The following is a 72089-nucleotide window of genomic DNA, read 5'->3' as shown; positions in this document are numbered from 1 at the left end:
ACTAAAGTGAATCAGTCTGAAGTGGGGCTTCACCCATTGAACTGCTGTAGGACAGGACCATGAGTCTAAGGTTGAAGTGAAAAATGGACCCTCCTCACTAGGTGTCTGGTGAGATCAGTCTTGCTGAGCAATCTCAGAGGGACAAAGTCACCAGCAGCATCAACCCCAGACATGCTAGCTCTGGCCTGGGCGTGGAGGGTTCCATTTTCACTTCCCAAAATGCCAGTTTCTATGTTGGGCAGAGGTGTAGGCTGCAAGCATGGTTAGTGCCCCACAGGAGATTAGGGGTGGGCACAAGCATGTGGCATGCTGACATAGAAAAGGGCCCTTACACAGTCCAGGTGGGGAAAGTGACCTGGATGGAGGGAGCCCTGACTTAGCTCCTTGATCCCCCTGCCCAGCCTCCTAGGGGTGCGCAGAGGAGCAGTGTTCCAGGGAGGGACCAAGCAGCAATGCCAGCTGCTCCAGGCAACCAGGTCAGTTTCCCCATTTGGGCATGGGGGGGTACTGGGGTTAGGGGTGAAGGGAGCACAGTGCAGGGGTTGGGGTTGCAGGAGGGAGGTGCATGGGTTAGGGGTGCAGGAGGGAGGTTTAGGGGTTAGGAGGGGGTGCAGTGGGCACAGTGCAGGGGTTAGGAGTGAAGGAGAGGGGCAGGGGGTGCAGGGGCAAAGGTCCAGGGGAAAAGGGGGAGTGGGGAGCCCATGGGGTGCAGAGGCAATGGGGGATGCCATGCCCACAGGGGGCAGGGGCGCCAAAATACAAGTTCATCCAGGGCACCATTTTCCCTAAAACCGGCACTGGTTTTATAGCCATTTCAGCAGCTTCCTCACTTGTACGTCTGAACACAACATCCAGATACCAGAGTGCTCCAATTAAACCCAGTAGTAATCCGGTGTATCCTGAACTACATCTGGGGCACAAGTTACTCCGTAGGGAAGCCTGTCACAGTGCACCAGTCCATGATGGACATATGAGGAGAAGCTTTTGAGATATTTGCACATATTCCACCTGTTCCCCCGCACCTCCCACCAACTTGGCAGGCAGATTCTAGGCTGTTGGGATTTGATATCATTCCACACCCAAGCCAGGTAACCCATAGTCTCCATGGGGCTGGCCTTGTTTGGCATCTGAGCATCCCTGCTAGATCATAGCCTCCATTTAGTTCGCACATTCAGTCAGACGTTGCCTCTGTCAGATGTCCTTGTCGGCTGGTGCTACAATTCACAGTTATGTGACCTTCTCTGCAGCTAATAAGATTTAGTCTGAGCTTTCGATTTATCAGGACTGAGTCACTGTAACAGTTCCCTCACCAGACTCACTGCATCCTCCCATTCACAATCCTGCAAACCACGTGACGTTCCAGGCCCATGAAATTCCTCTCTCTGGTCTGTCTTCAGAGGATGGAGCAGAGCAATAGGTCAAAGCAACTGACATGGTTCGTACAGACACTAAACGTATTGCCTCACCCACCTAGGGGCAGTTCTGTCACTTCCTGTTGGAGCTTTGCGGGCTCTCACTCCTGACACAGAGATTAGTAGATTCATAGATTCCAAGGCCAGAAGGGACCATAGTGATCAACTAGGCTGACCTCCTGTGTAACACCGGCCAGAGACCTGCCCCGAAATAATTCACACCTGAACTGGGGCTTTGAAACGCCAGCTTCACCGAATCAGGGGAATCAGGGATGGCAAAGGCCTAGCCAGTTCCATCTATCATATTCCCTTGGGGTCTGGAAAAACCAGAGACTTTATTGTTACTAATTCTTCCTGTCTTTATCAATGTCTCTGACTCTCCGTCCTGCAGGCTCCCATGCAAGTATCGCTCCAAGTCACTGCATGCACTACCAGCCTCCTCACATCCCAGTGCTCTCTGGGGTGGAGAGGGACGAGACCAGAGTGACCTGCTGCCTACCCTTGCTGTGGCACTTCAGTTTAGACACTACCTTCTCCCATGAAAGGGAATATCCCCCATCGGTGTAGGGGATCCCCTACTCGCCAGGCAGGAGCTAGCTCTGTGTACACAGGGACTTAGGTTGGCTGAACTATGCCGCTCAGGGGTGTCAATTTTTAAACTAATTCATTTTCTAGTGTAGACCAGGCCACAGTGATTTTCTAGGCACCTAAGATTTAGGTGTGGCAACGCTGAGTGACACTGCAGTGAAGTCTCTTTGTGAACCTAGCCCCTATGAGGGCCTGGTCTACAATACAAAGTTAGGCAGATGCAAGGCAGCGTATGTCGACCTAGTTGTGCATGTGTCTACACTTAGATTTGTCTCCCACTGACATAAGCACCCTGTTACGCTTACTTAATAACACCACCTCCTCACGTGGTGCAGTCATAGTTGATGTAATTAGGCGGAGGCAGTATGAATGTAGACATTGCATTACTTATGTTGACCCTAACTGTCCTCCAGCAGTTGTCCCACAATGCTCCACACTGACTGCTCTGGTCATCACTGTGAACTCCGCCATCCAGGGGTCGCAGAGGCTGGCAGCCCCTCCTCCCATTTAAAGCCTCCTGAATTTTTGAAATTCCTTTTCCGCATTGCCACACCTGGCAACTCTCCATTGTTGTGTGCAGCTGCCCAGTTGTCCACGCTGGCTACACACCCTCTGGAGTACAGAGGAGACGTTGGATCTCTTGGGCCTATGGGGAGAAGAGACTGCAGGCAGAGCTCTGAACCACCTGTAGAAACGTGGGCACCTACAGGCTACGACAGGGACCAGCAGCAGGGTAGGGCGAAAGCCATGGAGCTGCAGCAGGCGTACCAGAAGGCCAGGGAGGCCGAAAATCAGTCTGGTGCTGAGCTGCAGACCTGCCACTTTTTCAAAAAGCTGCATGCTCTTCTCAGGGGAGATACCACCACCCACAGCACCGCGCAGACCTCTTAGGAGCCAGAGTCACAGGACCCTGCCGTGAACAGTGAGGAGGTGGTGGACAAGGAAGAGAGGAGGAGAATGGGGGACAGGAGACCAGGGGATCCAGCTGTGCAGTGAGTTAGGACCTGTTTTGGATGCCACTGCAGCCCAGTAAGTCCCGGCAGCTGAGCCTGGGCAAACCCGATACCGGGGAAGGAACCTCCAATGAATATGCCGTTTAATTTTAAATGACAGGGATGGCAAAGTAGCAGGACACATCATTGATCATTAATTGACTCGTGCTAGGAGAGGCAGTGGCACAACCAAGAGAGATGGAGTTGCTATCTGCTTTTCAGTCACTTGTAGAGTGAGGCGGGGGGGGGGGCATCCAGAGCAGTTTGTTTATGCACATGGGGGTGTCCCTTGAATCCTCCTGAGAGATCTCCATGAAACTTCCCTGGAGGTTCTCTGCAGTCCTCTTCTGAAGGTTTCTAGGGGTGGCAGCCTTATTTCTTCTTCCGTGGCAGGACACTTTGCCGCACCACTCCATGATATCTTCAGCAGTGCCTGCAGTTACTGCAGTACAGGCTAGCAGCATATGGGCCCAGGAGGCTTTGGGACACTAGCAGCAGCTGTGCTCTCTCTGGCTGTTACACGCAGGAGTGAGATATCAGCTAAAATCACCACCGCCTGTGGAAAACGGTGCTGGTATTCAGTGCCATTGCCCTATGCTACTGGACTCATGCAACCAAGCAATTCCCTCCTCATTTCCCCAACCTGGCAGTCCACATTCACCATGACTGGTGCTGTGACTGGTGCTGTACACAAGCAATCCCAAGCAGAAGCCAGAATGTATTGCTTAAAACTTTAGGGGAGTGAGTTCAGAGTCTTAAGTTTCACTTTCCATAGTGAATACACTGACAATGGTACCTCTGTGTGTTTTATGTGCAGCTGCTGCCATTGCGGCCTTCAGGGTCTCCCCTTCCACACCCGTGGAACGCCTGAGCCAGATAAGGAGGAAAAAGAAGAGGACTCAAGAGGATACGTTCAATGAGATCCTGCAAGCCAGTGTTGCACTGGGCAATGAGCACAGGGCCTGGAGGACGAACAGCCTAGAGAAGGATAGAGTGGAGAGGAGAAAGGCACAGGAAAAGGAGAGGGAGATGCACCAGCACATACTGGGGCTTCTCAGACAGCAACACAGATGCTACAGACTCTGGTGGACTTGCAGATTCAACAATCCCATGTTCACCTCCCTCTGCAGCCCACTGAAATCTCCCTATACCCGTCGTGCTGTCTGGAGTGGTTTACGACGATGAGTGCCAACCGCAGGGAAGATTGTCAAAAGAAGGGAAGGTATGCCAAAACTGGGGGCATGTTCTAAAATTAGATTTCACCAACCCAGTAACAAATATGAACTCCTGGACCACTGTAGCAGCCTTGCCATGGAGTCACAGCCGGTCCACTTGGGCTCTCCAGTCTATCCTGTCATCCAGGCAAGTTGGACTTGGTGATAAATGGTTACTTACACCAAAAAAATCACAAAATATTCATAGATTCATAGATACTAAGGTCAGAAGGGACCATTCTGATCATCTAGTCCGACCTCCTGCACAGCTCAGGCCACAGAACGTCACCCACCCACTCCTATGAAAAACCTCACCCATGTCTGAGCTATTGAAGTCCTTAAATCATGGTTCAAAACTTCAAGGAGCAGAGAAGCCTCCCTCCAGTCAACCATGCCCCATGCTACAGAGGAAGGCAAAAAAACCTCCAGGGCCTCTCCAATCTGCCCTGGAGGAAAATTCCTTCCCGACCCCAAATATGGCAATTAGCTAAACCCTGAGCACATGGGCAAGATTCACCAGCCAGATACCCAGGAAAGAATTTTCTATAGTAAATCAGATCCCATCCATCTACTATCCCATCTCAGGGGATTTGGCCTATTTACCCTGAATATTTAAAGATCAATTACTTACCAAAATCCCATTATCCCATCATACCATCTCCTCCATAAACTTATCGAGTAGAATCTTAAAACCAGATAGATCTTTTGCCCCCACTGCTTCCCTTGGAAGGTTATTCCAAAACTTCACTCCTCTGATGGTTAAAAACCTTCGTCTGATTTCAAGTCTAAACTTCCTGGTGGCCAGTTTATACCGATTTGTTCTTGTGTCCACATTGGTGCTGAGCTTAAATAATTCCTCTCCCTCTCCTATATTTATCCCTCTGATATATTTATAGAGAGCAATCATATCTCCCCTCAACCTTCTTTTAGTTAGGCTAAACAAGCCAAGCTCCTTAAGTCTCCTTTCATAAGGCAAGTTTTCCATTCCTCGGATCATCCTAGTAGCCCTTCTCTGTACCTGCTCCAGTTTGAATTCATCCTTTTTAAACATGGGAGACCAGAACTGCACACAGTATTCTAGATGAGGTCTCACCAGTGCCTTGTATAACGGTACTAAAACCTCCTTATCCCTACTGGAAATGCCTCTCCTGATGCATCCCAAAACCGCATTAGCTTTTTTCACAGCCACATCACATTGGCAGCTCATAGTCATCCTATGATCAACCAATACTCCAAGGTCCTTCTCCTCTTCCGTTACTTCTAATTGATGCGTCCCCAACTTATAACTAAAATTCTTGTTATTAATCCCTAAATGCATAACCTTACACTTCTCACTATTAAATTTCATCTTATTACTATTACTCCAGTTTACAAGGTCATCCAGATCCTCCTGTATAATATCCCGATCCTTCTCCGAATTGGCAATACCTCCCAGCTTTGTATCATCTGCAAACTTTATTAGCACACTCCCACTTCTTGTGCCAAGGTCAGTAATAAAAAGATTAAATAAGATTGGTCCCAAAACCGATCCCTGAGGAACTCCACTGGTAACCTCCCTCCAACCTGACAGTTCGCCTTTCAGTAGGACCCCTTGCAGTCTCCCCTTTAACCAATTCCTTATCCACCTTTTGATGTTCATATTGATCCCCATCTTCTCCAATTTAACTAATAATTCCCCATGTGGCACGGTATCAAACGCCTTACTGAAATCTAGGTAAATTAGATCCACTGCATTTCCTTTATCTAAAAAATCTGTTACTTTTTCAAAAAAGGAGATTAGGTTGGTTTGGCACGATCTACCTTTATAAAATCATGTTGTATTTTGTCCCATTTACCATTGACTTCAATGTCCTTAACTAATTTCTCCTTCAAAATTTTTTCCAGGACCTTGCGTACTACAGATGTCAAACTAACTGGCCTGTAGTTACCCGGATCACTTTTTTTTCCTTTCTTAAAAATAGGAACTATATTAGCAATTCTCCAATCATTCGGTACTATTCCTGAGTTTACAGATGCATTAAAAATTCTTGCTAATGGGCTTGCAATTTCAGGTGCCAATTCCTTTAATATTCTTGGATGAAGATTATCTGGGCCCCCGATTTAGTCCCATTAAGCTGTTTCAGTTTCGCTTCTACCTCTGATATGGTAATATCTACCTCTTTATCCTCCTTCCCATTTGTCATGCTACCATTATCCCCAAGATCCTCTTTAGCCTTATTAAAGACTGAGGCAAAGTATTTGTTTAGATATTGGGCCATGCCTAGATTATCTTTAACCTCCACTCCATCCTCAGTGTTAAGCGGCCCCACTTCTTCCTTCTTAGTTTTCTTCTTATTTATATGGCTATAGAACCTTTTACTATTGGTTTTAATTCCCTTTGCAAGGTCCAACTCTACTCGACTTTTAGCCTCTCTCACTTTATCCCTACATCTTCTGACCTCAATTAGGTAGCTTTCCTTGCTGATCCCTCCCATCTTCCACTCCCTGTTTGCTTTCTGCTTCTTCATAATCACCTCTCTAAGATGCTTGCTCATCCAGCTTGGTCTACAACTCCTTCCTATGAATTTTTTCCCCTTTCTTGGGATACAGGCTTCCGATAGCTTCTGCAGTTTTGATTTAAAGTAATCCCAGGCCTCCTCTACCTTTAGATCCATAAGTTCTTCAGTCCAATCCACTTCCCTAACTAATTTCCTTAATTTTTGAAAGTCAGCCCTTTTGAAATCAAAAACCCTAGTTGCAGATTTATTTTTGTTAATCCTTCCATTTAGTTTGAACTGAATTAGCTCATGATCACTTGAGCCAAGATTGTCCCCTACAACCATTTCTTCTATGAGGTCCTCGCTACTCACCAAAATTAAATCTAAAATGGCATCCCCTCTAGTCGGTTCAGCAACTACTTGATGAAGGAATCTATCAGCTATCGCATCTAGGAAAATCTGAGCCCTATTATTATTACTAGCACTGGTCCTCCAGTCTATATCTGGGAAGTTAAAGTCTCCCATGATCACGCAGTTTCCATTAGTATTTACTTGATTAAAGACATTAAAAAGGGCTCTATCCATATCCAAATTAGATCCCGGAGGTCTATAGCACACCCCAAGCACTATCGTAGGAGAGGCTTTACTAGTTTTCTTCCCCAATGTAATTTTTGCCCAGACGGACTCTGTCTTATCCATTGCATCGCATTGGTCCCAGTCCCAAGAGACCAGTCACTTACCCCAGGCCAGTTTGAACCTTAGATCTCACACCAAAGATGATGCTGGTAGCCAATGAATTAAGGATTTATTAACTAGGAAAAAGAAATGAGAGAGTTATTTACAGGTTAAAGCAGGCTACCTATGTACACAGTCTATGGTTCCAAAAGGTGACAGAGATGTAGTTGTCTGTCAGCACTGAATGTCTTTTCAGGGCTAACCCAGGGTGACCCTGGAGATCTCTGCTTTTTGTTTCTTAGCTCCAGCCCTTCTAAGAGTCCAAACAAAAAAGAGAAGAAAAATCTTCATGTTAGCTATTTTTATTTTCCTCGTCCAGCATTCAAACTGATGGAAGAAGGCCTTCTGCATATACTTCTCCATGGACGGGGCAATTAACAAGATTGTGTTCTACAATGGCCCACTTACATTTGATAGTCCTCCTGGATAGATGAGTGGGGCCACTCTTCACATCTGAGTTCTCAAGTTCAGAGCAGGCATTTTAACAATTATGAAACAAACATTTTACCTTATGGCATGGAATACAGCCATTACAAGTAACATTCATGCATGTGGCAGCTTGCAATTATTTTATAGAGACTAAACACACCGTTACAAGTGTAACACCTATCTTGATCAATATTAACAGATAGGCGAGCTGGTCTGGTTTCTAGCTCTGAATTTGTCAGTGCTCAGCTCATGCCTATAGACTTGGCAAGAGCAGGCATGTGGTTTACCTGCATTACAACCCCCTCTCAGTATTCAACTTAAAATCAAGGGTCGCTGCACTACCCCTACCACTCTACCCGAAGGACAATCACAGCTTCACATACGCTGACCTGTGAAAGCTATAGTTGGCATATGTGTAGCGGAAAGGGACATGAATGTTCTTTCCCCTTTATAAGTTCTGTTCTCTTAATTTCTTAAGGTTTGTTACATTTTACATGCATTTGTTTCTGAATTTCCCAGGTTTTTCTTCTGTGATTTTGTAACAGAATAAAATTCTATTACCTGGAACATAATTCATCTTTATTCGTACACAACATATGCTGGCTGGTGCTCAGCAGTTCTGAACACAGCCGATGACCTGTTCCTGCCCAGTGTCACACAACTCATTCACAAACAAAATTAATAGGTTCATTGACATCCCTACATTTTCAGCAATCACCACATGATTCACACCGGGTCACAAAAGAGCAGGGCCAGATAGAGCACATTACAGCAACACACACGACACAGGGTCACTATTAAAATGGTCTTTTAAAGCATCTCTGAGCTGTATAGCTCCACACCGAGTCCTTCTAATAGCTCTTGTATCTGGCTGTTCAAATTCAGCAGAGAGCCACGCACCTCGACCTTCCACCCCTGTGAAAAATTTTCCTGCTTCACAGATATTATGCAGGACACAGCAGGCAACTATAACCATTGGGATATTTTTCTCACTGAGGTCCAGTCTTGTGAGTAAACAACACCAGAGACACATCCAACTGTCATTCTGCACCTGATGAGCCAGTAGCTGGAGCTCTCCTTGGTGCTGTTGCAGTGGACGGTGAATGGCTTCATAAGCCAGGGGGTAAAAGGGTAGGCTGGGTCACCCAAGATCACTACTGGCATTTCAACGTTGCCAGTGGTAATCTGTTGGTCTGGAAGGAAGATCCCTGCTTGAAACTTTCTGAACAATCCTGCGTTCTTAAAGATACGAGTGGGTGGGTGACCAGCCCACACTGATGTCAGTGAGGTGTCCCCAGTTATCCATCAGTGCTTGCATATCCATAGAAAAGTAGACCTTTCTGTTGATGTACTCTGTGGCAAAGTGGTCTGGTGCCAAAATAGGGATATACGTGCCGTCTATCACTCCGCCATGCTTCAGGAACCCCATTCAACTAAATCCATCTACTATGTCCTGCACACTGCTGAGAGGCTGTAGCAGGAAGCAATTAATGGCCCTGCACACTTGCATTACACTTGCATCTTAAACACAAAAAAGAAGCTTACAAGAAGTGGAAGCTTGGACAAATGATTAGGGAGGAGTATAAAAATATTGCTCAGGCATGATGGAGTAAAATCAGGAAGGCGAAATCACACATGGAGTTGCAGCTAGCAAGAGATGTTAAGAGTAACAAGAAGGATTTCTTCAGGTATGTTAGCAACAAGAAGGTGTTCAGGGAAAGTGTGGGCCTCTTAATGAATGTGGGAGGCAACCTAGTGACAGAGGATGTGGAAAAAGCTAATGTACTCAATGCTTTTTTTGCCTCTGTCTTCATGAACAAGGTCAGCTCCCAGACTACTGCACTGGGTAGCACAGTAGGGGAGGAGGTGACCAGCCCTCTGTGGAGAAAGAAGCGGTTCAGGACTATTTAGAAAAGTTGGACGAGCACAAGACCATGGGGCTGGATATGATTGCAGAGCCATTGGCCATTATCTTTGAAAACTCATGGTGATCGGGGGAGGTCCCGGACGACTGGAAAAAGGCTAATGTAGTGCCCATCTTTAAAAAAGAGAAGAAGGAGGATCCTGGGAACTACAGGCCAGTCAGCCTCACCTCAGTCCCTGGAAAAATCATGGAGCAGGTCCTCAAGGAATCAATTCTGAAGCACTTAGAGGAGAGGAAAGTGATCAGGAACAATCAGCATGGATTCACCAAGGGCAAGTCATGCCTGACTAACCTGATAATTGGCTCTGTGGATGAGGGGAAAGCAGTGGACGTGTTATTCCTTGACTTTAGCAAAGCTTTTGATACGGTCTCCCACAGTATTCTTCCCAGCAAGTTAAAAAAGTATGGGCTGGATGAATGGACTATAAAGTGGATAGAAAGCTGGCTAGATCGTCCAGCTGAACAAGTAGTGATCAATGGCTCCATTTCTAGTTGGCAGCCGGTATCAAGTGGAGTGCCTCCGGGGTCGTTCCTGGGGCCAGTTTTGTTCAATATCTTCATTAATGATCTGGAGGATGGCGTGGATTGCACCCTCAGCAAGTTTGCAGAAGACGCTAAACTGAGAGGAGTGGTAGATACGCTGGAGGGTAGGGATAGGATACAGAGGGCCCTAGAAAAATTAGAGGATTGGGCCAAAAGAAATCTGATGAGGTTCAACAAGGACAAGTGCAGAGTCCTGCACTTAGGATGGAAGAATCCCATGCACTGCTACAGACTAGGGACCGAATGGCTAGGCAGCAGTTCTGCAGAAAAGGACCTAGGGGTTACAGTGGATGAGTAGCTGGATATGCGTGAACAGTGTGCCCTTGTTGCCAAGAAAGCTAACAGCATTTTGGGCTGTATAAGTAGGAACATTGCCAGCAGATCAAGATACATGATCATTCCCCTCTATTCAGCACTGGTGAGACCTCATCTGGAGCACTGTGTCCAGTTTTGGGCCCCACACTACAAGAAGGATGTGGAAAAATTGGAAAGAGTCCAGCGGAGGGCAACTAAAATGATTAGGGGGCTGGAGCACATGACTTATGAGGAGAGGCTGAGGGAACTGGGATTGTTTAGTCTGCAGAAGAGAAGAATGAGAGGGGATTTGATAGCCGCTTTCCATCATGCTTACCTGAAAGGAGGTTCCAGAGAGGATGGATCTAGACTGTTCTCAGTGGTAGCAGATGACAGAACCAGGAGCAATGGTCTCAAGTTGCAGTGGGGGAGGTTTAGGTTGGATATTAGGAAAAACTTTTTCATGAGGAGGGTGGTGAAGCACTGGAATGGGTTACCTAGGGAGGTGGTGGAATCTCTTTCCTTAGAGGTTTTTAAGGTCAGGCTGGGACGATTTAGTTGGGGATTGGTCCTGCTTTGAGCAGGGGGTTGGACTAGATGACCTCCTGAGATCCCTTCCAACCCTGATATTCTATGATCACAGTGGTCCCAGTGGTGGATTTCCTGACTCCAAATTGATTCCCAACTGACTGGTAGCAATCTGGCATTTCAAGTTTCCACTGTGTGATTGCCACTTGCTTCTCCACTGTCAGTGCAGTTTTAATTTTGGTGGCCCTGCACTGGAGGGCTGGGGCAAGCTCGGCACACAGATCCAGGAATGTTGTCTTGTGCATCCAAAAGTTCTCCAGCCACTGCTTGTCACCCCAAACCTGCATGACAATGCAATCCCAGCAGTTAGTGCTTGTTTCTTGGGCTCAGAACTGGTGCTCCACCATCTGCAGCTGCCCTGTGAACACCAACAATTGTGAATTGGTTCTGGCTACGTCCCACAGAAATCTGTCCTCCAAGGAATCATCATGTTCCCTGTGGCTCTGCAAATACTGCAGGATCCTATGCCCTGTGCTTGCAATGCTTCGGACACTAGTGCAGAGCTGTGCATGGTCCATGGTTCTATTGGAGATGATAGACAGCAAGGAGGGCCACGCTGGTTTGTGGAATTTTGAAAAAAAAGGTGTGAAAATTACGGGATATGGATAACATCATGGGATGGAGACAGTTGCAAACTGGGAAGTTGACCCCATGCTCCCAGTCACTTCAGTACAACTCATTTTGGCCCCATCATGCATTGCTGAAACTTCCCAAAAGATAGCAATCTGGATCGTGGTGAGTTGCACAGTGGGATACCTACCTGTGGTGCACCCTACTGTGCATCAATACAAGCACTCCTGGTGAGAACACGCTCTGCTGATACCAGAAGCCAAGCTTGCACATGCACACATGCTGTACTAACTGCAGCGGCCATATCCTGATGTAACTTGAGTCAACATAAGTTTGCAGTATAGATATGGCCTAGGTAACTGCTTTGCAATGGCATCTCTATGGCAGGTCCAGATTCTGCAGAAGGTAAGGGACGCTGGCCCCAGGGTAGTCCCTGCACACTGATGGTGTGAGGCTTGGAACCTGCAGCATGTGAGACACTTGAATTCTGGCCAGTGTCTAAGTTAAACTGACTTCCAATCAGGGACACTGGGGATTGTGCAGGTGCCAGGTTCAGTAGATAGGATTTCTTACATTAGTACTATATACCAGGCAAGCCTAGTGTCGAGCAAGGGCAGAATGCTGAAGGAAACATTCGCGTTCGCTGCAGATGGTGTGACCACTGCCGAGCTCCTGGCACATGGACAGAAGCTCTTACAGGTGGCTGGACTGTTTCCCCCCAAGGCTGGGAGATGCATGTTTAGAGATGCAATGCTGAAATACTTTTCTGTTTGTTGCAGACCAAACTAAACCAAAGCCCAGTATAGATCAGCTTCTGTAAGGGGGACACAGACTTGGGGCGCAATCCTGTGCTGTTTCAGTCCCGTCACGCATCAAAAGGCCATGCTGGCATTGGTCTCTTAAACATTTGATGTGCTCGCTAAGTAGCAGAAGACTAGCTCCTTAAGTCTGGGCTTGAAACCTGGGCTGGGAATATTGGCATTGGCCTCTCTTTCTGGGGCACAACGCGGCTTCCCAATGAGCTGTATTTATGACAGTGAAAAAATTGAAGTCTGACTCATTTGCTTGGAGCAGCTGCATAAACTTGCTTGGTGCCTGTCCCCCAGCCACTCCTCACCCATATCTCCATCCTCCTGGGGGGGTTGAGAACCTGAGCAGAAGAGGCAAGACGCGCTCATGTCTGGAGAGCTGCTGCAGCTCTGCACTTACCCCCAGCAATGTATGCCTGACACAGGGTTGGAAAGCTGCCCGCCCCACCCAGCTGTCAACAGAGGGTTGGGTTTCACAGCAGACTTGTTTTCCAAGCAACTGATTTTGTTATGTCTAGTTGTCACCATAGCACCTTGGAATACAAAGTCCTCACATAAGGGAGCAGGGGAAGCTGGGAATCTATACCCAGAGTTCAGGGAAGGGCTTGGGGTGGGGAGAAGCTCCTCTCGATGTTAGAAGGGAGCCCAGGGGAGAGTGAGGACACGGAGAGAGACGCTCTTGGAATGAAATATCTAGGTTGGCGGGAAGTGGCTACAAAGCAGCTGTACATGACCCTCCCCTGCAGGCTATCCCAGAGGAGGGGGCCAGTGCCAGGGCTGCAGAGCTGGCTACACTTCCCACAAGCAGCCATGTTCAAGGGCACAGAGTTTGCAAGCCAGGGGATACTGTGCACCCTCTATTCCTCAGCTGTCACAAGGCCAGTAGGTATCCTTGCAGAGTGTGCAAATTAGAACAGCCCTCAACAGCCCCAGGATCGGGGGCCACAAATCACCTCCCCTTACTCCTGCTCCAATGTCTGTTACAGCACAGGGATAGCTCCCCTCCAACAGAAATTCCTGCTGGCCGTTCTCATGAAGCAGGGGCAGGGTGGGTGCGCAGAACTGACAATCGGAGATGTTGGGCAAGGGGATAGTCTGGTCTCTGAGTGACCATGCAGGGCATGCTCCAACTCATGCTCCAACTCCAAAGGAGCCTCCCAGGAGGCAGCCCGCACAGAGAAAAGCTCAGGCGACGAACTGAACAGGAGCGCGTCATGTGAAAAACAAGCCTGCATTGGGTCTTGGGGAATGGACCGCCATCTCTACTGTGCCCCTGCAACATCAGAGAAAACACCGACGAGAAACAAGGAATGGAGAATGGACAGATGGGCCAGCGTTCCGAGCATGGAAGCATTGCCCTGTGGCACAGCCTCCCAGGACCATTTGCCTTGAGTAAGTTGCAGGAAGGTCCATCTGTCCTCCCACTGCACCCCATGACAGTCTAAATTAACAGGCTCATGGCTCCTGTGTCTCTTTGGGACTTACTGAGGTTCTGGCAAAACGTCTCTGTGTCTGAGGGCTCCCTAGGCTAGGGTCATCCATCGATTATTTCGCACTCTACTGGTCTGAGCAGGGGCCATGCCGCACTGGTTTAGGGACATCTGCAGTTTTGTCCTGAATGAGGTGCAATGCGCCCTTGGAGTGTACTGTCATATCGGCTTACAGAACTCAAGGAGTTTATTAGGACACTGCAAGTAACATTCCTAACATTCGGTTTGCTTTTCTGACTGCCGCTGCACATTGAGCAGATGTTTTATGAGAACTATCCACGACTCCAATCTCTGTCTTGAGTGGGAACAGATAAATTAGACCCATCACTTTGCAGGTATAGTTGGGATTACGTTTTCCAATGTGCATTGGAATTATAGTTGGGTTTAGGTTTTTCAATGTGCATTTGTATTTATCAGCATCTCCACTGAGTAAGTAACAACTCCAGCACACACAAGCAGAATTAACTTCTTCTTAGTCCCCTTGAAACAAGGCAACAAAGGTATGTCTACACTGCAGCTGGGAGTGAGCCTTCCAGCCCAGACAGACAGACTTGTGGTAGATGGGCCTCAGCTAGCACACTAAAAATAGCAGCGTGGAGACTGCAGCCTTGGCAGAGGAGCTAGCGACTCAAGCTCCCTCTACATCCTTGGGTCAAAGCGCAGGTAGCTGGCCTGAGCCTCCACTGGTGCCACAGCATCCACGCCCCTATTTTTAGCACACTAGCACGAGCCCCACTTGGTCTCAGATGCAATGTAGTCACATCCCAACATAATATCAAAACAACACAACTTAACACTAAAATAAGATAACAGCATCATCTATTGGTGGAGGTGCTGTTCACACTGGCCGTTACAACTCCCCCTTCAGTTTCATAAGAATTTGAAAATAGTAACACAAGTGCTACTGATGTAACTCCTAGGAATGCGGGCAGTCTGACAGATACTCGAGTTTCCATGTTGGTCTGCCCCTTGAGTGCTGTATCCAGTCACGGAGACACCTCTTGTAGTTGGCTCTAGTTTATCATTGAGTAAAGGGTTCGTGTCCTCCACATTAGGCCTATCTATTGGGGGTAGTTTCGCTGTTGAGGACTGTAATATGGTGAGTTTCTGAGGACATACCAGCAATTCTTTGTCCACAACTGGTCTCCAATTACAAGCTATAGGAACCTGCTGGGGTATTTCCAAACCCATTTCTGCTACACCCTGTGATGGCTGCTGAGCATCCCCAGTGTCTGCCTGCCCCAATGGCTCTGTGAACCAGTTCTTGACATATGTTTTGTATTGACAAGGATAAACTGTTTAGTTTCTTAGTTAATGTGTCCCCTCCAAAAAGGAGTAAGTTTGGACTTTTTTCCTGGATGCCTTTTCTAGCTGCATTGACATACCTTCTCACCTACCTCGATGGACACACAATTCTTTTTCCTTGCATGTTATGCCTGGCATGCTTGCTTCCAGCTCATCTGTTCCTCCACCTCCTGGCATGCTGATCTCAGCTCTCTGATATAAGACACTGCCAATGGCACCCACCTGTGTAGGTGGAGGAGGCCTTGCTGGTTCTTGCTGTCGGAACATCATGTCACAGGGAAACATGAGTTTGGAGTCCAAAAATAGTGTCCTAAGCAGAGGAATGGATAGTTGAATAATGGTGAATAACTGTAGAATAACGGTAAATGTGTGGTAGTGCCAATGTAAAAATGAAGGGGCAAAAAAATGGCAAGCTAAAGTTTAACATTTGGAGATTATGTGAATGGTGACGTAAGTTCCTAAATGTTATATGCTTTCAGTTTTACAAACTTACACAAAATTTTACAAAATGTAAAATGTTAAAAAATGTAAATTTTAAAAAATCTACAGATGAATCTTTAAATGAACAAAAAAGTACTGTATTTTTTTACATTGAATACAGATATCTGGCCAGTGTTGTATGCAAAGATGACAAAAGGTGACTTTGTATCCCTGTGTCACAGGTTTTAATGTAAGAACCTAAGAAAACCCACACTGGGTCACACCAATGGTTTATTTAGTTCAGTATCCTGTCTTCCGACAGTGGCCAATGCCAGGTTCTTCAGAGGGAATGAACAGAACAGGGCAATTATCAAGTGATAATCAACTGTCATTCAGTCCCAATACTTGGCAGTTTGAGGTTTAGGGACACCCAGAGCATGGGGTTGCATCCTTGACCATCTTGGTCAATGGCCATTGATGGAGCAAATTATACTTTTGGCCTTCACAACATCCTATGGCAACAAGTTCCACAGGTTCACAGTGTTGTGTGAAGAAATACTTCCTTTTGTTTGTTTCGAACCTGCTGCCTGTTAATTTCATCAGGTCAGCTCTGGTTCTTGTGTTATGTGAAGGGATAAATAACACTTCCCTAGTCACTTTCTCCAGTCATGATTTTTTAGACCTCTCTCATCTCCCCCCTCAGTCATCTCTTTTCCAAACTGAACAGTCCCTGTCTTTTTAATCTCTCCTCATACGGAAGCTTTTCCATCCCCCTCATCATTTTTGTTGCCCTTCTCTGTATTTTTTCCATTTCTAATACATCTTTTTTGAGATGGGGCATCCAGAACAGCACCAAGCAGTCAAGAGTGGGCATACTATGGATGTATATAGTGACAATATGATATTTACTGTCTTATTATCTATCCCTTTCCTAATGGTTCCTAACATTCGGTTCGCTTTTCTGACTGTCGCTGCACATTGAGCAGATGTTTTCTGAGAACTATCCACGACTCCAAATCTGTCTTGAATGGGATTAGACTCCAATTTGTAGGTATAGTTGGGATTACATTTTCCAATGAGCATTACTTTGCATTTATCAACATCTCCACTGAGTAAGATGTTAAGCATGAAACCAATGGTCCAGTGTATTCTCTCCACTCCCCCATTACTTGCAAGTGGATAACACAGGTCCTCACCTTGGTTATCTGGAGTTGCTGGCAAACCTAGTGTAACAACCATGATTCAAATTCCTTCCCAACCACTGCAGGATCCAACAGTGTCATTACCAGAGCACTACAAAGGGACCAGTAGCAAGTATTTGGGTTTTATAACCCAGTGTAGGCTCTATTTCCCGAGCCAAAGGCAGGACTGGTCATCGGCCTTCTAACAAGTGAGGCCCTGCACTGAGTGTCCCCTCTGCTCGATCAGGATCACCCCAGGCAATTTTCATTGACCCCACACTGAGCTTGCACTACAGAGGTAGCTCTACAGAGACTCCGGCAGACCTCTGGATTAGCTGCAACATATGCAGCCCGGTTCTGACAACTGGTGCCGGATGTGGCTTGGAATGAGCCAACCCAGCTACACCAGTTCCATCTTGGTCTCACCAAGGAAATAAAAGATGATCTTGACGAATGATGGCAATTACACAATCTCCCTAGGCAATTTATTCCAGTGCTTAACCACCCTGAGAGTTAGGAAGTTTCTCCTAACGTCTAACCTAAACTGCCCTTTTTGTACTCTCATTGGGTGCCTGGACAATATGAAAGCCCTAATAGGAACATGAAGCTGTCTGAACAACAGACCGTTGCCTGCTAGGTGCTGCCTAGATTGTCTTGCCCTGCTGCCTGGCTGTCTCACTCGACCTCACCTCCCCAACCCATTGACCCGGGATTGGATCTTCCTGCTACTGACCCCTGTGATGCCTTCAGATCCACTCCCAATACAACAGCACCAGAAATATTGGTCACCACTATGAATGTCCATTTACTATGCAGAGAGCCCAGATTCAGTGAGAGCTGGATTTCTCCGGTTTGTCTGCAGTGGCTGATGAATAATAGTCATCAATTTAACTCCTGCTGTACAAATTTTTCGTTCTTTCAACACTGGGTGTTCTCCATGGATCAGACTTATTGCAGATCCTGAGTCCAACAGCACTGTTGATATTGCCAGATACATCGTAACTGGTATTTGCGCATCTCTTCACATGCGCCGTCCCTACAGCTGCTGCTGATGGTCCTACTACATCAGCAACTTCTAATTTCTCTGGTGTGGCTTCCCTCTGTTTGGGCAATTCTGTATCCAATGGTCTTAGCCCCCATATTGCCTGCAAATGTCATCAGGACTAAGACCCATTCAGGAAACTCTCTCTTCTGACCCCTGGGATGCCTGTGTATAGCTTGGGCCTCTTCCAGTTCTTTAGCCCTTTAGCAATTATTTCTTGAAGTGCTGCATCTCGTATAAAGGAGTCACTTTGGGCCAGGGAATTAACATCTTATCCGGAAACCCCTGTTATTGCTTCCATGTATGTACCTCTGCATATAATCAGGTCCATAGGTTTATCTAATATGCTATCCTCCTGCACGAGCAGGTTATGAAGTTCCCGTTAAACCATTTATAAGATGACTTTTCATGCGAGATTTTCTCTTGGATTACCACTGGGCATAGTCCCCCCTCTGGATTGCCTGTTCCAGATTTGGCACAGCAGGTTCCACTTCCCTTGAGTCCGCTTCCAACAGCTGACAGCCACCTCGAGCCATGTCCTGGCCAGGATGGCACAGCCCTATCGAACTGTCTCCTCAATGCACACAAATAACTGTGCAGGGATTCCCTTTTATGCCGCCTCCGGGCTTCTATTCCTTCCAGTGTTTCAGAAAGGCCAATCCCCTCTCATAGCAGTTGTATAAGTGTTTGCATGGCTGTCTGTAAGATCCATGATCTGCACTGAGAAGCTGCAGGTAAAAGGCTTTCGCATCACCATCCAGAGGCATGGCTAGGTACTGTGCTTCTTTCCCATTGGTCCACTCATTCAGAGAGCAACGGGTCAAAGTCTGTCCACTGCTCACATTCACAGATTTATAGATTCCAAGGCCAGAAGGGACCACTGTGGTCATCTAGTCTGACCTGCTGTATAATATAGGCCAGAAACCTGCCCCAAAAATATTTCCTACAGCAGATATTTCAGAAAAACATCCAATCTTGATTTCAAGCGTCCATGATGGAGAAGCCCCCATGGTCCTTGGTAAATTGTTCCAAAGGTTAATTATTCTCACCGTTAGAAAGTTACGCCTTATTTCCAGTCTGTATTTGTCTATCTTCAACTTCCAGGCATTATTAACTATTTGTTCCCCATATAGGCATTTATAGATATAGTCAAGTCACTCCTTAACCTTCTCTTTGTTAAACTAAATATCAACATCCTTCTTGAATTGTGGATACAAGAACTGGATGCATTATTCCAGCAGTGGCCACACCAGTGCCAAACACAGAGGTAAAAACACCTCTCTACTCCCACTCGATTCGTCTTTTTATGCATACCAGGATTGCATTAGCCCTTTTGGCCTCAGTGTCACACTGGAAGCTCATGTTCAGCTAACTATCCACCATGACCCCCAAATCTTTTTCAGAGTCACTGCTTCCCAAGGTAGAGTCCCCCAATCTTGAAAGTATGACCTACATTCTTTGTTCCTAGTTGTATGCATTTAGCTATATTAAAATATGTATTGTTCGCATCAGTCCAGTTTACCAAGTGATCCAGATTGCCCTGAATCAGTGACCTGTCCTCTTCATTATTTACCACTCCCCCAATTTTTGTATCATCTGCAAGCAATCATCAGTGATGATTTTATGTTTCTTCCAGGTCATTCATAAAAATGTTACATAGAATAGGGCCAAGAACCAATCCCAGAGAGTCCCCAGTAGAAACACACCCATTCAATGATGGTTCACCATTCACAATTACATTTTGAGACCTATGTGTTAGCCAGCTTTGCATCCATTTAATGTGTGCTGTGTTAATTTCATATCTTTCTAGTAGAGCTGTCGATTAATTTTTTGAGTTAATCGCGTGAATTAACTGTGATTAATCACAATTAAAAAAATTAATCGCACTTTTAATCACACTGTTAGACAATAGAATACCAATAGAAATACCAATAGAAATTTATTAAATATTTTGGATGTTTTTCTACATTTTCAAATATATTGATTTCAATTACAACACAGAATACAAAGTGTATAGAGCTCACTTTATATTATTATTTTTATTACAAATATTTGCACTGTAAAAATGATAAACAAAGAAATAGTATTTTTCAATTCACCTCACACAAGTACTGAGGTGCAATCTCTTTACTGTGAAAGTGCAACTTACAAAAGTAGATTTTTTTTGTTATATAACTGCACTCAAAAAACAAAACAATGTAAAACTTTAGAGCCTACAGTTTTAGAATTATGTACAAAAAAACCTGTACTCAAAAATAAAAATAAAACTTTAGAGCCTACAAGTCCACTCAGTCCTACTTCTTGTTCAGCCAATCGCTAAGACAAACAAGTTTGTTTACTTTTACGGGACATAATGCTGCCCGCTTTTTATTTACAATGTCATCTGAAAGTGAGAACAGGCATTTGCATGGCACTTTTGTAGCCATCATTGCAAGGTATTTACGTGCCAGATATGCTAAACATTCGTATGCCCCTTCATGCTTTGGTTACCATTCCAGAGGACATGTTTCCATGCTGATGACACTTGTTAAAAAAAAAATGCATGACTTAAATTTGTGACTGAAGTCCTTGGAGGAGAATTGTATGCCTCCTGCTCTGTTTTACCCACATTCTGCCCTATACTTCATGTTATAGCTGTCTCGGATGATGACCCAGCACATGTTCATTTTAAGAACACTTTAACTGCAGATTTGACAAAAAGCAAACAAGGTACCAATGTGAGATTTCTAAAGATAGCTACAGCACTTGACCCAAGGTTTAAGAATTTGAAGTGCCTTCCAAAGTCTGAGAGGGACGAGGTGTGCAGCATGCTTTCAGAAGTCTTAAAAGAGAAATGCTCCAATGCAGAAACGACACAACTGAACCACCAAAAAATAAAATCAACCTTCTGCCGGTGACATCTGACTTAGATGATGAAAATGAACATGCATCCATCTGCACTGCTTTGGGTCGTTATCGAGCAGAACCTGTCATTGGCATGAATGCATGTCCTCTGGAAGGGTGGTTGAAGTATGAAGGGACATAAGAACAGAAGAACGGCCATACTGGGTCAGATCAAAGGTCCTTCTAGCCCAGTATCCTGTCTTCTGACAGTGGTCAATGCCAGGTGCCCCAGAGGGAATGAACAGAACAGGTAATCATCAAGTGATCCTTTCCCTGTCGCTTATTCCCAGCATCTGGCAAACAGAGGCTAGGGACACCATCCCTGCCCATCCTGGCTAATAGCCAATGAATCTTTAGCGCATCTGGCACGTAAATATCTTGCAATGCTGGCTACAACAGTGTCATGCAAACACCTGTTCTCATTTTCAGGTGACATTGTAAACAAGAAGCGGGCAGCATTATCTCCTGCAAATGTAAACAAATTTGTTTGTCTGAGCGATTGGCTGAACAAGAAGTAGGACTGAGTGGACTTGTAGGCTCTAAAGTTTTATTTTTATTTTTGAGTACAGGTTTTTTTGTACATAATTCTACATTTATAAGTTCAACTTTCCAGGTAAAGAGATTGCACTACAGTACTTGTATTAGGAGAATTGAAAAATACTATTTCTTTTGTTTTTTTACTGTGCAAATATTTGTAATCAAAAATAATAATATAGAGTGAGCACCGTACATTTTGTATTGTGTGGTAATTGAAATCAATATATTTGAAAATGAGAAAACATCCAAAAATATTTAAATAAATGGTATTCTATTATTCTTTAACAGTGCAATTAATAACAAATAATTTTTTAAATCATGAGATTAATTGTTTTATTCGTGTGATAGGCCTACTTTCTAATTTTTCAATCCAAATGCCATGCAGTACCAAGTCAAATACCTTACAGAAGTCTAAGTATCTTACATCAACACTATCTACCTTTTTCAACCAAACTTGTAATCTCATAAAAAAAAAACATATTCAGTTAGTGTGACAGGATCTATATTCACAAATTAGTCTCCTCTGCATGACCAGTAAATATCTTAGGTAAAGGTTTCAGAGTAGCAGCCGTGTTAGTCTGTATTCGCAAAAAGAAAAGGAGTACTTGTGGCACCTTAGAGACTAACAAATTTATTAGAGCATAAGCTTTCGTGAGCTACAGCTCACTTCAAATCGGAAAATGCATCCGATGAAGTGAGCTGTAGCTCACGAAAGCTTATGCTCTAATAAATTTGTTAGTCTCTAAGGTGCCACAAGTACTCCTTTTCTTTTTATCTTAGGTAAAAGTACTTTTGCCATCTTGAAGCTGCTGCAACCATTTGTAATTAGAGCTAGGTGGAATTTTTCAGTCAAATAGTAAATTTGACAAAAAACGCAGTTTCACCAATTTGGGTCAAATTGAGCTAACAGTTGGAGCCAAATATAAAATGAAGAAAAATGTTTTTGAAAAAAGTCAAAATGGGTCATTTTGCCATTTTCAAAATGAACTGTTCATATATTTTGTTTCAGAATGAATCATGTTGTTTGGAATCAACATTTTCTAAATGTCATTTCAAAATGTTTCAGAGTAGCAACCGTGTTAGTCTGTATCTATAAGAGGAAAAGGAGTACTTGTGGCACCTTAGAGACTAACAAATTTATTAGAGCATAAGCTTTCGTGAGCTACAGCTACAGCTCATGAAAGCTTATGCTCTAATAAATTTGTTAGTCTCTAGGGTGCCACAAGTACTCCTTTTCTTTTTTCAAAAATGTTTGAAACCTTTAGTTCCATCCAAATAATTTTTTTTTTGAATTTTCATTTTGGCAAGCAAAGCAAAAAAATATCAGTTTTGTTTTGTCACTGATTTTTTTTCTTTTCAGCCACCAAAACAGAAAGTCAATAATTTGCTCAGCTCTAACTTGAATACTCGTTTATAGAAATCAAAGGATTTATTGCAATATTGCATGTAACAACTCAAGCAAACAGAGGCAGGACTTATCGGCCCCTCCCAAACCTCTCTGCCAAAAAAACCCAACATACTATGAAAACAAGACAACTTTAAGATAAAGATACAGCACCACCTATTAGCAGAGGTGCTATCTACACTGCCATTATAATCTCCCTCAGTCCCAGCTCAGTGCATTCTGGGCAATATTTGATTAGCTTTATGGGATAGTTTTGGGGTCCTGGGGAATTGCAAGGAGAGGCCAAACCCCATATGGCCTCCCTTATATCCTTCATCTTCTGCTCTGCCCTACCCTACCCTGCCCCCCCTTGGAGTGTGCTCTGCAGGTTTGGCAGTCCTATTCTGCTGTGCTAAGGGAGGACAGGAATCAGTCACTGGCTGGCTCTACAGTCTGGGGTAGGAGGTTGTCACCATAGGGACAGGGCTTCTGTAATGTGACTTGCTACAAAACACACTGAAGTATTTGGGGGGCTTGTGCAATATGTGTACATTACCGTCTCCTGGTGATGGTGTTGCAGGGTTAATGTAGCTCCATGGTGTATGACCAACATCCAGAGCTTGGTCCTGGAGCTTCGCTCTCCCTGTCCTAGAGCAGGGGGGAGGAGGAAAGAGGGTACTGTAAAACAAAAGACCCCCTGTGCCCACAGCTTGATAAGTTGCCCTTGAACTGATAACAGAGAATGAGGCCTCTTGTCTTTGGCCCAAGCCAGGAACGAGAGGGGACAGCTGGCTATGCCCTCCAGAGAATTTCACAATCCTGTGCGGCCAGCAATGCTGGGGCTCCTCTCCCTCCTCTGTTTTACCCGGAGGGTGAAGGGGAGCCTCCATGCACACTGACCCCCTAATGCTGCTCTGTCAGGACCCAGCTCACACAAAGACAGGGCAGAGGCAGCTCCCAGGAGCAGAGGGCACCAAGGGTTTAACTGAGAAAAGTTCTCAAATGAACAGGAAACTGACTGATATCCTCCAAAGGCAGGATTTTTCTGCCAAAGCCAAATAGCCATGCCATGCCCTGAGATGCTGCCAGGAAGGGGGTCATGCCCCCATCTGGTGCAGAGTAGAGAGACTGCACAGAAGAGACCAAGCTGGAAGGTTTGGACTGACAGAGCAGATGGCAGGTGACCAAGTACCATGATATTTAAACCAGCACTAAGGTGGATTCCAGTTATCTGTCAGTACTCTGCAAACAAATTGGTCTTTCCTGGTAATAGGCTGAATTTCCCTAGGCGGAAATGGCCAATTAAGGGCATTGTTTCTCACAAGTCAGGAGTTTGTTCAAGGGACAGGTTCACTTTCTGATCTCAGAATAAAGTCCCTCGAATTGCTGAATGCTACTCTGCTTTATTCAGTGCTGGAGAAAGATGCCCTGGAAACTGTAATCTTAATTCTCACAGAATGAGGACAAAGAGAAGAGCACTGGAAGCTCTCTTCCTGCTCACACACACCCCCGCTTCTGAGACTGCTAATAAGGGGCCCAATTAGCAGCAGTTGCAGTGGTGCCTATGCATTAGGAACATTACTGTGACCCACCAGCTTTGGGGTGATGTAGCCATTCTGACCTAATTTCCAATTGTAGACCAGGCCTTAGTCTTCATTTCACACGACAACTAGCCCACAGGGGTTGTGGAACAATATAACAGAGCTTTACATTCTAAGCTGTGGTGATATTTACATTCCCCAACACGATGTATTACCTGAGTTCAAAAGAGTTACAACCAAAGCTTTCACAGAACTACATGTACCAGACCCGTTGACGTTAACCCCTCCAACCCTCTGAAGGCATACCCTTTGTATAGTAAGGGCTCAACACCCACACTTGCCATAGAAAATAACCACGGAAAACCAACACTAACTTACACTGAGTACTACTAAATAACTATTTACAGAAGGGAGAGAAACCCCCTGGAGCAGGAGACCACATGCAATAGTAAGCTGATGCACTCTGACTGCTGATCATGGGTGCGAAGGAGAGATACGGGGCGGCTCCGCCCTTATACTGTTGCACAGCAGCACGAGGTGGCAAAGGGCACAAGCGCTGCCCCAGTGGGTAACGCCAAGGGGAATATGGATGACTGGTGCACAGGGCACATGCACGTCTGAAGTGGAACGACCACGTGCAATCCCTTGAAAAAGAATGCACAGATTCAAACTTCAAAGCAAAGTCCCCGCCCTGAAGCATCTGCCTCTCCACCCTAACATTAACAGGACAGCTAGTGAATTCCTCTGGCAGCTGAACACTGCCCGGGCAGGGAAGAGAAACTAAGTGCTGAGTGTAGGTAAGGGCCTTTGCACTCACTAGGTGAGTGCTGAGCTCACAGTGGGAGGTTGGCATATGAGGAAACTTGCCTGAAAGGGGCTGGCTGTCTGAGACGCCTGCCTCATTTCTATCCATCTGATACATTTAGAACATGCCCATCATTGTGGTATCCAGGCACCATCCCTTGTCTAATCTACAGCACTCGCTATGATTGTATCTAAGTGCCAGGAATTCCAGCCCTAATTGTCCACTAAATGAAGCAACAGCTTTCCTGCGCCGAAGGCCGATTCCCACAGCTCCCTGTATCACAGCTAAAAGAAAAGGAGTACTTGTGGCACCTTAGAGACTAACAAATTTATTTGAGCATAAGCTTTCGTGAGCTACAGCTCACTTCATCGGATGCATTTGTTGGAAAATACAGTGGGGAGATTTATATACACACACAGAGAACATGAAACAATGGGTTTTATCATACACATTGTAAGGAGAGTGATGACTTAAGATGAGCAATCACCAGCAGCGGGAGGGGAAAGGAGGAAAACCTTTCATGGTGACAAGCAAGGTAGGCCATTTCCAGCAGTTAACAAGAACATCTGAGGAACAGTGGGGGGTGGGGTGAGGGGGAGAAATAATATGGGGAAATAGTTTTACTTTGTGTAATGACTCATCCATTCCCAGTCTCTATTCAAGCCTAAGTTGATTGTATCCAGTTTACAAATTAATTCCAATTCAGCAGTCTCTCGTTGGAGTCTGTTTTTGAAGGTTTTTTGTTGAAGGATAGCCACTCTTAGGTCTGTAATCGAGTGACCAGAGAGATTGAAGTGTTCTCCAACTGGTTTTTGAATGTTATAATTCTTGACGTCAGATTTGTGTCCATTTATTCTTTTACGTAGAGACTGTCCAGTTTGACCAATGTACATGGCAGATGGGCATTGCTGGCACATGATGGCATATATCACATTGGTAGATGCGCAGGTGAACGAGCCTCTGATAGTGTGGCTGATGTGATTAGGCCCTATGATGGTGTCCCCTGAATAGATATGTGGACACAGTTGGCAACGGGCTTTGTTGCAAGGATAGGTTCCTGGGTTAGTGGTTCTGTTGTGTCGTGTGTGGTTGCTGGTGAGTATTTGCTTCAGGTTGGGGGGCTGTCTGTAAGCAAGGACTGGCCTGTCTCCCAAGATCTGTGAGAGTGATGGGTCGTCCTTCAGGATAGGTTGTAGATCCTTGATGATGCGTTGGAGAGGTTTTAGTTGGGGGCTGAAGGTGATGGCTAGTGGCGTTCTGTTATTTTCTTTGTTGGGCCTGTCCTGTAGTAGGTGACTTCTGGGTACTCTTCTGGCTCTGTCAATCTGTTTCTTCACTTCAGCAGGTGGGTATTGTAGTTGTAGGAATGCATGATAGAGATCTTGTAGGTGTTTGTCTTTGTCTGAGGGGTTGGAGCAAATGCAGTTATATCGTAGAGCTTGCCTGTAGACAATGGATCGTGTGGTATGATCTGGATGAAAGCTAGAGGCATGTAGGTAGGAATAGCGGTCAGTAGGTTTCCGATATAGGGTGGTGTTTATGTGACCATCGCGTATTAGCACCGTAGTGTCCAGGAAGTGGATCTCTTGTGTGGACTGTCCAGGCTGAGGTTGATGGTGGGATGGAAATTGTTGAAATCATGGTGGAATTCCTCAAGGGCTTCTTTTCCATGGGTCCAGATGATGAAGATGTCATCAATGTAGCGCAAGTAGAGTAGGGGCATTAGGGGACGAGAGCTGAGGAAGCGTTGTTCTAAGTCAGCCATAAAAATGTTGGCATACTGTGGGGCCATGCAGGTACCCATCGCAGTGCCGCTGATTTGAAGGTATATATTGTCCCCAAATGTGAAATAGTTATGGGTGAGGACAAAGTCACAAAGTTCAGCCACCAGGTTATCCGTGACATTATAGTTCTTGTTAACTGCTGGAAATAGCCTACCTTGCTTGTCACCACGAAAGGTTTTCCTCCTTTCCCCCCCGCTGCTGGTGATGGTTCATCTTAAGTGATCATTCTCCTTACAGTGTGTATGATAAAACCCATTGTTTGATGTTCTCTGTGTGTGTATATAAATCTCCCCACTGTATTTTCCACCAAATGCATCCGATGAAGTGAGCTGTAGCTAACGAAAGCTTATGCTCAAATAAATTTGTTAGTCTCTAAAGGTGCCACAAGTACTCCTTTTCTTTTTGCGAATACAGACTAACACGGCTGCTACTCTGAAACCTGTATCACAGCTGTGGGATAAAGTGGACATTTGGACCCCTGCTGCTCTCCTCCTGCCTCTTTCATCATTCAACTCCAGCTGCAGCAAAGTGACTCAGCCTCTGTCACGTGACCCACTTGATAAGGGAGCTGCTTCTCTACATCCAGGAAAAAGCAGTATTTTCTGATGGCCAGTGAGGTGCTGTGCATAGGGTCCCATTCTCACAGTGGACAGTTTAGCCATATGAGGACTAGCCATGACAGCTGAGATAGGTGAAGCTGCCTCTACACCTCTTCATATCCTGGGCACCACCAAATGGCCAGGGACAAAGGAACAAACAGCTATTGCAATGAAGAATGGAAAATGATTAGCAAAGGTCATAGAAAATTTTTATTGTGGACAGAACTAATTATGGAGCTCCACACAACAAGACTCAGAATATTGTTGCATGAGGAGGGAACAAAAAGGAATAAGTTGTGATTCAGTGGCTACTGTTTGAGAGAATTTTCCAGCCCTTTCCAGGCCAATGGGAGTAATCAGCCTTCTGATCATTTCAAGCCAAGTTTGCACAAGGTGAATTTCACCTAGATGACAGATATAGACAATGACAGATGAAAGAAGTGGAAACAATGCTACAAGGGCATTACCTAGCAGTGATACTCCAGTGGTATGATGGCTCTATCCCTGCTACCAGGCTGAGTGCCCTACAGGTATTGCTCACACACGCACACATGTGCTGCCCATCACGCTCAAAGACCCTTGTTACTATTGGGCAGTATAGAAGAGGGAAGCTGCATTCTGGACTGAGATAATAGGAATTACCTCTTGGGAGATTTAAGCATGTTAATTTCAGTGGCTAGCACATATGGGTCACTCAACCCTCTGAGGGGTAAAACCATCCCAATACACATTCTTCACAAGTTAAGCCAATACATAGAGATGGTTAGAAACCAATCCTCAGATATCTGGGCTCAATGCTCCCCTCTTTCACACATAAACCATGTAACAACATTAATGGCAAACAACTTTCCAGAAGGCCAGGATGTTGGTGGAGTCAGCACAAGTTTCAGTTGGAGAGGTAGTGTCCCGCTGCCTAGGGGAAGCAGATTTCCATAGTATCCCATAGTAATGTGCCAAGGTAAGCAGAATTCTCTGGTCTGTCACCATGGTAACTCTTGCTTCTGGTGGGGCAGCAATAAATGTCTCTTTGCAGTCTGGTGGTGACCACAGTTTGGGTCTGGGCTCTCCAGGACATTGGGGAACACCTGAAGTCCCCATATTGCAGTCTATGCCCCAAGGACACTCACTGCTTCCCCAGGGTAATGGGAAGGAAGCTGAGTTGCTAACATCTCACCCTGCTCTGATGCACATGCTGATGATCTTGAAGCAGGCAGCAGTCAGGAAGGTGGCATAACAGGTTTCCTTCTGCTCTGCAGCTTGGTCTGCTGGAAAGAAGAATCTTTCCATCAAAGAATCTGAACTCAGTTGACTCCATGGAATAAGATGAGACACTGGAATCAACATCTTTGGACACCAACATGTTTGTGGAGTGAGCAACCTCCTTTCCCTTCCCTTGAAGACAAAATCCTGGAAAGTAAGCTTTGGAAGGAGTATGCCTAAGCTGCTCTTGTGTTTGTCCTCATGTCCCACAAGGGTGGGTCCTGCTCATCCACACGCTGTTTGCTAGTGCACTTCCTGTGATGGGGCTTGGATGCTAACTCACCAGGTTGGACTAGAGGCTCACCACTGCTCTCACTCACAAACACAGCAGGTATCTTAGAGAGCAGTTCCAGCTCTTGTTGCCCATCACTGGCTCTCTGGCACCTTTTCCTTTTTAGCAGGTGCCCAGGATATAGATTCTTCTCCCCATCACCTCTGGCATGTGCTGTGGACAAGGAATGATGGTGAAAGTTGTTAAGGCTTTTGTTGGAAGCCCTCATAGGGGAAGCGCTCCCGAGGCGGGTCTGAGCCACAGGGATCTCATCCATGGACTCTGCAGACTCTGAGTGGTATTCAACAGGAGGTCCAGCTGCCTGGACATGGCCAATGCTGCTTGCAGGCATAGCAGCTCTGTGAGGGAAAGCTGGCATAGGGAGATGAAGGCTGTGGGAGGATGATGAGATGGTAGCAGTGGCTGAAAATTCTGAAGGTAGAAAGAAAGGAAAAATGGAAGCATCAGAAGAGACTGTGGTTTTCCTCATCCCCAGACACATGTTCCAGTTCCGGGGCAATTAAGATAAAAAAGGGACTGATCCACCAAAATTGAAGGTTTCAGAGTAGCAGCCGTGTTAGTCTGTATTCGCAAAAAGAAAAGGAGTACTTGTGGCACCTTAGAGACTAACAAATTTGTTAGTCTCTAAGGTGCCACAAGTACTCCTTTTCTTTTTACCAAAATTGAAGAAACCCATACATGCTCATGCAAAACCAGATGTAAAAAGTGCCCACAAGTTAATTCTGAGTAATGGAATAATACATGCACTAAACATTTTACAGTATTCCAAACACCACATGATCAATTCATTTCCCCTTCTAAGGCAGGCTATGTTCTCCCTGGGCCGCCTCTCATTTTCCCCTTTCTCTTTTGAAGCTGTAGTTCCTGACAAGCCTTGATATCTGAGGAAGGAGCTACAACCAAGTGCGAACTGGCATCACGTGACAAGCCAGCTCTCCAGAGAGCTCAGTTTGGAACTAGCTGGCCTACGATATTTGGTATTAACTCCCCAGGGATTTGCATTCTTCACTTTGGTTTTCCTCTCTCTTCTGTTTTTCTACTGTTTCCCTGCTAATTCCCTTACATTTCTCCTGATTGTGGGGCTCAAATAGAGGTGCTCCCTGTGGCTCACTTACCTGGTTAGGGTGCTGGGAGAGGGGCTCTCTATGGCACATTCGCCTGCCTGACTCATGTAAATGCAGCTGGAACAGAGGGGCTTACTGAAGTACACTCACCTGTTTGGGTAGCTGGGAGAGGGCACCTGGGCTGACTGCTTGTCTTGGATTTTTCATCCATGTCTGAGGATGTAACCTTATGCACCTTCTTCTTCTTCCTCTTCTTCTGCTGCTATAAAAACAAGAAGCTCAGATGAAAGGAGATCCACTCATTAGTTCAAAGATGCTGCACTGACAGCTTTTATAACTCCTGTCTCTGTTTAACTTCCTTCATTTTTTAAATCAGTTTGATAAATGATTTCATTTTAGAGTTTGGGAGGGAAGGGATTGAGGGGGTGGGGGGACTGATGCAAGGAGCCCCTACTGAGTGCACTGAGTTTGGCCTACACAAGCTACGAAGTATGCAACCACCTAGTAAGGCCTTCTGTTAAAAGCAATGAGAAACAATTAGGCATAAGCCCTGAGAAAGGAGAGAGCATCACACTACTTGCCACCAGATCAGGAATGAAGAGCAGTGGCATAGTGGTACAGGTGATTAATTCTAAGCACACTGGGAAGCCCCAAAAACACAGTCCTTCCCTGGGCAGAGGTTCCAAGGGAACCCAAGGTTCCTGCCTTTTTTACTCTGGAAATAAAGTGTTCTGCATTGTACTGAGTTGGGTGGAAGACGAAACAGTGGGAGAGTGCACATGCTGCATGCACTGCCACCGGGGTGTACATGTTGGGTTACTGTGAGCAGGGTGTGTTCTTTGTGAAAGAAAAGAGAAGATAGGGATATGTGGGTGTTCGCATGCATGAAGTGAGGGGACAGGAGAGCGTATCCCCGTGTGTGAAGTGAGGGGATGGGACCATGTGCCTCTGTGGGCTGGTCTACACTAGAAAGCTAGGTCGACCTAGCTACGTTGCTCCACAGGTGAGAACGCTCGCTGTTTCTGTAGTAAGTATCTACACTACAGTGGCGCAGACCTGTGTGAGCCCAAGAGGAGGAGGCATGTGTCTGAACGAAGTGACAGTCGGGTGCACTTTATATGTCTGTGTCTGTGAGAGACATGCTGACACTGTACAAGCACAGCAGCTCACAGGCTAGAGCAAGGCTCCCACTTACCTGGGTGTGGACTATGGACTGAAGAGCTGGGAGCTCAGGAGAAGAGTTGAGCTCGGGGTCTGCTCCACTACTGTGGACACCAAACTTTGAAAGGCTAAAACACATGAAGAATACACAAGATATTGCAGCTTTCTTAAGGAACAGTTAACTCTTTGATGCCCATGTGCCTCGAAACAGCTTGGCTGGGCTCCTTCCTTGCAGGGTGTTCCAAGAGAGTGCTGTGGGGCAATTGTTCTCTCCCTCCCTCCCCCCCCAGCCCGCCCAAGGGCACTGTTGTGTGGAACTCCCCAGAGTTCCATCTTGTTTCCCCTCCTGTTCAACATGCACATGGGACTAAAAACTAGGAGGGTACGGAAAAGGGCAACAAAAATCACGAGGGGTATGGAACGATTTCCATATGAGAAGAGATTAATAAGACTGGGACTTTTCAGCTTGGAAAAGAGACAACGAAGGGGGGATATGATGGAGGTCTATAAAATCATGACTGGTGTGGGGAATAGGGAAGTGTTATTTACTCCTTCTCATAACACAAGAACTAGGGGTCACCCAATGAAGGTTTTAAAACAAACAAAAGGAAATATTTCTTCACACAACACATGGTCAACCTGTGGAACTCTTTGCCAGAGAACATTATGAAGGCCAGGATTATACCATGGTTCAAAAAGGAACTAGATAAATTCATGGAGAATAGGTCCAGCAATGGCTATTAGCCAAGATGGGCAGAGATGGTGTCCCTAGCCTCTGTTTGCCAGAAGCTGGGAATGGGTGACTTGGGATGGATCACTTGATGACCTGTTCTGTTTATTCCCTCTGGGGCACCTGGCATTGGCCACTGTCAGAAGACAGGACACTGGGCTAGATGGACCTTTGGTCTGACCCAGTATGGCTGGTCTTATGCATCCTCCCCCGAGGCCCAGTCCGCCCACCGCTCACTCCTCTCCGCCCCCTCCCTCGAGGTCCCTCCCTCATCCTCAAAGGCCCTCCCACCTGCCACTCGCTCCTCTCTGCCTCTTCTCCCAATGCCCCCTACCTACTGCTCGCTCCTCTCCGTTCCCTCCCCCGAGGCCCCGCCCACTGCTCACTCCTCTCTGCCCCCTTCCCAGAACAGGGGGGCCACCAGGGGGTCATGGCCCCATCACTTTTTCCTGCCTTAGGTGAGCAATGGGAGGGCACCACGGAAGAATATCTGGACAAGTAATGCTCTTGTGTAAGACCACAGATCCTCACAGCATGTCAACATTGTATTTAAAGGAAGGTGAACAGAAGGATCTGCTACCATCCAACTCCACGGAAGTAATGCAGATCTCCTCAGCAAATGCTGGAGTAGCTCCATTGAAGTTAAAGATGATCTCACTACTGGCTATGCATGTCCCTACATTGGTGGTACCAATGTCTGCATCGATGGCAATCCTGATGGAACTATTGAAGTAGCTGACAACAATGACTGCAGACTAGGGTGAAATGCTGATTGTACCGCCATTGGTACCAACATTATTAATGTCCTGCCACAGGTCAGTACTGGATGATGTAATATCGGTAAATGCAGTACCAATAGACATAACAAGTCTTTTGCAGCCAAAAAAGCTTTTGGCATCCAGAGGACCAAAATAGGAGGCACAGCGTCAGTAGGTAGGGCAGGAAGTACTGGTCCCAGTGGAATGGGTATAAAAATAGCTGAACGGACTTGCATACAGAGAGTACATGAAGATGGTCCCAGAGTTGGAATGACCTTGACTGCTGAGGGCATCTGTCTTGATGGCCCTGTGCTAGAGTTGACAATGTTCCCTCTGCCAGTTGGTACCAGAGAGGACTGTTACCTGTGTTCTGAATTCAACACAGTACTGGAGGACTTGTGTCTTTTATTTGACTCATCACTCCTGGGAGTTGTGGATGAAGACTTTTTCAATCTGGCCTCAGCCTCCAACAGAAAACTGGACTTCTTTGGCTTTGATGAAGCCACAGAGGAGGAAGAAGAACGCCTCTTTTCCCCAGGTTTCACCTGAGGCACTAAGGCAGCTGGAAGAGCACTTTGGTAGATGAGCTTTCAGCCTTCTCATGAGCAGGGCCATTAGGGTCTGCGGAGGGATGTATTGTCTTCTTGAAGATCTCCAGATTTTTTAGTTCTTGAAAGGAATGGGGTGCAAATAGGGCACCTGTCCCTCACATGCCGTCTTCCAAACAAAAGAGACAGACTGTTTATCATTTGCTGGCATTACTGTCCTGCAAGTTGAACACGGCTTAAATCCCGGAGATCTCTGCATTGTGATTGAAACACCAGGAAAACTAAATTATCTATACTCTATCATAAAACTAACCTAAGGGCTCGTCTATGCTGGGGGAGGAGCGACAGCACTGCAGGCTCAGGGGAGGGGGCAGAGCCTGTGGCAGAGCCAGGGATTGAGCAGTGAGCACCCCCCGGCACATTGGAAAGTTGGTGCATGTAGTTCCAGCCCTGGAGTCGGTGCCTATACAAAGAGACGTATATTAACTTCTGAAAAGACGCATGTGGCTCCAGAGCCCCAGGTTGGTCACCCCTGCAATAGAAGAAACAAGGCCTGCTATAAAAGGGAGAGTCTGGAGAAGGAAAGGGAGGCTGAAAGGCCTGGGACAGGCCTGCCCTGGCTGCCCACACGAGCAGAGCCAAGAGACTGAAGCAGACTGCTAGGCTTAGAGTTGAGGGTCCAAGAACTGCCCTGACTGAGGTCAGACTAAAGAGGAACAGTCAGGAGCAGCAGTGCCCCCTCAAAAGACCACACCAGGAACTGGGGATGTCTGAGTTATGCAGATCAGAGTAGATGATCACAGTGGTCCCTGCTGGCCTTGGAGTCTATGAATCTAGGCAGAACTTTGAAGGATCAGAAGTTTGAATATAATGTGGACAGTGAGAAGGCTGCACTGAAGGGAGTGGAATAGTGGAGTGACATGATCTGAGTGTCATGCAAGGAAGATCCTTTTTGGATGGACTGGACAGCGGCAAGGTGACAGGCAGGGAGACCAGAGAAGAGAAGGTTGCAGTAGTCAAGGTGAGAGTTAACCAAACCTGGCCCCAGGAATTTAGCAGCTGGTCTGAAAAAGAGAGGATGGACTTTTGGATATGGTAAAGGAAATAACACTGTATGGTTTCGTGTGTGGTTTCTGATACCCAGGGGCTAGTGGTGTGCATATATGGGAAGGAGAGAGGAAAGAGTGTGTTAAATATTTAAAGAGTCTCACACTGCACAGTCATGAGGTCCTGTGAATTTTGTGTCCAGCATGACGAAGGAAGAAAACAAGGGGCCGGGTTTTGAACACATCCCAACCAGGGCCCCAACGGTGTGCTAGGTGATAGCAGGGGATCTCAAAGTGAAGTAGGACTGGGGAGAAGAACCACCTCTACAGGGAGTTCTTTATGTTGTAAGTCACAGGGTTCCCAATCAGAGAGAAGGAGAGTCCTGGAAGTGCAGGGCAAGTGGGAACTCTCTCTCGTATCCCTACTGCAGCCCTAAGGGAGCAGATGCCAGGGGCATGTCGCCCTGGTGCATATCCCTCCAGCAGAGGAACAGTTGGTTGATGCTGTTGCTTGTGTTTCAGAGGAGGGTTATACCTGGGACCGAGTGTATCCAGTTGTCCAATTCTGGCTTTTCCTACTGTCCTTACTGCATAAAAGTCAGTGGCATACATTCCTCTCTGTCTTTTTTCTCCTCTTCTCTCCATCCCTTCCCTGGATGGTCTGGCCTAATGCTGTAGTCCTGGGTGAAGAGATGTTGGAAGGAGAGCATAATGAAGCAGGTTTCCTAGACACACACACCTCCTTCCACTTACATTAACAACATGCTCTTGCTGCTCCCTCACCCACACAAACCCCTTCCCTAGGTAAACACATTCAGGCTTGAATTAAAGTCTGCCTTATTAAACACGTACTGGTCCTGAGATACCTGCAGGAGCTGTGGGGAATCTTGTTAGGCACAGAGAACCAAAAGCACCTCAGTTATAGAAATCAGGGTTCAGCCCCACCGTATGGAATAAGAATACCTAGCACTCTTCTGCCTTCAAAGCACTAAACAAACACTAACTCATTAATCGTCATGGCACCCCTGTGAGCTAGGTGACTGTTATCCCCAATTTACAGGTATGGAGACTGATGTAGAAAGGTTAAGTCACTTGTCCAAGGCCACAGAGTGAATCAGCATCAGATCCAAGATTAGAATGCAGGAATTCCTGGCTCCAGGTCATGCCTGTCTCTTCCGGAGGCAGATGTTAGATGGCATTCCCATCGTTCAGAGAGAACAGTTGGAAGGCATGGAGGTGCAACCTCATCACAGCGCATGATGGAAGGATAATCAGCAGTGTAATCAGGGGTGTATTCAGGAAGACCAAAACACAACTGGAGTTGCAGCTAGCAAGGGATGTGAAGGATAACAAGAAGAGGTTCTACAGGTATGTTAGCAACAAGAAAAAGGTCAGGGAAAGTGTGGGATCCTTAATGAATGGGGGAGGCAACCTAGTGACAGATGATGTGGAAAAAGCTGAAGTACTCAATGCTTTTTTTGCCTTGGTCTTCACAGACATGATCAGCTCCCACACTGCTGTCCTGGGCAACACAGGGGAAGTATGGGGAAGATGTGAGCAGCCCTCAGTGGTGAAAGAACAGGTGAAGGACTATCTAGAAAAGCTTGATATTCACAAGTCCATGGGTCCAGATCTAATGCATCTGGGTGCTGAGGGAATTGGCTGATGTGATCGCAGAGCCATTGCCCATTATCTTTGAAAACTCGTGCTGATAAGGGGAGGTCCCGGACAACTGGAAAAAGGCAAATATAGTGCCCATCTTTAAAAAAGGGAAGAAGAAGAACCCGGGGAACAACAGACTGGTCAGCCTCACCTCAGTCCCTGGAAAAATCATGAAGCAGGTCCTCAAGGAAACCATTTTGAAGCACTTGGAGGTGAGGAAGGTGATCAGGAACAGTCAACATGGATTCACCAAGGGCAAGTCATGCCTGACCAACCTGATTGCCTTCTATGATGAGATAACTGGCACTGTGAATATGGGGAAAGCAGTGGACGTGATATATTTTGGCTTTAGCAAAGCTTTTGATATGGTCTCCCATTGTATTCTTGCCAGCAAGTTAAAAAAGCATGGATAGGATGAATGGACTATAAGGTGGATAGAAAGCTGGCTAGATTGTCGGGCTCAACGGGTAGTGATCAATGGCTTGATGTCTAGTTGGCAGCTAGTATCAAGCGGAGTGCCCCAGGGTTTGGTCATGGGGCCAGTTTTGTTCAAAATCTTTATTATCTGGATGATGGGATGGATTGCACTCTCAGCAAGTTCGCAGATGACACTAGGCTGGGGAGAGAGGTAGATACACTGGAGGGTAGGGATAGGGTCCAGAGTGACCTAGACAAATTAGAGGATTGGGCCAAAAGAAATCTAATGAGATTTAACTAGGACAAGTGCAGAGTCCTGCACTTAGGACGGAAGAATCCCATGCACTGCTACAGGCTGGGCACCGACTGGCTAAGCAGCAGTTCATCAGAAAACCACCTGGGGATTACAGTGGATGAGAAGCTGGATATGAGTCAGAAGTGTGCCCTTATTGCCAAGAAGGCTAACGGCATATTGGGCTGCATTAGTAGGAGCACTGCCAGCAGATCCAGGGAAGTGATTATTCCCCTCTGTTCGGCACTGGTGAGGCCACATATGGAGAACTGCATCCAGTTTTGGGCCCCCCACTACAGAAAGGATGTGGACAAATTGGAGAGAGACCAGCAGTGGGCAACGAAAATGATCAGAGGGCTGGGGCACATGACTTACGAGGAGAGGCTGAGGGAACTGGGCTTGTTTAGTCTGCAGAACAGAAGAGTGAGGGGGGATTTGATAGCAGCCTTCAACTACCTGAAGGGGGGTTCCAACGAGGATGGAGCTCGGCTGTTCTCAGGGGTGGCAGATGACAGAACAAGGAGCAATGGTCTCAAGTTGCAGTGGGGGAGGTTTAGGTTGGATATTAGGAAACACGATTTCACTAGGAGGGTAGTGAAACACTGGAATGGGTTACCTAGGGAGGTGGTGGAATCTCCATCCATGGAGGTTTTTAAGGCCTGGCTTGACAAAGCCCTGGCTGGGATGATCTAGTTGGTGTTGGTCCTGCTTTGAGCAGGGGGTTGAACTAGATGACCTCCTGAGATCTCTTCCAACCCTAATCTTCTAAGATTCTATGATAAAATCCTCTACAGTTTCAATAAAAGGTACTTGGATAAGAAATCGTCTCTGCCGGTTGACCCCTAGGGCAGAAGTAAAGAGTATTTTCCTCATGCGTTTATATTAACCAGCCAGGCAGTAAAGTTCATTGCTTCTTAACCAGGGTAGTTTTCTGTCAACATGCTGCACTGCAGGGGTTTCATGAAATGGTGCCCAAGGACATGTAAAAATCTAATGAGAGTGGAGTGGCAAACTCTCAGAACAGCAGAGCCCTTTTCATGATAAGGCAGTCTCAGATACCCAGTTGCTGCCTGCTTCTATCTGAAAGCTCTCCAATCCCAATCATGTTCTCAGACATGCCTGTGGAGCTCCCATGTACTCCAAAGGCAGGTGCACACCTCAAGTGGAGGACAAAGCGTAGTATTTTGGTTTTCAGTTGTACTGCACAGAATTTTTCAAGACCACAAGCAGAATTTTCAACTGCAAAGATCCCATAAGTAATTTTAATGTAAGATAGTCCCGCTAGAGAGTTCTAGAAAGGATGTTTTCCTAGTAGGTTAAAGAACCTCTGGAGATGTTTCCATACTCTTAGGCACCGAGGTTAAAGCATGGCATGCTCAAACACACACATGCACTTTTACCCCCACTGTGGTCACAGGAGGTGACTTTGGTGTCAATTTCATACACAGCACACACCATACCAGGAAACCTCTGCTAGCGTTAGTTGTACTCACTTTCTGCCTGATGTTACTGTTGACGAGTCTTCCACTTGTATCTCAGGGTTGGTGTAGCCAAGTTTTCCTGCATAAAAATCCACCTCCTGAAAAGAACAAGAATAAACATTAACAAAACTATTTGGGCACCTGAATGAAGGACACACATCAGCAGGGTTAAGAAGCAGGTTTTTCCCCTTAATCACAAGTTGGAAGGAAGGCTTTCTGCTCAGCCAGCCAGCAAATGAGACATATTAGTGGAGTCTATTGTTTAATGAGATGAAAAAAATAAGGTTGAGGCCCCACTCTATAAATACTGACTGGATCAAACAACTGAGACTAGATCTACAGTCCAGTCAGAATGGAGAAATGAACACCAACTTCAGTTTCTTTGGAACTTAAAAAAAAGTTCGGAAAAATATTCACCAGACCCAAACAGCTGGATTAAAGAAAAAGAGTTATTAGAATATTAAATGCAAAAATTCCTGTTAATTCAACATTGAGATTTTAAAGGGAAATGTGCAAAGGCCAGGAACCACAAGAGTGAAGGTTAAGTCTACTCCTTTGGACAAATGTTTTTGTAGACGTACGTATATCCAAGATGACATACGATTTGGAAATTACAGATTACATTATGATGTCAATATACAAGAGGGCTGAGTTAATAAATCTTTTAAATCCCAATTACTGCATTGAGGGGAAGGCCCCCCAACCTACGCATCATCCCTATAAAGAAGTAAATAAACCTGACCATGCAATGGAGATGGCCAGAATACAAAAGCATCGAGATTGATAGGCAGCCATCAGATAAGACAGATGGTTCAGGAGAGCCTGGGCTGAGACATCTCAGTTCAGTACAATTTTCCCAACTAATTTGAAACCTGAACAACTACCAAACCAGTCTTCTCCAAAACTGATTTAGCTTGTAGGTTTCATGGAGACTTTAAAGACAAGCTTAATGAAGATCACTAAGATCAATTTAAAGTTATGAAAGCAAGATTGTTAAAAGTGATAGTGACTTTGGGTGCCCACTGTGACATACCACGGTGCAATTCAGACCTGTCATCCCTGCCCTGCAACCTTGGGTGCCTTACAATGCCTTGCTGCAGTAGGTCCAACCGGGGCCGCTCACAGCCTTCCAACTGCAAGTCACACCCTGAGTGTCTGTGTGAAACTGCAACCTGCCAGCCATGCTACACGCTGGCTCTCACCAGCCTTGGTTACTTCCTCAGGGCAACTCCAACACACTGCCAGGCCTGGATTTTCTCCCCAAAATTAATGTCTTGTACTGCCCAGCCCTCTCCTGGACAGTTCAAATATATTAAGTCTATTATTTCTTTACAACAATAATATACACCAGCTTATTACCTTAAATAGAGATACCCAGACTCTTTAATTTAAATTCACTGGATTAGGTAAAACAATAAAGCAAGTTTATTAACTATAAAGAGAGAGATCTTAAGTGAATACAAGCAATGAGGCAAAAGAGTCAGAACTGGTTACAAGAAAACTAAAAGATAAAACGCTTTCTACTACCCAGCTTAACAAACTACATTAGATTTAAAGCAAAGTTTCTCACCACATACTTCCAACAGCATTACTGACCAAACCTCTAGGTAGGATCCCTTCCCCCAAGTTCAACGGCTGCCTCTTTTGTCTTCTCAGGTGCAAAGAGTAAAATGGGCAGGGAGGGAGAGGAGAGCTGTCATAGGGTTTGCCTCTCCTTTTATAAGTTTCAGTCCCGCTCTTGAAAAACATTTCCAGCTGAGAACCAGGAGACAAAGAGTCTGTGTGGAAGGAAGTTCCCTGCTGGGTTTTTTCACCTGTCTATGCTCATATGCAGATTTCCTTTTGTTTCCTCCATTCCCCTTTCTGCTAATGACTCTGTTTACTGCTTAAATGCAAATTAAGGGAAGCCCACATTCCTTTGTTTAGGGAGACCTGTTTGCCGACTTCTGCCTGGGAGTTGTGGGGTTTGGAACATGTGTTAATAACATCATACATGGGGATCTTATAACTTCACATACAATGTTGCTACATATATTTCACCATGACAATACTGTCCAGCAAGTTATGAGTTTTTAAATGGTATCTCACAAGGCATACTTTGTACAAAGATTATTATAACAGTGTGTAAGGTGTGAATACAGGGGTGCATTCTGTCACACCCACTTTGGGAAATCTTGAAGGGGCTTGCTCTTCAGAAAATTCTGAGCACCCAGCCTCTGAAAATCAGTCTCAAGTTGGGGCACACAAAACTGTAAGCATCGAAAATCTTGGTCTGAATGTTTAAAGTCCTGGTACCATCTTACCTCACGATTAAAGGAAATCAAAACGGAATCATTCAGAGCTGCCAAATTTTCAAAAATGCTCGTCTTAAATTTTAAATGTTCATAACTTTAGAACTATTGAACCAGTTTTCTTAAATATCAAGACAAGTTTGAAAATAATTGGTTTAGTAGATTTAAAGATATGAACTTTTTGAAGTCAACAAACCACTTTGGGAGTGTGCAATTACCTAGCTGTTCACATTATATGAGCAGGGTATATTTCAAATGAGGCAACAGGGAGGCCACAGTAAGAGACAATCTCACACCAAGGCAGACATGTGGCAGGAAAGATTTAGATCTTTTCAAAGAAAACCACCTTGTGGCTGAAAAGAGCTGCTGTTGGAGAGATCCAAGCAAGACTGTGGCCATTACAGGGCACAGCTATTGGGAGTGATTGGGGCTCAGTGTTTACAAAGAAGGGGTTTCTCAATGCTGAGTTCAACCCTATGATCTGCTATCCAAACAGTTATTGCTCAGTAACAAAGTGTGACATCTTCTCCCTTAACAGAGTTGGATGAGAAATGTGTCAGTGACAAGGCTCTCTCAGTTTTCTTCTCATGTTGATCTGTACAATCTTTCATCACTAGACAAAGTATTCTGTTGTCCTACAGACAAAGAAGCTACCCATTAAGACAAGAGGAACATTGATCAACTGTTGCATCACACATTCTTGGAAAACATTCTCTGCCATGTCCACAAAATGCAAACACATGAGTGAATTGCAACGCAGGCCTGGCAACACCAATAAGGTTAACAAAGTACACATCTCAGGAATTTTCTGAGCAACACTGTCCTAGAGGAAAAAAAGCCTTCTAAAATCCACTTCATTCATTTTAGTCTTGTAAATCACATAGAACCATAATGCTCACATAACACCCTAACAGAGTAAGGCATAAGGGCTGACCAGCAAAAACAAATGGAAGCAGACTTGACAGCTAGTAAATGTGATGAACTCTCACTGTGTTACAACAGGAATACTGCGCAACATAGCCATAATCCCTTCTTTGGCTCAGAGCACCACGTAATGGGACACAGTTCTTTAGTCTCCTCAGTCTAGGAGGGCAGAAGAATCTATGCCTTAGATTATCCAAAGCCACCTCCCAGAACATAGTGATCAGAAAACTTTTCCTCCATCTCTGCAGCAACATAAATTAAGTATTACCGCAATGACGGCGCAGTGCTTCAAATCAACCAGATATCCTGAACCTACCATACATGAATAATGCCAGGGTACTCTTTTCACAGTCTTCACTGCACATCCCAAGGCCAAGGCTATGCCTACACTACAAACTTTTGTCATGTCAAATTACATTGGCATAAAGCCACCACACATAGTATATTGCTTGTGCACATACATACTTGACTCCTTGCACTGGTGCTGTGTATACTCACCAGGAGTGCTTGTGTCAATGCAGTGCGGTGCACCATGGGTAGGGAAGTTTTGGCAATGCATTGTGGGCCCAAAATGAACTGCACAGGGGTGACAGTGAGCAAGGGGTCAACTTACCAGCATGCAACTGTCTCCATTCCATAGTCATCTATATCCCATAATTTTCATACCTGTTTTCAAAATTCCATGAACCTATGCAGTCCTCCTTGTTACCCACCATCTCGGACAGAAGCATGGGGCATGTACAGCTTTGCATTATTGTCATGAGCATTGCAAGTACAGGATGCACTATCCTCTGGTATTTGCAGAACCACACGAATAACTAAAGCAGAGGGGGAACATGATGATTTCTTGGAGGACAGACTGCTGTGTGACATACCGAGACTCAATTAAAGGTTGATGGTGACATTCACGGAGCAGCTGCAGATGGTGGAGCGCTGGTTCTGGCCCAAGAAATGAACTCTGACTGTTGAGGTTGCATTGTAATGCAGGCTTGGGATGATGAGCAGAACTTTTGGATGTGCAAGGCCATATTCCTGGATCTGTATGCCAAGCTCTCCCTAGCTCTCCAGCACAGAGATAGTAGAATTTGAGAGCTGCCCTGACAGTAGAGAAGCAAGTGGTGATTGCACTGTGGAAACTTGCAATGGCTGATTGCTACCAGTCAGTGGGAAATCATTTTGGAGTTGGAAAATCCACTGCAGACACTGGCATCATGCAAGTGTCAGGGTCATTAATTGCCTCCTACTATGCAGAACTGGGACTCTCAGCAACGTGCAGGACATAGTGGATGGATCTGCAGCAATGGGGTCCCTGAACTGTGGTGGAGCAATAGATGACACACATATCCCTATTTTGGCATCAGACCACTTTGCCACAGGGTACATCAACAGAAAGGGCTACTTTTTTATGGTTGTGCAACAATTGGTGGATCACCGGGGATGCTTCACCGATATTATGTGGGCTGGTCAGGGAAGATGCACGATGCTTGCATCTTTAAGAACACAGGACTGTTCATAAAGCTGCAAGCAGGGACTTTCTTTCCCGACTGACGGATTGCCACTGGCAACGCTGAAATGCCAATAGTGATCCTGGGCAACCCAGTCTATCCCTTGCTCCCCCGGCTCACCACCCACCTTGACAGCATCAAGGAATGCTTTAACTACTGGCTCATCAGATGCAGAATGACAGTTGAATGTGCCTTTGGTCATTTGAAGGGACTCTGGCATTGTTAACTCACAAGATCTGACCTCAGTGACAAAAATATCCCAATGGATATAGATGCCTGCTGTGTCCTGCATAATATCTGTGAGGCAAAGGAGGGGGAAAGTTGCCACTGGGGCAGAGGGTGGGCAGGCACGGAGCAGCTGCTTGCTGAATTTGAACAGCCAGACACAAAGGCTATTAGAAGAGCTCAACAGAGCTATACAGCTCAGGAAGGCTTTGAATAAACACTTTAACAGTGAGCCACAGTGATGTACGGTTCTCTATCTAAGCCTGCTGTTTTGGGGCCTGTTAGGAATGATGTGGTCCTTGGTGCATGTGTATGAATACAACATTGTCCATGCGGCTATTAATTTGGCAGTGCTTACTGTACATTTATGATTATTACACTGTGTTTGTCACTAATCCTATCAGTTGTGTCACACTGTACAGTAACAGGTAGGTAGGTGCTTTCAGAACTGCTAGGCATTCTGCAGCATATGTTGTGAACTAAAAAAGATGAATTATTTTCCAAATACTATAACTTTATTGAGTAACAAAATCAGTGCAAAGAAAAATCTGTGCAAATCTCCTGTATCCCTCATGCAATCTGCTCATAGATGTTGATGTTTCTATGGCTGGTCTGTAGCTGTGTCTGCACAGTCTCTTCTCCCCACAGACCCAGGAGATCCAATACCTCCTGCCTACTCCAACTCAGAGCCTGAATGGAGTGTGTAGCCATCATGGTCAGCTGCACACAAGAGCTGCTAGGTGTGTTTGCCAAGCTGAGCAATCAGGATAAGGTGTTTCAAAAATTCGCAGGGCTTTAAAGGGGCAGGGGGCCTTCTGGTCTCTGTGACCCCTGGGCACTGGAGCTCACAATTATGCCTAAAGTAGTCAGTGTCTGGCATTGTGGGAAAGCTGCTGGAGGAATGTTAGGATCAACACAGGTAACAGTGTTTACATTCATGCTACATCAACATCAATACATTAGCCATGGCTCAACGCTGCTCGGGGAGGTGGTGTTGCTATGGCAGGTCACACTTAAAAAGCTGCAAAAGCACAGCTGCACTGCTGTAGTGTATCAGTGAAGATGCCACCTACGCTGATAGGAGGGCTTCTCCCATCGGCATAGGTGCTCCACCCCCCCGGGAGGCGGTAGCTAGGTTGACAAAGAAGCCCTCCTGTTGACAAAGCGCTGTCTACAACCAGGGGTTAGGTCAGCATAAGTGCATGCTCAGGGTGTGGTTTTTTTAATTTCCTAGTGTCTCCTCCCCATTCCTTTCAGTTAGCTAATCTCCTCACAAAGCTACCCTCTTCCCCCCAGATATCATGGCACTAACCTGATATTTGCCATGCTTCACACTGTGTGCACTGCTTGTATCAATATCCCTTTCCACTCATCCCTTGTCTGTCTTGTCTATTTAGACTATTTAAGCTCTTTGAGACAGAATCTGTCTCTTATTACACTGTTTATACAGTGCCTCGCACAAATGGGGCTCAGATTTCAGTTATGGCCTTGAGACACTACCAAATAATAAACAATAAAAACAAATGCAATGTTAAGTTAAACATTGAAATGTCTGGAAGTGTGCGCCGGAAGCTAGAATTGTAGCTCTGGCTCGTGTTCAAATGCATTAAAATACCATCTTTATTTACATCACCGTGTACTATTTTTCATGTCGCCAGATGGATTAAGGATGGAGATAAGTCAAATAATTCATTTCTTACAAAAAAACAAACTAGTTCTAGAAACAGGTAATTTAGATGTAAGGGACTAGGTAAGAGAAACAAGGAATTGCCTTCCTTCAACAGAAATGACGAGGAACCTCCCAATTTATAACATAATCCAAAAGGACTTGTAAAATATGGAGACATGTTTTAGTAACAGAGTATAACACACCAATGCACATGTTTTGATAAAATCCCTGAAACTCACCTTTGACTCTGGAGTTAAACTTAAGACTAAAGGGAATGGCTGGCTACTCTCCAAACATGATTTACACTCCTTTTCTTTCCTAGCTGGTACAACTTGCTACTTGGTATTCCCAAAATGACGCTTTCTCTGAGCTAATCCAGTCCTGGAACCTTGTACAGTTCTATAAATGCATCTCAATTATAAACTGCTACTCCTGTTTGGAGCCCCACACAACTCCACCGAAGTACCTCAAATATCCTACCTTCAGCACCTGCCTAACATCCCGAGCAGAGATACTGGACCAATCCGGATTTCCCACTGAAATGCACCAAAACATTCTGCAGCAAATAAAAGGTTTTTTTGAAAGAAAGGCTGATAGCACAGTCAGTACCTGAGTAGGTCTCACTGGGGGAGGACAAGACTCCAGCTGTTTGTTGACCTCTTTCATCTCTTGTCGGGGACGCTGCTGCACAATGTACTCGTAGGTGGTCAGTTTGTTCCACACTGGGAGGAAACAAAAAGACATTTCAGTGTGTAGAACTCTGTCTGCTTTCTCATTAGGAGCATTAGAATTACTAAGCTGCTTAGTTAAGTGTGGATGCACAAATAGCAATGTCTACTTTCCCTCTGAATGGCAGCAGGAGCTGGTAAAAATAGTACAATCATTGTGAAAACTGTACTTCATTTACACAAAGTAAGACTTTTAAAATCCTCCTGACCCAGCCAAATCTAAACCAACTTTCACTGTGATACTCAAAGGCAGCAATTCTCAGATAGGGAATATTCCTTGCTATACTTCAGGTGTCGCTAGAGCTGGCCATAAACAGGTCACAAGAATTATTTTTTTAAATATTTGAGAAATTGTATTTCCCCTAACGTCATGTCCCAAAATGCTACACAGTTTTTGAAGTCTCTCTAGGTATGAGTTTAATACAATTAATAAGGATAATAAATAAAAATCTCTTTCACACTTATGGATCACAAATGCTTTTAAAACAAAACTCAACTTGGCTCAAAAACTTCCTCTAAAAAAAGTAGAGTAAAATTGATTCAGCAGGTTAAAATCCTCCTTCATACAAAGGAAAGTCCATCTTTTGTACCAACAATCTGCCAAGAATGACCTTGAGCAGATCACTGCAGACTATGTGGCTCTGGGAAGAAGGATAAATAAGTTTGGGGTGCAAGTGGTTGTCTTGTCCATCCTCCCCGTGGAAGGAAAAGGCCTGGGCAGGGACCATTGAATCGTGGAAGTAAATGCACGACTACACAGGTGGTGTTGGTGAGAAGGCTTTGGCTTCTTCAACAATGATCTGATATTCCAGGAAAGAGGATTGCTATGCTGGGATGGGCTCCATCTACCAAATACCGGGAAGAGCATCTTTGGACATCTGGCTAACCTAATAAGGAGAGCTTTAAGCTAGGTCCTATGGGGGATGGGGACAAAAATCCAGCCAACATGCATCTAGGATCAAGTAATGAAGACAAGGGGAAGGGACTAATTTCTGGAGAAGGGACTAGAAATCACAATTGCATTAAAAAGGCAAGAAGAAAAGCAACAGGGCAGTCTGCAAAATATCTTCCATGTCTGTATACAAATGCAAGGAGTATGGGGAACAAGCAGGATGAATTGTAAATCATGGTATATGAAGAAAATTATGACTTAATTGGCGTTATAGAGATTTGGAGGGACAACTCCCACGATTAGAGTACCAGCATTGAGGAAACAGCTTGTTCTGAAAGGACAGATATGGGGATAAAAAGAGGAGGTGTGGTGCTGTATGTCAAGAATGTATACACTTGCTCTGAGGCCCAAGAGGAAGTGAGCAACGGACCTGCTGGAAGTCTCTGGGTGAGGATAAAAAGGGAAAAGAATAGCAGTAATGTTATGATGTGGGTCTAGTATAGATCATCAAATCAGGAAGAGGAAGTGGATGAGTCATTCTACAAGCAGGTAACAATATTAGCTAACATACATAAGTTAGTTTTAAAGGGGAATTTTAACTTCCCTGATATCTGTCAGAAGACTATTACAGCAAAACATATGTCCAGAAAATTCTTAGCATGTGTAGGGGACAACTTCCTGATTCAGAAAGCTGAGGAAACAACTAGTGAGAGTCATCCATTTTGAATCTGGTTTTGACCAAAAGGGATGAATTAATTGTGAATGTGAAGGTGGTCGGGAACTTGGGAGGAAGTGATCACGATCTGATAGAATCCAAGATCCTAAGGAAAGCAGGACATGAGAACAGCAAAACAAGGACACTGGACTTCAGAAAGGCAGATTTCAACCAACTCAGAGAAATAGCAGGCAAGGTCCCAGGGAAAGGCCAGTTAGAAAGAAAAGGAGTCAGAGGGGGCTGGCAGTTCCTAAAAGGACATCAAGCTATTCCAATGCAGAGGAAAGATAAGAAGAGCCACAAGAGGCCAATGCTATCTAAAACCCAAAAAAGATACATACAAGGAATGGAAGGAGGGGCATGTCACCAAGGTAGTATACATGGGAATAGCGTGAGTGTGTCGGGACAAAACCAGGAAAGCCCAGGCAAAGAATGAGTTACAGCTGGCAAGGAATGTTAGAGACAACAAGAAGGGGTTCTTCAAATACATAAGACAAAAAAGGAAGATTAAGGACAGCGTGGATCCGCTGCTCATTGGAGAGGTGAGCTGGTAATGGAAAATGCTGGAAAAGCAGAGCTGCTCAATGACTACTTAACTTCTACTCACAAAAAAGAACATGTGATTGGATGACTAGCGAGATTACCACAGACAATACAGGGGAAGGGATGCAGATCGGGATAAGCAAAGAACACATACAGAGATCTTCTGACCGATCTGAACGAAATCAAGTCAGCAAAGTCTTATGCTATTCACCCCAGGGTACTGAAGGAATTAGCTGAAGAAATCTCAGAGCCGTTGGCAATATTTTCAAACTCATGAATGACAGGACAGGTCTTGGAAGACCGGAGAAGGGCTAACGTGGTGCCCATCTTTAAAAAGGGGGGAAAGGAGGAGCCAAGGAATTGTAGACCAGACCGCCTGATTTCAATTCCTGAGAAACGACTAGAGCAATGTATAAAACATTCAATGTGCGAATACCTGGAGGATGAAGGGGTGATCCTTACAGCCAGAATGGACTTACCAAGAACAAATCATGCCAAACCAGCTTGATGTCCTTCTTTGACAGAGTAACTGGTTGGTGGATAGGGGAAATGCAGTGGACATAATATAACTGGATTTCAGCAACGCTTCTGACACAGTCCCACATGACATTCAGATAAGTAAACTGGAGAAATCCAGGCTTGGCAGAACTACCATTAAATGGATAAATAATCTGTTAAACAATCGCAAACAAAGAGTAACTATTAAGGGAATGATATCAGATTGGAGGGAGGTCTCAAGTGGAGTTCCACAGAGATCTGTTCTGGGCCAGTCTTGGTTACCATCTTTATTAATGACCTGGATGTAACTATACAGAGCATTCTGATCAAATTTGCAGATAACACAAAGCTATGGGGGGTTACCAACACTTTGGAGGAGAGAGCTAAAATTCAGAGGGCTCTTGATAAATTGGCGAATTGGGCTATCAACAACAAAATTAAATTCAACAAAGACAAATCAAATGTAAGTGTAGCACAGGGGTGGGCAAACTACAGCCCGGGGGCCACATCCAGCCCTCCAGACATTTTAATCAGGCCCTCGAGCTCCCACCAGGAAGTGATGTTTGGGGCTTTCCCCGCTCTGGCACTCCAGCCGAGAAGCAGGGTCAGGGTCTTGACCCATTCCACATGGCTCCCGGAAGCAGTGGCATGTCCCCCCTCAGGCTCCTATGTTTAGGGACAGACAGGGGGCTCTGAATGCTGCCCCTGCCCCAAGCGACCCCTGCAGCTCCCATTGGTTGGGAACCACAGTCAATAGGAGCTGCAGGGATGGCACCTGTGGACAAGGCAGCGCACAGAGCCGCCTGGCCGCACCTCCGCGTAGGAGCCAGAGCAGGGGGACATGCCACTGTTTCTGGGAGCTGCTTGAGGTAAGCGCCACCCAGAGCCTGCCGCCCTGACCCTCTCCCACGCCCCTGCCCCACCAGCCCTGATCCCCCTCCCATCCTCCGACCCCTTCGGTCCCAGCCTGGAGACCCTCCTGCATCCCCAACCTCTTATCCCCAGCCCCACCCCAGAGCCTGCATCCCCAGACAGAGCCCTCCCGCATCGCAACCCCCAGTTTCATGAGCATTCATGACCCGCCATACAATTTCCAGACCCAGATGTGGCCTTCAGGCCAAAAACTTTGCCCACCCCTGGTGTAGCACCTTATGGAAGAAAAACCAAATGCACAAATACAGAATGCGGAATAACTGTCTTGGCAGAAGCACTGCTGAGAAGGATCTGGAAGCTGTGGTGAATCATAACCTCACATGAGTCAGTCATGTGATGTTGTTGCAAAAAAAAGAAAATGCAATTTTGGGTTGCATTTACAGAGACATAGCATGCAAGTCACGGGAGGTGATAGTACGGCTCTACTTGGCGCTGATTAGGCCTTAGCTGGAGTACAGTGTCCAACTTTGGTCACCAATGTATAGAAAAGCTGTAGAGAAAGTGGAAAGGATCCAGAGGTGAGCGACAAAGATAACGAAAGGGATGGAATGCAAACCATATGAGCAAAGACTGAAGGCACTAGGTATGTTTGATTTGGAAAAGAGGAGATTAAGGGGGATATGATAGTGGTCTTCAAATACCTGAAAGGCTGCCATAAAAAAGATGGAGAAAAGTTGTCCTCTCTTGCCACAGAGAGCAGGACAAGAGGCAATGGGTTCAAACTACAGCACAGCAAATTTAGATTAAATCTCAGGAAAAAATTCCTAACTGGAAGAACAGTAGGACAATGGAACAGATGCCTAGGGAGGTTGTGGAAGCTCCTTCACTGAAGGTTTTCAAAAAGTGTCTGGATAGCCATCTGTCTTGGATGGTATAGACACAACAAATCCTACATCTTGGCAGGGGGTTAGACTAGAGCAGGGGTCTCAAACACGCAGGCTGCGGGCCGCATATTTCCTGCAGCCCGCCAAGCTTCCCACGCCCAGCCCCAGGCCAGGGGTGGGAAAACTAGAGCCCACGGGCCTACCCCCCGTGGAGCCTCGAGCCCCGCGCCACTCCCTGAAACAGCTGGCAGCAAGTCCCTGCAGCTGAGGGTGGAGAAGAGGGCTCCGTGCGTTGCTTTCGCCTCCAGGCACTGCCCCCCACAGCTCCCATTGGCCGGAAATGGGGAACCATGGTCAATGGGAGCTTCGGGGGAGGTACCTGAAGGAGTGGCAAGAGCAGCGTACGGAGCTCTCTGCCCCCCACTCCCTCCAGGACCATAAGGACGTGGTTCAGGCTGCTTCCCGGAGTGGAGCGGTGCCGGGGCCAGGGCAGGCAGGCAGGGAGCCTGCCCTGGCCCCAGTGTGTGCCGCAGCCATCCCAGAGCCGCTCTAGGTAAGCAGCGCCGGGCCAGAGCCCGCACCCCGAACTCCTGCACCCCAACCCTCTGCCCTGAGCCCCCTGCCGCACCGCACACCCCTCCTGCACCCCAACACCCTGCCGAGCCCCCTGCCGCACCCCGCACACCTCCTGCACTCCCTGCCCTGAGCCCCCTGCTGCACCCTGACCCCCTGCCACACCCCAACTCCCTGTCCTGAGCCTCCTGCCGCACCCTGCACCTCAACTCCCTGCCCTTAGCCCCCACCACATCCCGCACCCCTCCTGCTCCCCCTGGGGACAGGGAGGGGGTGGAGTTTGGGTGGGGACTTTGGGGAAGGGGTTGGAATGGGAGCAGAGTGGGGCGGGACCTCTTGGAAGGGGTGGAGTGGGGGCAGGGCCAGGGGCAGCGAGGGGTGGGGGTGTCAGTGATGCAGCCCTTGGGCCAATGCACTTGTCCTCATGTGGCCCTCGTGGTCATTTGAGTTTGAGACCCCTGGACTAGTTGAGGCTTGCGTTCCCTTCTAACCCTATGAATCTATGATTCCATGAGCCTAATCCCAATGAAACAGCACCACCTTTTGGAAACTGTGCATCAATATAGTAACCACATAGCTTGCATTAGATCTGCACTTAACTAAACAGATTCTAGCCACAGTGAACTTTTTCTGATACAGCAACAGCATTTATTTCGTTTTTAGTCTTTTCTATATCACTAAAATGGCCCTTTCATTTTCCAGGTGTTATTATTCCAGTACTGGTACACTCAACTTGCCTTCCACTCTGCTACCACTGACAACTGCAACTTTCAAGATAGATCTTTCTGCTCATGACTGGTGAAAGCCAGCTCGAAGTTGTCCGCTTCATTGCTGGTGGAGACTGATAAAAGGGTACTCAGAGAGGTTTTCAATGCCATCTATACTTTTAAATGTGAATGTGCCTCCTGGATGAGGCAGAAGGTGGGAAAGACTGTAAGCAGCCCCTCCACTATGCGTCCATCTACATCCTCCTCCAAATCTCACTTTGGGCAGATGCAGTGCAATTTTCACAATTCTTATCAGGGGACCGCAACCAAGAAGTAGAGCTTCCTAATGGAAAAGGAGTTGTACAATTATTTTTATTGAAATAAAAGCCCTGTGTTATTCTATTAACCAAGAGACTCCAATACGTTAACAGGTTAGTTAGAGAGTTTATTTCCTCCTTTTGGCCTTAAATTCCAGAAGCCATCACTTGAACTAAGGACTTAGCGGCTACTGCCCAGCCTTAAATCTTTTTCATGGGGTGGTTCTGGAGGTTATTGAAATGGTTGCAGAAGGGTAACTCTGAATTCAGCTGAATTCAGGGTGGAGCAATGAGAGAGCATCAGTATCCGTGGTCAGTGATCTCCTTGTGATAGACAAGTCAGGTGTCCATGCTGATTTTATTAGATCTATCAGCAACCTCTGATTCCATTAACCGCAAGTGCTGCTCACCCACCAGGGGGGACCTGGCAGAAGCGGGAGTTTATTCATTAGTGGTTTCATTCCCTCCTTTTGGAAAGGTACAACGGGCAGTTCCCCATCTACCCCAAGAAAGATGGACCAGTGATGATTCCTAGAGGGAATTTAGGCACAGCTGAGGCTTAGTATACCTCAGCCAAAGGCTCTGAGCTGTAAAGAGTTGTTCTACAACTGAAGAACTCCAAGACTAATTTCAGTCTTAGAGACATCATGAAATATTAGTTTACAGACCTGCAGGCTGGAGGGACCAATAGATACTGTGTTGTGCTGTCTCATCACAAACCAAGCTCCCTTTTCTCACTGCTAGATTCTGAACTGTACCAAAAGAATCTTACTTAAGTTAGAGACCATTTCAGGAAAAATGAGCAAGAGACAAAGATTTCTTCTATTCATCCTACAGAAGGCAGAGCAAAACCTCAAGCTCAGGAGAGAAGCAGGAATGCCAAGGTGTGGGACAAAACTTCTGTGCTTTCATTGGTGCTCTTGCACAGTTTGCGTGTGTGATACGGGTGCAAGCCCAATGAGTGTATGGCATGAAGTGAAGAGAGAATCAAGTGGACAATGCAGTGCGACCGAACTTCAATACCTACTAAGATAGATGTGAAAGATCAGCAGGTGCCCTAACAGGATCACAGTCAGCAGGCCCAGAAGAATGAGAATCCCAGCTAAGACCAAAATGGCAGGAGCTTGGGTCTCGATGGGTGCTGCAGGTAGAAACACAAACCAGATGTCCGTGTCGTTCTTTAATACTGAAAAAGAGAAACACAACAATGGAATGAAAGCACAGCAATAGCACACATCAGGAAGTAAGAGTGAGCAAGTCTCAGTGGTGGGGACAGATGTAGGGTGGAGAAGTGGTGAGGCCAGAAAGTAAGGAGTTAAGAGGTGCAGAGAGAAGGTGACTGGGCCAGAGAACTAAGAGGGGGAGTAGAAGGTAAAGGAATGAAAACAAAGGAACTTGGGGGGGGGGAGGAGATTGTCCAGACTTTAAACACCTCTCACTAATAAAACCTCATAGTTGGAAATATTGTAATTCCGATAAAAAGCTAGCTATAGGCCCGATCTGCTGTACTGAAGCCCCAGAGTGCCTCTGGATCTTTCAGGCTGCCTAAGAACCCCCTTGGAGAGCAAAGTTTTTGGGCTCTGGAGGGAACCATTTGGGTCACAGAGATGGTTGCAGTCGCAAATAGTTTAAGGCAGGATAGAGAGCTGGAGGCTCCTCTTGCATGTAAAGGCCCAGAGGAGTCCAAGCCCAGTGAACATTTTGGCTGATGCACGGATCAGAAACAACTCTCATCCAGAGTGTGGCCAGATACCTTCCAAGTGCTGGTTGGTGCGCAGCATCATGGGGTTAATGAAGAACTCCACAAAGACATAGAATGCAATGAGCAACAGGAGGGCGAGGCCCAGGATGGCAGATACCACGCTGTTCAGAAAGAGCCTGCCAAGGAAGCATAAAAGACCTCAGCATCTTCTCCTCCTTCAGTAACACCACATACATACAAATAAATAAATAAAGCCCAGCCTCTACTGAGTGGAAGGAAAAGACAGAGACAGTAAAATAGCTTTGTATACACACCATAATTTTAGTGGCGTGCAGATACCTCAGTTATGGCTACTAGATAGGACCCTGCCCATTTCACGGCCATGAAAAACGTGTCATAGACTGTGAAATTAGCCCTTCCCCATGAAATCTGATCTCCCCCTTGCTGCTGGGAGCGCCCCAGCCAGGAGGCTCCTAGCTGCAAGTCCCCGCCAGCCTGGGGAAGGACAGGATTTGTCCATCCCCTGCAGGTTAGCTCTCGGGGGGAGATCAGATTCACCTCTGAGAGGTTCCTGCATCTGGAGGAGGCTTGTGGAGGTGGGTCCAATCTCCCTCTGCTGCTGGGAGCGCCCCAGCTGGGGGGCTCCTAGCTGCAAGTCCCTGCCAGCATGGAGAGGGACAGGATTTGTCTTTCCTCTGCAGGGCTGGTGGGAGGTGGGAGGGGGAGAGATCAGATCTACCTCCAGGTGCCTTTTGGGTTGGAACCCCCATGGTTACAACACCCTGAAATTTCAGATATAAACATCTGAAAACATGAAACTGACCAATTTCAAAACCCTCTGACCGTGAAATTGATCAAATGGACCATGAATTTGGTAGGGCCCTATAGATAACCATCTAGACCAGTGGTGTGTCCAATATGTTGTACTGGAGGCTCAAAATTATGGCCCTTTAGAGCAACTGTGGTAAGAAAAAGAGTGTGTATTTGATTATGAGTGAAAAATGAGCTCCCTGCACAAGAACTTGCTGAAAGGAGGCAGTAGGGGACAACACTTGCCCCTGCTCTCCTTGTGGTCCCAGGAGCAGCTCTGAGCAGCTGCTCTTCTTTCCCTGGGCACCTACTACTCCCTATCTACTGCTTCACAAGGGAGGAAGGAGAATAGCTCTGGCTGTTCCATTTCCTGCACTTAGCACAGGATGGCTGCCCTCCCCCACACAACCACCCAGTGCAACCCAGGAGTGAAGGAAAGGAGAAGCCGAGAAACAATCACCAGCTATGACTCCCTGATTCTCTGCCTCAGCCCAGCACAGGTTAGAGCAGACTCTGCATTGGCCTAACTCATGCCAGCTCCCAACAGTCCCATAAAGAAAGTATACAAGCTGAGGATAACCAGAGCAGAAAGTGGACCAGTTACCGCCCATCCCATCATCTGCACCAGGAGCTGTGGGGATGGAGGGATAGGAGCCAGCTTGGCCAGCTGTATGCCCATTGGAGACACCCCACAGAGAGTCTCAGGAGATCTGTGCATAGTTTGTACTCTCTTTGTTCTATAGCACAAAGGGAGAAGAATGGGATAGAGAATCTGCCCCAAAACATTGATTGTGGTGCCTTGCCTTAGCCTTTTTGAAATAATATATTCAGTGCTCTGGCTAGAAAACTTGGATACCACTTCCCTAGACAGATAGATTGCTGGAAGGACAGGAGTCCTAGAATAACCACCATACCAACCCCGAAACAAGCTGACTGCGGTCCTCTAACCACTCTACACCTCAGAACTTTTAGGGATACTTGTACATCTTCCAATAAATATTTCTTAACACTACAGACAGAAGCAATTATGAAAATATTTATTATTTAGCTTTTGGTCTGAAAGATGTGTCATGTGAAACAGCCCCCAGGGTAAAGCACCCTAGACATTCATTTAAAATTACAAGAGCGCAAAAGATACAAACCACAAATCATCCAAAACAGCAGTTATTTTTTCCCCATCTCTATCACACGTCATCTGATCACCACTCTTGTGACCCTACCACTTGAGAGGGAGATTTTTAAAGACACAAAGAGCAGATAGGTACCCACCTCCTACTGAAAGTTAATGAGAGTTAGGTGCCTAACGCCCCTTTGTGCCTTGGAAAATCTTCCACTAAATCTCCACTGCACTTTCCCACCAGACACATCCCAACTGTCTCAGTCCTGGCACAATGTTCACTCAATCAGATGGGCTTTGCAGCACACCTGGCTATTTTGGATCTTAGGGAAAGGGTAAGACCATTGCAGCAGCTCCTTCCCTCTAATAAAGAGATGATCACACTCAAGGACCTCTGCTGATCCCAGCTGTGGCACTATCGCATCAGGATAAGTTACTTACAAGACGTTTAAGCATGGAGCAGAGGTCTTGAGCAGATGTACTTATGAAGCCCTTTTATAACCCTCTCACCCAAGTTTAGGGCAGCAGCAGCGATTCTCAGCCTGAACATCACAATCCACTCCCGTTGTCTAGGTGTCACAAGCCTGCTCCCATTTTATATTTCTCTGGTTTCTGGATTAATACAATTCATTTGGTTCCTTGCCAGCAGTAATCTGTAAACTGCTGCACCAATTCTTGCGATCCTCCAACATGCAATGAGAATCAGTTCAAAAGAACCTGCAATCTCAGCATAGGGTGGTTTTGAGAAGCTGAATATAAACTGGGTCAAGATGCGAGAAAGGCTGAGAAGTCCTGTACTAGCATCTCCTGGATGGCTTTGCCCTCGTGTCAGAGTGCCAGACCCTTACCAGTAGTTCCTCTCCCCCACGCAGTTATTGAGCCATTTGCAATGGTGATCAAAGCCACATACACACTTGTTGCAGGTTCCACAGTGTTTCGACTTGGAGCTTCTGCCAAAAAAAGGATCATGTTAATGCAGATAAAACCAGAATAGCAACGGTAACTCATCTTCATCCGGTTAGAGATTTTTCTTGTGAAACAAATATTCAGAGAAGGGCTGGGCCACAATGAGAAAACTAACTAGATCAGAAACATTTAAACACCCTTTATTCACTTTTCTCTCACTGAATAAATGAGCTTTTCAAACAATGCACCTGTTAGAGCCCCTTAGATTCCACTGGACATGTCCTCCTCCCCTTCTCAATTCCTATTACTTGCAATCTGCTGTCTGCAGACCCTTCAGCTCCTTCACTTACTTTGCCCTGCACTGCACCTTGGGGCTCACTGCAGCTACATCTTTGAGTTGGACCATTCTGGCCTCTATCCTTTGTCATCAACCAACATATACAGCACGGAATTAGTATCGCTCTTGGCGTGAGCAAATACAATCAAGCAAAGCAAATACCCCTCTTTGATTCATTCTTCATCCTGATATGCCAATCTTTTCCTTCACCATCTGCCATCACCCGAAGTTCTCCCAGATACGATACAATGAAATAATCAAGCAAAAACTTCTGGAGCCTTGATAAACTACACCCTTGATAAACTATGCCCACTCATTACAATATTTACAAAAGAAAAGCTTACCATATTTTTCTCCTTCAAATCCCTTCATAAAATTCAGTTTTACCACAATTCCTACCTTGTGTTGCCAGTAGATAGCACATATGGAAGTAACAAGCTACACTGTGCATACTGCTAGTGCTCCTACTGTTGCTACCACATCCTTCCTCTCCCTCATCCCTACCTGCTTGTTTGTTTTCTTCACCTCTTGTATCATCATTAATCAAGACTGCAAGCTGTTTCAGGCAGGGAACTCTTTATTGTGCATTGGTAAGGTATCTAGCACAATGGGGCCCTTATCCCCCAGGGGACCTCTAGGCACACTATAGGAATGATAAGAATCATAACCTCCAAGACACAGCCACCTTTACAAATATGATACTTCAGTACTAAACTGATAATATAGTGATCTAACAGCTCTTCTCCCATAGCCCAGTGAAGTCAGACAGACTTCAGTTGACATCAATGCTGCATTGCATCGGACACATAATCCCATGGGGACTAGCATCTCTCAAGCCATAATGCTAAATATTCCCAAATTTGCCTTTTCTGAGTTTCTGAGGCCTTTTCCCCAAATTTAGAGATTTCTAATCTGGAAATGACCACTAAAATGCTTTCAATCTGTGAATCTCTTTACAAATTCTGCTACCACATGTTAAGCTTAATGTCTCCCAAGCTAAACATATCTATGTTCAAACTGGTATCTGCCCAGAATCCAAACACAAAGAAATTCAGAGAATCATAGATTCCAAGGCCAGAAGAGACCACATCTAATTTGACCTCCTGTATAAAAGGCCAGGGAATTAATTACATGTTGACTCCTCGTTGTTTTTCCTGATACAGACTAACACGGCTACCACTCTGAAATCTGGGATTCAAGTAACACAGAACTAAACCCAATACAATCTCTCCCCCAAAACAGGAGCTCAATTGAAAATACAGTAGAGACATAGATACACATGGTGGAGAGCTCAGAAATCTTTATGGTCATGAGTTTGGAGATGAGAACATTATGCTCAGTTTGCTATCCCAAAGTCACATCCCTAAAGACTTTAGGGTACCCATCCCATCCCATCTTCTAACTCTGATGAAGAAGAAAGAAAAAAAGAAGTGGGGGGGGGGCGGTTTCTGGGTGGTACTTACACATCCACATCACAGACATGGCAGTGACGGTTTTCGATGACATGAGCATGTTGGTTACGGCTGAAAGTGGCCAGCTTTCCTAGGTACTTATTCTCTCGCACATTGGCATCAGCTGGATCAATGGAGACTGCAGTGAAATGAACCACTAGGTGGCAGATAAAAAACACTCCTGGACACTGAAGTACATAGTTAAGGAATGGCTCAGAAGATTAACTCTCATGCTTATCATCAACAAACTAAGTCCAAACAAGCAAGAAATTTATGGTCTACAATTAGAAAGTCTCATGTAGCTGATCACAGTATAACTCAAAAATCTGCTCCTCATTAAGACAGAGAGTTGCCTATCTCACCCCCAATAAGTCTTTCCCCAGGCAAACTTAGCTAGGTCTGAAAGAACAATGCTTCCTGTGATCTTGTACTATTACCTTTTGTTACAAAGATTTCAAGAAACTTAATTTTTCTTGCCAGTAGCTGTCCTTCTTTGAGTGGATTTTTGACAGGTTCCCCCAAGGGTGCCACCTGAAACTGGGGTACCACTGAGCCCTCTGACCCACCAGCCTGGGCTCCCTCTCACACTGTGCTGTTGTGACAAGCTGCAAAGCCCTCTAGCCTGCCCTTTCACCAGCATCCACACAGGAAGGGACACGCCCAGCTGCGGTTACATGCAGGCTCTCTAACCACCAGTTTCCCAGCCTAGGACCCCAGAGCAGTACCATCCTTCCCTGGTCAAATCTAGCCAGTATATGTGTTTAATACCCGGTCCACCTCTCCCTAAATGTGAAGAGAACAATGCACACTTGTGATAACCAAGCAGAGATTTTCCCCAGTCAAAGCTCACTGATTTAGATTAAAACAAAAACAAGTTTATAACTACAAAAGATAGATTTTAAGTGATTATAAGTGATAGCAAACAGATAAAAGCAGATTACCTGGCAAATAAACAAAAAAACACAACCTAAGCTAAATATACTAAATAGATTAGATATGAACTAGCAGATTCTCTCTCTGAGAAATTATACAAGCAGGCTTCAGATTCTTAAGGGGCAAGCTGCACTTGCTTTACAGCTTGGAATCCCCAGGTCTTTCATACACAGGCTAGAAATCCCTTTAGCCTGGATCCAGCACTTCCCCCAGTTCAGTGTTTGTTCCTCAGATTTACAGTAGTCTTCTTGGGTGGGAAGTGTAGAACCCCAGATGATGTCACTCACCTGCCTTATATAGCTTTAGCATATGGCGGGAATCCTTGGTTTCAAAGCTTGGTTCCCAAACCAGTTTGTGGAAAAATACTGGCATACCAAGATGGAGTCCAGAATCATGTGGCCTGGTCACATGTCCTTGTAGAGGGATGGCAGCCATTACTTACAGGCTGTCTGAAGTGTTCTCCGGAAGACTCACTAGATGGGGGATAAGCTTCTCCCAAGGTCTATTGTTTTTCCTAATGGCCCATTATCCTGAATAGGCCCTTCCCCACCCATAATTTAGACTGAAAGCATCTTGTCTAGTGGGCATTATCCAGGTGTAACTACATCTGAAGTACAGATACACAGTCAGTATTTATAACTTCACTTACAAAAATGACACATGCATACCAATAGGTCAATCATATTCAGCAAATCATAACTTTTCCACTTACACTTCACATGACTTATTTTGCATAAAATACATCATAATTATGCTATAATCATATAATAATATCACTATGAAGAATATGGGGTGCAATGTCACAGGATTGTCCACATACGTCCACACTTCTGAGTCCATGCATTCTTTCAACATCTATACCAAAACCCTCAGAATAGGAATGCCAGTTAGGGTCACATGTATGCTCCCTCACAGAACCAAACTTTCAGAATGAAATTAAATAAAAGAACTGTGACTCTAATGCCGCCAGTTCCTTTTGCTTATTCAGAATTACTACAAAAGATTGAGGAAGTTGGGATCTATACAGATTATCTATTTGAAGAGCCACACTTCCTAGAAAGTAACTTTCCATTCTGCAGCTATTGTCTCCAGATCTCCACTAGAGTACTGGCTATACCAATTCTCAAACGAGATGGGTCTTATTATGGGGAGGGAGTTATTGTGAGTAATGATTAAGTAAATATTGCTCTTCTTCATCAGATCTAGAATGTCTGCAAATTATTTTATGCAGTATAGTTGTAGCCATGTTGGTCCCAAGATATTAGAGAGACAAGGTGGATGAGGTAATATCTTTTATTTGACCAACTTCTGTTGATGAGAGAGACAAGCTTTCAAGCTACACAGAGCTCTTCTTCGGGTCTGAGAAAGGTATTCCAATAGCTCAGTGGTTTGAGCATTGGCCTGCTAAACCCAGGGTTGTGAGTTCAATCCTTGAGGGGGCCATTTAGGGATCTGGGGCAAAAATTGGGGATTGGTCCTGCTCTGAGCAAGGGGTTGGACTAGATGACCTCCTGAGGTTGGTCCCTTCCATCTATGATTCTACGAACAGCAATAACAACAGCCCCAGCCCATCTCAGCAAACTTCTTCTCTTTTCTCCCCAAACTAAAGTTAAACAAAGGAGGGATTCCTTCTAAAAACTTTCTCTAGCTAAAGAGGAAGGAAATACGGGATGCTGTTAAAAGCAATGTAAGTTAACACAATGGATAACTATTTACATACAAAGTTATCAAAGAGATGAGAAGTCAACAGGGAAGAGCACACAGGAAAGAGAAGCTGCTGGGGTTTATACTGTGTCTGAGTACAGACAATGAACTTTGAGGATATAAGAAGAAGGAAAGAACAAATCCCATTATCCTGCAGGAAGTAAATGGGCAGTGTGGGTAACAAGGGGGTAACAAGGTGACTCATAATCCTGGGTATTCCGAGAACCATCACAGACTGTGACTGGGTTATGTTAACACCTTTGACTCTTTGGACCCATATATTTCATCTAAATTAACACAACAGAGCCCATTGTGCTGGGAGCTGTACAAATACAAAACAAAAAGACAATCCCTGACCCAAAGAACTTGCAAGAAAAGACCTCAAGGTAGCAACTTTATGTGTCTCTGCAGCATAGACATTTCTAAGATGTACTGTGGAATCTGCTTTGAACCTTGTGGGTGGAATGTGTTCCAAGATTCTCAGGTAACTTTAACACATGCATTTGTATGCAAAATTTGATCTACGTAGAGAATCTCTGAGCAAAGATAGTCCTGGAATCATCTTCTAGGTTTTCTGTCACATACAAAGACATGAATAGGATTTTAGTCCTACAGAAAGCCATTTGTACATTAGGACTATGTAGTCTAGGCTCCACTGGTAAAGTATGCTGTTTATGGAAAAATACAAGTTCGGGTGAAAAACAGATACAACTTAAGCACAAACTAAAGATGTGGGCATAAGACTATCTTCTTTACAGAACACTTTATAAGCAAGTTCAGGTATTATAACTTGGATCTCACTGATCCACTGGCTGATTTTATTGTTACTAGGAAAGCTGTTCTCAGGGACAGATGATATACAGAACATTTACCCAAATGTTCAAACAGAGAATTGGCAAGACCTAGATTCAAGTCTCAACAAGGAGATGATTCAGAAATAGAAGAGAAGGTAGAAATTAGTTCTTATAGAAATCTTTTGATTGTAGGATGTCTGATCACAAAAGATCTTTGAATAGTGACTGGATAAGTTGATGATATGGACACCACATAAACTTCTACATTTTGGTTTTGGCTTAACCAGTCAGAGTTAATAAATATTTCAGGATAGCAGAGATGGGGCAGGTGACGGAACTTGAATGCAAGGACACGTTTACCTAGAGATATTGATCTATCTGGTGCAACCTTAAATATGGTCTCGTGTCTGCTCCATTATAATACAGAAAATATTCAAATAACTCTTCCTTAACACTCTCATTATGGAAAACAGGAAAGGTTACTAATTCAGCAGAACCTGCCCTATCACTCACTTACTGCTACTGCATCTGTTCCATGGATAAATATTTATAGCAGGGATTCCCAAACTTTTTCCATGGTGTGGGCCAAATTTAGAGAGATTGTCTCCTAACAGACCATTCCTCCAACACCATATGAAGTGTAGATGTAGCTGTGTCAGTCCCAGGATATTAAGAGAGACACGGGTGAGGTAATATCTTTTATTTGACCACCATCTGTTGGTGAGAGAGACAAGCTTTCGAACCACACAGAGCTCTTGAACAGCTGAACAAGAGCTCTGTATGGCTCAAAAGCTTATCTCTCTCATCAACAGATGGTAGTCAAATAAAAGATATTACCTCATCCACCTTGTCTTTCTGTTCCCCCAACATTCACATTTGAATAGACTAACTCCCCTTCCATTAATAATCATATAACATCCCTTGGGCAACTATAGCAATTACTTGTAGGAAAAATAATATTAGGAAACTAATGCATTTGTAGCTATTTTTTAACATGATTTAACAATTGGAAACAAGAAAAGCCAACTCCATATAACCAGCCATCTTTCTGCAGCTCACCAATAAATGTTCCTTATGCCAGAGTTTGAGACACTCTGATTTTGTAGAATCCCACAAATTTATGTGGCACTATTCAAAATACAAAAAAGATGAGGTCTGTCTCTGATGTGCTTGCAATTCAATGCAAACAAATATCAATACAAACATGGGACAGCAGTTCATAACACGAGAAATGTGCAGATATCCCTAGAAGAAAGATCAGCACAGGAAGGCTTCATGAAATAAATGAATTTTAAAGAGGAATTTGCAGAAGGAAACAGAAGCTATTCCACAGATAGGAGACAGCATGAGTGAAGTCAAGAAGACAAGATTAGGAGAAGAGACAAAAGGAAGCACAGGAATATAGGGAGTGCAAGATGAAATGAGAGAGATATAGGCAATGGCAGAGATGGGAAGAGCCTTGGAGGCAAGGACCACTAGCTTCAGTGTAAAAAGCATAGAGATAGGAAGGATAGAGCAGGATGGTAAAAACATAATTAAAGTAGTGGAAGAGAAAGAATCTCGAAAGAAGAGTTTTATATAGACTAGAGGAAAGCAAGCTGGTAGTTATCATCTCAAGGCAGGAGATGACATACAGATGATTTCAATCTCCAGGGCTATCTACAGTACCTAGATAAACTTAAAAATACCACCATTGCTCCATTAGAGTTGAAGGTGTGTTTGTGATATAACATTAATTGTCAGTTGAAAGGATACAATGTATCCAGCAGGCACCCAGTGGTGAGGCAAGAGAGGCACAAGGATTCCGAAACCAATCAGAGCAAAGAAGAGATATAACAGCCAGGCAATAACCTGGAAGGGATGTAGAGGCCAGCTCCAGCCATTCCTTCGGGCATGCTGAGATTGGACCTCAGCAGTTGCTTCACCCGCCTTTTCTGGAGCTGTCTTATTAGGAGGTTTGTTGCAGATGTTCATCTACAGAGAGCAGGAAAAAACAACAAAAAGGTAACCCTAAGGAAAATCCCTTTCCGTTACACTTGGCATTCTCAGAAGGTATGTCCAGAGATTCCAAGGCCAGAAGGGAACTATTGTGATCATCTAGTCTGACCTCCTGAATAACACAGGCCATTGAACTTCCCCCCCAAAAATTTGTAGACCAGATCCTTTAAAAAATAACTAATCTTGATTTAAGAATTGTCAGTAATGGAGAATCAACCACAATCCTCGGTGGATTGTTCCAATGGTTAACTACAATTTACACCTTATTTCCAGTCTGAATTTGTTTAACTACAGCTTCTAGCCATTGGATTGTGTTATACCTTTCTCTACTAGACTGAAGAGCATATTATAAAATATTTGTTCCCCATGTAGATACTAATAGATTGTAATCAAGTTATCCCTTACCCTTCTCTTTGTTGCTTTGTTGAGCTAAATAGATTGAGCTTCTTGGGTCTATCACTATAATAAGGCATGTTTTCTAATCCTTTAATCATTCTCATGGCTCTTCTCTGAACCCTCTACAAGTTAACACCACCCGTCTTGAATTGTGGACACCAGAACAGGACACAGTATTCCAGCAGTGGTCACACCATTGCCAAACCCAAATTTAAAATAATCTCTCTACTCCTACTCAAGATTCCCCTCTTTATGTATCCAAAAATTGCACTAGATCTTTTGATCACAGCACTGGTAGCTCATTATCCACCACCATCTCCAAATCTCTTTCAGACTCACTGCTTCCCAGGATCAAGTCCCCCCAGTCTGTAAATATGGCCAACATTGTATATCTCCAAATGTATAGATTTACATTTAGCTGTATTAAAACGCACATTGTTTGCTTGCACCCAGCTTACCAAGCAATTCACATTCCTTTGAATCAGTGACCTGTCCTCTTCATTATTTTCCACTCCCCCAATTATTGTGTAATCTGCAAACGTTATCAGTGTATTGGAAAATGTTAAGGTAATGGAGCCCTGATCTTGGGTCCATTCTCTTTGTAGCTGGAGCTCTCAAACCTAGAGAGTTCTGTGAGGATGAGACCTTCTCCCCACCGATCAAAGATTGCTTTGTTAGACTTTATAATTTTTTGTTATTAGTTTTTACTAATATTATTTTAATAAGTTTTAAAACATCACACTTTTGAATATAAAATAATTGTGTTACCAAAAACCTCTCCCTTTATTCTGATTTATTTCCCTGCCCTACTTGTGAATGAGCTGAATATGAATCAAACGCTAATCAGATTCCTAGCTTGTATGGGAGACAGGCCAACGAGTTCAGAGAAAACAAGAATCCATTTTCCTCCTTCACCATTCACTCAAACCAAATAATCAAACTGTTCAAAGATTTAATTTTTTTCTCTTAGTCATTACTGCTTCCTTTGCCCCAATTGTGATTGCCACAATTCCATGGTATAGTCAACACCAAATAATAATACCTCCTGCAACGAAGTGAAATCTGCCTTCATCTTCAATCAAACAGCTTGTTATAGGTTTCTAAAGCTATCACAGGAAAGTTAGGCCTGGTCTACAATATAAGGTTAGGTCAACGTACGCTGCCTTGCACTGTCCTAGCTGTGCCTGTGTCTTCACTTAAATTTGTCTCCCACCGATGCAAATGCCCTGTTACAGCACACAGTACCACCACCTCCCCAAGAGGCACTGAGCCATGGCTGATCTACTGACGCTGATGCAGTGTGAGTGTAAACACTGCATTACCCATGTTGACCTTAACAGTCCTCCAGCAGGTGTCCCACAATGCCCGACTGACTGTTCTGGTCACAACTGTGAACTCCACTGCACAGGTCATGGAGACTGGAATGCCCCCCAACCCCTTTAAAGACCTGCATATTTTTGAAATGCCTTTTTCCTGATTCCCAGCTTGGCGAACACACCTAGCAGTTCTCCATTGTTGTATGCAACTGCTCAGCTGACCATGACAACTACATGCTCCAGACACACTCCAGCTTGGAGCAGACAGGAGATATTGGATCTCCTGGGCCTGTGGGGAGAAGAGATTGTGCAGGCAGAGCTACTGACCAGAAACAAGGATATCTATGAGCAGATTGCACGGGGGATGCAGATGCAGGGATATGACACGGATCCACAGCAGTGCTGTGTGAAACTGCAGGAACTTTGGCAAGCATATCAGAAGGCCTGTGAGGCCAGCCAATTCAGTGCCAATCCACAGACCTGCCCCTTTTACAAAGAGCTGCATGCCATACTTGGCAGAGATCCCACAACTACCACACACACCTCCGGGGATACTTCTAAGATGTCCATGCCACAAGCTCCTGGCATGAACAGCAAGAATGAGGAGGTGGAGGAGGAGGAGGAGGATGGGGGACATGCGGCTGGGGGAGTCTAGCTATGCTGTGAGCCAGGACCTGTTTGAGACTCCACTGCAGTCAAGCATGGGTGAGCCCGTTGCAAGGGAAGGAACCCCAGGTAAGTGTTTGTTTTTTCTATTGTAATTATGTATATTGATGGTACCCCCAATTTAACAGGACACAGTAATCGAGCTTTCATTAATTTAATCGTACTAGAAGAGGTAGTGGTACAACAAAGAGAGGTGGAGTTGTTATACGCTTTTCATTCCCTTGTTGAGTTAGGCAAGGAGGAACATGGAGTGTAGTTTGTTTATGCACATAGGGATGTCCCTTGACTCCTCCAGAGAGATCTCAATGAAACTTCCATGGAAGTTCTCTGCAATCCTCTCCTGACAGTTTCTGGGGATGGCAGCCTTATTTCTTCCTCAATGGTAGGACACTTTCCCAGGCCAGTTGTCAAAGTTCCTTCCCCACTCTGTACTCTAGGGTACAGATGTGGGGACCTGCATGAAAGACCCCCTAAGCTCGTTCTTACCATCTTAGGTTAAAAACTTCCTCAAGGTACAAACTTTGCCTTGTCCCTGAACCCTATGCTATCACCACCAAGCGTGTTAAATAAAGAACAGGGAAAGAGCCCACTTGGAGACGTCTTCCCCCCAAAATATCCCCCCAAGCCCTACACCCCCTTTCCTGGTGAAGGCTTGATAAAAATCCTCACCAATTTGCATAGGTGAACACAGACCCAAATCTTTGGATCTTAAGAACAATGAAAAATCAATCAGGTTCTTAAAAGAAGAATTTTAATTAAAGAAAAAGTAAAAGAATCACCTCTGTAAAATCAGGATGGGAAATACCTTACAGGGTAATCAGATTCAAAACATAGAGAATCCCTCTGGGCAAAACCTTAAGTTACAAAAAGACACAAAAACAGAAATATACATTCTATTCAGCACAATCTATTTTACCAACCATTTAACAAAAGGAAATCTAACGCATTTCTAGCTAGATTACTTACTAACTTAACAGAAGTTCTGAAGAGCATTCCTGATCTGTTCCCGGCAAAAGCATCACACAGACAGACAGACCCTTTGTTCCCCCCCCCCCCAGCTTTGAAAGTAACTTGTCTCCTCATTGGTCATTTTGGTCAGGTGCAGTACACAGGCTAGTGGCCTACAGGCCCAGGAAGCTTTGGGATGCCAGCAGCAGCTGTGCTCTCTGTGCCTTTGTTACCCTCAGGCATGAGATATCAGCTAAAATCACCACCACCTGTGGAAAGCAGTGCAAGTATTCAGTACCATTGCCCTATACTCATAGTTTAATGCAACCAAGCAATTCCCTGCTCATTTCCCTCATACCTGGAGGGCCATCGTCACCATGGCTAGTGCTGTGAATAGTACCACACAGAAGCACTCTGGAGCAGAAGTGTCAATAAGTATGTCTTGTTCAAAACTTTAGGGGAGCAAGGGAAGGGAGTTCTGAATATTAACTTTCACTTTCCGTAGTGACTCTATTGACAATGATACCTCTGTTTGCGGCCTTGAGGCGTTCCCCCTCCACACCTGTGGAATGCCTGAACCAGATAAAGAGGAGAAAGAAAAGGACTCAGGATGACATGTTCAGTGAGACCCTGCATCAGACTATGAACAAAGAGCCTGGAGGATGAATACTGCAGCAGACTGTATGAAGAAAGAAAGAGCAGACAAAAGAAAGACCCAGGAGCCAGAGAGGAAGATGCACCAGAAGATAATGGGGTACCTCCACCAGCAAACACAGATCCTGCAGACTCTTGTGCACCTACAGGTTCATCAATCACTGGCTCACCTCCCTTTGCAATCTATCGAGAACTCCACTGCAGCACCTCCCTTTCCTTCCCCCTCTCCCAACATATCACATGGCATCAGGGGCTGCAGACCTACACCTACCACTCACTGCAGGAGACATTAAGGACAACCACAGCTTCACATACAGTGATTTGTGAAAGCCACAGTAGTGTATATGTAGCTATTATGGACAGAATGTTCTTCCCCCTTGTTAAGTTCTGTTCCAGTAATATATAAAGTTTTTAATGCATCTGATTTTAAACTGCATGGATTTTTCTTTGCATTGGTTTTCGTACTGAATAACATTCTATTATTTGGAAAATAATTCATCTTTATTAGTTCACAACATATGCTGTGGAGTGCTTAGCAGTTCTGAATGCACCTACTTACTTGGTACTGCACAGTGTGACAACTCATTGGCTCTCTGAGAAACACAGTGTAATAATCATAAATGTACAGCAAGCACCACCAAATTAGCAGGTGCACTGACATAGTCATAGATGTACACCAAGCACCTCACAATTTGTAACAGGCCAGGGAAAGAACACTACACCACAATGCATTACTGTGACTCACTGTTAAAGTGCCCTTACAAAGTCCCCCTGAGCAGTATAGCTGTCAGAAGTAAGGCCCTCAGTTGCACCTGCTCAGTACTTCTGATGCCCTAACGAGCCAGCTAGATTGCTTGCTGGTCCACCCTGCCTGATTGGCTGAGGAAGCCAGCAGACTGGTTATTAAACCTAGCAGCAGCAGCTCACTAGCAGCTCAAAACACCCATCCACAGACTCTGCCTTCCTGGGCTCGTCTCTCCAAGCCCTGCTCCTGCTTTGCTCCTCCATGCTCCAACCCACATCCTGCCCTGTACCCAGTCTTGTTCCAGCCTTGCTCCTGCATCAGAATCACCCCTCCTCCTGCCTTCCCTGATACCTGATAATCCAGTTCTGACCCTCTGCTTTGACTCCTGACTCCGACTGTCTCTCGACCCTTGGATCTGGCATTTGGACTCCGATCACTAGGCCCAACTCCCATGCTGACCAAGAGGCCCGACCTGCCTGCATACAACCAGGTGCACTGGTTATATAGCTGTTCAAACTCAGCAGATGCTCCAAGTCTGCCCTCCACCATTGCAGCAACTTTTCTCCCTTTGCTTCACAGATATTATGCAGGACATAGCAGACAGCTATAACCATTGGGATTTTCTTTCACTGAGATCCAGTCTTGTGAGTAAACAAAATGCAAACGTCCCTTCAATCTACTAAAAGCCATTCAACTTCATTCTGCCCCTGCTGAGCCAGTAGTTGAATCTTTCCTTGGTGTGATCAAATGGCCGGTGTATAGCTTCAGAAGCCAGAGAAGCAAGGTGTAGGCTGGGTCATCCAGGAACACTATTGGCATTTTATCATTGCCAGTGGTAATGTGAAGGTTGGGAAAAACTGTCCCTGCTTGCAGTTTTTTGAACAGTACTGTGTTCTTAAACATGCAAGCGTCATGCACGTTCCCTGACCAGTCCACACTGATATCAATGAAGCGTCCTTGGTGATCCACCAACATTTGCATAACCATAGAAAAGGAGCCCTTTCTGTTAATGTATTTTGTGACAACGTAGTCTAGTGCCAAAATGGGGATATGCGTGCAATCTATTGCCCTACCACAGTTCAGGACCCTCATTACTGCAAATCCATCCACTATGTCCTGCACATTGCTGAGCTTCACATTCCTGTGTATCAGGAGGCAATTAATGGCTCTGTACCCTTGCATGACCACACCCACGGTAATGGATTTTCCAACTCCAAAATGATTTCCCACTGACCGGTAGCAATCCAGTATTGCAAGTTTCCACAGTATGATCACCTCTCACTTCTCCACTGAGTGCAGCTCTCATTCTGGTGTCCCTGTGCTGGAGGGCAGAGATGAGCTCAGCACACAGATCCAGGAACGTGGCTTTGTGTAAGCCAAAATTTCTGCAGCTACTGCTCATCATCCCAAGCCTGCATTATGATGCGACTCCACCAATGAATGCTCATTTTTCAGGCCCAGAAGCAGCGCTCCACCATCTGCAGGTGCTCCGTGAATGCCATCAACAACCTTGAATTGGTTCTTGCTATGTCACACAGCAATCTACCCTCCAGGAAATTGTCATTCAGTTCTTCTTGCGGATCAGCAAGATTATATGTCCTCTACTTCAACATTCATGACAATAGTGCAGAGCTGGGCAGGCTCCATGGTGGACAGCAAGGACAGCCATGTGGGTTCATGGGATTTTTTTTAAAAAGGTGTGAAAATTATGGGATATAGATGATATTATGGTTTGGAGACAGACGCACACTGGGAAATTACCCCTTTCTACTAGTCACCCCTGTGCAACTCATTTCTTGCCCCCCCCCATGCATTGACAAAACTTCCCAAAAGACAGTGTACTGGACGGTGGTAGGTTGCACACTGGGATACCCACACATGGTGTACTGCACTGTGCATCAACACAAGCACTCCTGGTGAGTACACGCAGCGCCAACACAAGAAGTCAAGTATGCATGTGCACAAGCGATATACTAACTCTGGTTGCTTTATGCTGATCTACCTTGCGTCGACCAAAGTTTGTAGTGTAGACATGGCCTTAATCTGACTCCAACTCTTCAGAAAGAAATCAAGTTACTGAGTCTAAGGACAACGAACATTTTTCTGCAAGGAGAGATGTCATGTTCTGCCGTACACCTACCCTATAACACTGGGTGCCCCACAATGCTTTGCTGCTGTAGCTCCCAACCTGGACCATTCACAACCAGCCTACCAGCATGCAGGTCATATCCTGACTGTCTGTGTGCTAGACAGCCCTGGTTCAGCAGCTCTGACCCCAGCAGCCTGTCTATAGCCACATAGCCCCACTCTGCCTTATACCAGCCTTGGTTATAACCAGCAAGATGACTCCAACACACTCCCAGTCCCAAATTTTCCCAATGATTTCTATAAACATTTGGCTTCCATTGTTTCTAATCTCACAATGGTTAATTTACATAGGAGACCACTAGATAGCTGTGACATTCCCTCCTGTCTGGGCAAACTGTACAGCCTAATATCAATAAGTATCCATAATTACTTACATAATGTTAATACATACACTTCACAATATTAATCAGTGTGTCAGCTTTCAGAAAAGACATCACTCTATATATTTTATAATACTGCAATGTATACAATCAGTTAATTCAGTTGCTTATCATTCTTCCTCCTCTACCCACTTAAGAAAGGAAGAAGTCTTTCAAAACTTGTTGTAAGGTAACATTAATTGGTTAGAAAAAAAGAAAATTAATATTAACATTGATTAGGCAATTTTTAAAAAATCAACAGAACTTAAATAGTTCTGAAAGCCACCTAAATGCACTACTGAGGGAAATGTGAGCTGCATTTCCTGCAATGGACAAAATCATCTTGCTGGAAAGCTTCAGTAAAATAACAGCTCTTAGTGAGAGAGACATTAGCACTATCCAGAGTTCAGGAAATAACAAAACAGGGACAAGACGGGGATTGCTAAAAACTGTTTCTAAGGCCGGGTATACACTACAAACTTACATTTACACTTCATTACTACATTACATATGTATCTAGTGGTCTCCTATGTACATTGGCATAACTACACCACCCAGGGGTATGAAAAATCCACACCTCTAAGCGATCCTCCGGTGTAGACAGCACTATGTCAACAGGATGGCTTCTCCTGTCGACATAGCTACTGCCTCTTGCGGAGATGGATTAACTATGCCAGGGGTTCTCAAACTTTGGGTTGGGACCCCAAAGTGGGTCGGGACCGCATTTTAATGGGGTCGCCAAGGCTGGTGTTGGCCCTGGGCCCCAGCAAGTCTGAAGCCCAAGCCCCACCACCCAGGGCTAAAGTTACATGCCCTCCACCCAGGGGGGCTTCAGCTTTGGCCCTCCCATCCAGGCGGCAGGGCTCAGGTGGGCTCAGTCTTCAGTCCCCCTCCTAGGATCGTGTAGTAATTTTTGTTGTCAGAAGGGTCACAATGCAACAAAGTTTGAGAACCGCTGAACTACACAGATGAGAGAAGCTCTCCTGTCAGCATAGTAGCGTCTCCACTGAAGCACTACAGTGTCACAGCTGCAGCAGTGCAGCTTTTAAAGTGTAGACCCGCCCTGAGATACGACAGAGTCTTATTTAACCACCTGTGCTTGTAGAAGTAAACCCTGCAGTTTTCCTTTAACAATAGGATTTAACAGCAACATGCAGTGCCCACATGCTGTTTTTGAGTTCCCATAGATAAGCACAAGATAGGGCACCACCAGTCTAGTCCAATTTTCATAGGACATTAATACATCCCCAAAGGCACTCAGTGGTTGACACTGGCACCCAATTTGGTCCAGAAGGGCAAGAACTAAAAAGCAGCAAATCAAATGAGCTGCAAGTTTAACTTATTTATTTACTCACTGAACTTACTTGGTTTAGGATTTTCAGTGATATTTCTGCCTAGCATCCCAGCTAAACTGTGAGGGTGAAATGGGCTACAAGAGGTCAATGAACGTTACAGAGCACAGACTGTGGGAATGTCTCTTAGCTGTGCAATCCCAATCCGAGCT

At 45.3% G+C, this 72089-nt stretch overlaps 1 protein-coding gene across 4 annotated transcripts; it reads right to left on the bottom strand.

Moving 5' to 3' along the window:
• Positions 1-27733: 27733 nt before the first annotated feature.
• Positions 27734-64399, bottom strand: ZDHHC1 (zinc finger DHHC-type containing 1). 4 transcript variants are annotated; one of them, XM_043494788.1, is made up of 12 exons: positions 64395-64399; positions 63111-63329; positions 57937-58112; positions 56079-56180; positions 53355-53479; positions 52629-52787; positions 45481-45593; positions 38270-38355; positions 31358-31451; positions 30313-30424; positions 28889-29509; positions 27734-28846 (listed from the first exon to the last, which is right to left on the bottom strand). In XM_043494788.1, exons 2-11 carry the CDS (start codon positions 63327-63329, stop codon positions 28983-28985), a joined length of 1713 nt encoding a protein of 570 aa, XP_043350723.1. In that variant the 5' UTR covers positions 64395-64399; the 3' UTR covers positions 27734-28846; positions 28889-28982. The 4 variants fall into 4 exon arrangements, with proteins under 4 accessions (XP_043350723.1, XP_043350724.1, XP_043350725.1 ...); XM_043494789.1 differs by having other exon boundaries at positions 30313-30421; XM_043494790.1 differs by lacking the exon at positions 52629-52787.
• Between the last annotated feature and the right edge of the window lie 7690 nt (positions 64400-72089).

Source organism: Dermochelys coriacea, chromosome 12 (genome assembly GCF_009764565.3).
Source record: "Dermochelys coriacea isolate rDerCor1 chromosome 12, rDerCor1.pri.v4, whole genome shotgun sequence".
NCBI classification, from domain to species: domain Eukaryota; kingdom Metazoa; phylum Chordata; order Testudines; family Dermochelyidae; genus Dermochelys; species Dermochelys coriacea.
The sequence above is the reverse complement of the archived record's forward strand: the minus strand, read 5'-3'. Positions and strand labels throughout refer to the sequence as shown.

Excerpts from the sequence above, each read along its gene's own strand:
- ZDHHC1 (XM_043494788.1), bottom strand. The coding sequence starts at position 63,329 with ATGAACATCTGCAACAAACCTCCTAATAAGACAGCTCCAGAAAAGGCG. Across the intron at positions 58,113-63,110 it reads GGGTGCCTGCTGGATACATT|TGTCCAGGAGTGTTTTTTAT; the intron begins GTATCCTTTCAA and ends TATGTACTTCAG. Across the intron at positions 30,425-31,357 it reads AGTCCATAGTCCACACCCAG|CAGCAGAAGAAGAGGAAGAA; the intron begins GTAAGTGGGAGC and ends TTGTTTTTATAG.